Source organism: Carcharodon carcharias, chromosome 10 (genome assembly GCF_017639515.1).
Source record: "Carcharodon carcharias isolate sCarCar2 chromosome 10, sCarCar2.pri, whole genome shotgun sequence".
Classification (NCBI taxonomy): Eukaryota; Metazoa; Chordata; class Chondrichthyes; order Lamniformes; family Lamnidae; genus Carcharodon; species Carcharodon carcharias.
The window spans coordinates 119,979,080-120,051,168 of NC_054476.1; the positions used below are offsets into that span (position 1 = coordinate 119,979,080).

At 43.8% G+C, this 72,089-nt stretch overlaps 1 protein-coding gene across 2 annotated transcripts; it reads left to right on the forward strand.

Annotated features, from left to right (window-relative positions):
- The first annotated feature begins 10,722 nt into the window (after nucleotides 1-10,722).
- Nucleotides 10,723-44,735, forward strand: ca4a (carbonic anhydrase IV a). Of its 2 annotated transcripts, XM_041198311.1 has the most exons (8): nucleotides 10,723-10,844; nucleotides 21,207-21,242; nucleotides 27,198-27,371; nucleotides 30,262-30,407; nucleotides 31,159-31,251; nucleotides 31,706-31,772; nucleotides 40,049-40,212; nucleotides 44,240-44,735. In XM_041198311.1, exons 1-8 carry the CDS (start codon nucleotides 10,784-10,786, stop codon nucleotides 44,417-44,419), a joined length of 921 nt encoding a protein of 306 aa, XP_041054245.1. In that variant the 5' UTR covers nucleotides 10,723-10,783; the 3' UTR covers nucleotides 44,420-44,735. The 2 variants fall into 2 exon arrangements, with proteins under 2 accessions (XP_041054245.1, XP_041054246.1); XM_041198312.1 differs by lacking the exons at nucleotides 10,723-10,844; nucleotides 21,207-21,242 and adding an exon at nucleotides 21,245-21,288.
- Nucleotides 44,736-72,089: the final 27,354 nt, after the last annotated feature.

Consider the following 72,089-nt stretch of genomic DNA (forward strand, 5'->3'; position numbering starts at 1 on the left):
GTCCACTAAAACACTGTGCCTGAGGGGTGAAAAGCTCTGGAGCACTTAGTGGCACTCTGATGCCTCTGCGTTGTTTGAGTGGGCAGAGAAGCTAGATGCCCGACTCCAATCATATCAATGTGGCTGTATCTGAACTGTCTCAGCTGCAGAGGAATGGTCATTTTATACAGGTTTCCCTAATGCGTGGCTACTTCCCTCGCCTGCCCACTCAGCCAGCAAGTGCTTGTGCACTACTATCAACCACAGGGCATCCTTTGCCCTCCCTGCCCCAACGCGCCTCAACCTTGAAGTCCAACAGGCGTCCCTCGTGAGCGTTGCACAACATTAGTGTGCACTCACCTACAATTTCTCCTCAAAGTGCAGCCTGCCAAGTGCATGCCTTTTATATGCTGTTGTAAAGCACATCAGCATGATAAGCAGACGATCCAGCGAGGGGTGGGGGGTGGGGTTCAGTTCAATGGACTGGCAATATAATCATTTGCTGATGTATTACAGTGAGGTTCCCAATGTCTGATGGCGGGAAACACGGCCTGTGTCATGAAACTGATTTTTGGCCTTCTCACCATATTGCCCACTCATGCCACTGAACACACCTGATGCCAGTGGGCATGGATGATTCCACCCAGAGACTACCACACATGCACCCAAACACACAGATGCACACCCAGCCAAATACACAGAAACACACCCAGCTAAACACACAGATACACACCCAGCCAAACACACAGAAACACAGCCAGCTAAACACACAAATATACATCCAGCCAAACACACAGATACACACCCAGCTAAACACACAGTTACAAATCCAGCTAAACACACAGATACACACCCAGCTAAACACACACGTACACACACAGTCAAACACACAGAAACACACCCAGCTAAACACACAAATATGCACCCAGCCAAACACACAGATACACACCCAGCTAAACACACAGTTACACATCCAGCTAAATACACAAAAACACACCCAGCCAAACACACAGAAACACACCCAGCTAAACACACAGATACACACCCAGCTAAACACACAGATACACACCCAGCTAAACACACAGAAACACACCCAGCTAAACACACAGATACACACCCAGCCAAACACACAGATACATATACACCCAAACACACAGGTACACACACACCCAAACACACAGATATACACACACACCCAAACAAAGAAATACACCCACCCAAACACATAGGAACACACGCAGCCAAACACATGCTCCCAAGTACATGGATACACACATTCCCAAACATAGCTACACGCATCCACACCCCAAGACATAAATACACACACATCCAAACACGGATACACACCCAGCCAAACACGCACGCACATGCACTCACACACATGCGCACACACACACACACACACACTCCCAATACATGGATACACAGAAACAAACACAGATACACACCCACTCAAAAACACAGATACACAAACATACACCCAAACATACTGATACACACAGTTCCAAACACATAGATGTATATATATATATAATATATTATATATATATATATATATATATACACACACACTTCCAAATACATGGATACACACCCACACAAACACACACACCTAAAAATGCAGACGCACACCCGGCCAAACATACAAATATACACCCAGCCATGGGTGTTTCTGTGTATTTGGGTATGTGTGTATCTGTAGATGGGTGTATCTGTGCGTTAGGCTGGGTGTGTATCCATGCATTTGTGTGTGTATGCATTACATCCACCCAAACACACAGACACACACACACACACACCCACAGACACAAATGCATGTGTACCCAAACACAGAGATGCACACACACACTCCCAAAAATGGAAACACAACCACCTAAACACACAGACACGCACACTCCCAAACGCATATACACAACCACCCAAACACATAGATACACATTCACCCAAACACACGGATACACATTCACCCAAACACACAGATACACATCCACCCAAACACACAGATACACATCCACCCAAACACACCGACACACCCAGCCAAACACACAGATATACACTCAGCCAAACACACAGATACGCACACACGCCCAAGCACAGATACACACATACCCAAACACACAGGTACACACCCAGCCAAACATACATTTACACACCCACACAAACACACAGATATGCACCCATCCATCTACAGATACAAACTTGGTCTCAGCCACAGGCTTAATACATGCCCCAGCCACAAATACATATGCCCCACCTACAGCTATACACACAACACCCACGTATACACCCTGCCCACAGATATACACATCTCCACCCACAGATAAACACATCCCCACTCACAGATACACACATGCCCTCATCCACAGATGCACACATCTCCACACACAGATATATGGACCTCCACCCACAGATGCACAGGCCTCCGTCCACAGATAAACACACCCACCCACAGATACGCACATCCATACTCACATGTACATATATCCCCACTCACAGATACACACATCCCTACCCACAGATACACGTATCCTCACCCACAGATACACACACATCCCCACCCACAGATACATACACACCTATCCACAGATACACACATCCCCGCCCACAGTTACACACACACACTGCCACATACATTTTTAAAAAAATTCCCATGACAATTATGCAAGTGTGTGTATGCATCAGTGTCTTGTATGGGATTTTGTATCTGTTTGCAAATATATGTATCAGTCCCTGTGCCCTTAACAATTATTTTTCAAAAGCATTTCATAATGCAACTCTATCCTTACTTTCAAAATCCTCTTAAAACCTGTCTCTTAGATCTTTGTGTCTAACTTCCCCTCCTTTCAGTTTCCTTCACGGCATGCTGAGTGATAGTCTCCCTTCTAATAACCCCTGAGAATGGGTAATGTGATGAGAGTGACATAAATGTATGTTATTTTTGTTCAAAGGAATTTGGAGGATTACTGTTCTGTTTTTCTCCCCTCCCCCATCCCAACAGTGCCCTCCTTGCTGAGGGATAGCTCCATTAGTCACAGCAGCCTGGTATTGCTCATTCTTCATTTGTGGAGCTTGACAGTGAGTATTGATAGGCTGTCCCTTACCCAACATGCCCTTCCAGCAGGAATAGGGCCCCTGAATTGTCTTCTCTCTAATTCAGGGTCCCTGAGGCTAATTATAGCTTTCCTACTGCCCCCTCTCAGATCAGTTAAATCTGCATTGACCAAGATTAAGTCTGGATTCTTCTTGGTTTCTAATTGGTTCAGCTACCCACTAAACGAGAGATCCGCCCTTTCCCAATGGCCATGTTTTTAGAAGCCTGGAATAGCTTTCATTTTATTTCAGAAACTGTTAAATTCATTCCATAAGGTGTATACAATGAGAAAGGTGGATGTAAATCATCTTTTAAAGTACAAGATGGATGAGCTAAAATAGGTCAATTATTCTCCCTTCTCTGTATTTACCTAGTGATTAAGCAAATTTAGAATAAAATGAGCATCAAGCATAATGCAAAACACCAAAAAATTGGGAAACTGGCATCTAGTACTTCTCAGGGAAAATGAATGAACAAACTATGCTGAGTTTAGTAAAGGGTTTATGGATTTACATGTAAAGATGTGAAAGCTGAAAACTGAAATTAAAACCAGCACCTGGGGACAAAAGAGCAGTTAAAGGCTGGTGTATAGTCCAGTGGTCAAAACTGCATTTGGAGTCCCAATGAATGCCTTGGTATTATATTATTTAAATACTAACATGAAACCTTTTATCAAATTATTTTATGCTCTCTTTGTGGAGGTGCTAATCAGCTGTGGAATTTAATATGAATAATATTCACAGAAATTCCAAGGCATAAGAGTTTATCCCTGAAGCATTGACCTTTCTTCTCCATTTTTAGATGTTAACCAATCTGTTGTATATTTCCAACATAGTTGATATTTATTTTGAAGATTACTACTGCGTTATCACCTTAATATCACTATGAGCTGATGTTGCCCCAAATAACTCCATATCATGGGACTTCTTCTTCCAAAATGACTCCACGGCTCTTTCGTTTTCAGTGTGAGATTTAATGTCCAAATCAGAATTTTGTGCAATAGGAACAAATCTGAAAGCAATCATTTATTTTTAGTCATAAAGAAACATTTTATTCATAAGTTAAAGAAAATTTAGCTTGCAACATATACTGGTACAGAAAACATGAGGCACATTAGCTAGAATCTTCAGCTAACCTGATGTCGTAGTTACCTTATTTTAAACATAACACTGGTTTCACATTTGCCCAAAAACGCCTTGATATGGAGTGAAAGAAGGTTTTGGATCATTTGTGTTGTTGGCTTAGCATCAAAGTCCAGCAATTCATTCACTCTTCCCTGGGTGCACATTAGCAACAAAATTTACCCTTATTTATTTATTAGTTGATGAGAATGTCAGAAAATTGCTGCAATATTAGGTGTTAATGCAGCATTGATAGAAATACCCAGCCCCCTCCTAATACAGAAAATCGAAAAAAGGCCTTTAAAAAATGATGGCACCCAACAGTGCCAATATGTTGAGAATGCAAAATATTAATTAGGACTGTAATAGCTAGCCTCTTTAGCAGCAATGTGTGATTTTAAATATGAAAATTAATGATGAAGTTCTAGCCAAATCCAAAGCAAATAGAATATCAGATGAAATACATAATACATTTCTTTCATTTTCTAACAAACTGCAAAACTCAAATTCCCAGTGTTTTCACCAGCTTGATTAATCAGATTAAGCTAATAGAATGTTATCGTTTATTGCAAGGGGAATTGAATAAAAAAGTAGAGAGGTTATGCTTCAGTTATACAGGGCATTGGTGAGACCACATGTGGAGTACAGTATACAGTATTGGTCGCATTATTTAAGAGATGACGTAAATGCATTAGAAGCAGTTCAGAGAAGGTTTACCAGACTAATAATTGGAATCAGCAGGTCGTCTTCTGAGGACAGGCATCCACGGGAGTTTAGAAGAGTAATAGGTGACTTGATTGAAACATGTAAGATCTTGAGGGGACTTGACAAGGTGGATGTGGAGAGCATGTTTCCTCTTCTGGGACAATCTAAAATTAGGGGTCACTGTTTAAGAAGAAGGGGTCACTCATTTAAAACAGAGATGAGGTGAAATTTTTTCTCTCAGAGGGCGGAGAGTCTTTGGAGCTCTCTTCCTCAAAAGGCGGTGGAAGCAGTGTCTTTGAATATTTTTAAGGCAGAGTGAGATAGATTCTTGATAAGCAAGGGGGTGAAAGTGTAGGTGGGAATATGGAGTTGAGGTTACAATCAGACCAGCCATGATCTTATTGAATGGCGGAGCAGGCTCAAGGGGCCAAGTGGCCTACCCCTACTCCTAATTCATATATATGTAGATTTTCCTCTCTTCATTACAAGCGTCACTTCATTTTGAAAGTACTTCATTGGCTGTGAAGTAGTTTGGGAATCCAGAGGTTGTGAAAAGGCACTTTAGAGATGCAGGTTTTTTTTTTTTCTTCTAGTAGGAAACACAGGGCTCTGCCCTCTTATTTTGCAATACTTTCTGGCACATTTGATGCAGGTCTAGAGGCAATGTCATAATAAAGCAAAGTTTCTTGATTATGTATCTTGTCAAAGGGAATCTTTATCTCCCAGGAACCTTACCCCCTAACAAAGCCATCTTAGTACTTAGTGGAAAGCACCTTGGAACGTTTAATTACATTAAAAGGTGCTGTATAAATATAAATTGTTGTTGTTGCATTTGTGAGACACCAAGTTACTATCGGTCTCTAGAGGTCGCTGTGCGTCTTTGTCAGCATCTTTAACAGCCTCACATTGGGATAGAGCTTCGAATGACAGTAACAACCCTGATAATAAGGACACCAGCAACCCCATTGACCATTGCTTCTCTATTTAATTTTATTGTTTCAAAACTTCAAGTATTTCGGATCAATTCGTGCACGTTATTAATTAAGGTACATTTGAAAACGAGATGTTCCTGTCTATCAAGTCTGTGGAACTTATACAGGGTTTTATTTTCACTCGACTCAAGGACCTCGAAAGATTTTGGTTCACTTAGATCATAATTTTAAAACCAAATATTGATAAAACGTGAAGAGGGAGGAGAAATGCGAAGTCAATAGAAAATTGTCTGTTATGAGGGAAGTAAATTACACACTATGTATATTCACATTATGGGCACGATTGAACCTCTGCTGTAGATATCTACAATTTATAGTTGGTGAAGGTTTGTGTGGCGCTGGATACAGTGGAAAACTCTGAATAACGACGCAAATTATGCAGTTGATTCATAAGCTTTCTCTCCAGTTTCCCTTCCGGTTCAGAAAGCCCAAGCAGAGAACTAAAGAAATATCCCAGCCTCAGTGTGAAGCTGTCAGGCGGATTCGGGAGGAAAAGTGAGACAATTGCCTTGGAATAGTTCTTTTGTAACGCATTTTGCAGGACATAAGCCTTCTCTAGTTTTGACAGGGGGTTTCTCACTTTGTCCAAATTGGGAGCGGTATAGGATCGTGATTGTGCTTTAAACGAAAATTAAGCCTTCATTGGCTTCGTGAATGTGTCCAATGGGGAGCTGAGTCATTCAGAGCAGAAAAAAACGTCGGCATAATTAACCGATCCGAGGTGGTACAACGCTAATAGGTAATGCGTATGGGTAAAACCCGAGGGTACAGAGATAGCGTGAGGAGCCCCAATTCACATGGAGCAGGGCTGACCAGGAGACTCTCCCGCTCTTACCACCGCCATTGGTGTGTTGGAAGGAGTTGCAGTTTGAAAATTGGCTGCCTAATGAGCACGCCTTCCCTGGCCATCAAGTCCGGGAGTAGGACAGGAATTTAGATTCCAACTTTCAAATAGCCCGTCAACACTCAAAAAGAATAACAGTCACTGATGTATGATGCCAGAATGCAGTTGGCCCCTTGAGAGTAGTCAACGCCTTCAGCATTTATATGGCGCCTTAAAGTAATTAAACAACCCAAGGGCAAAATTTGAGATGGAGTCACATAGGGGATATTAGGGATAGATGATTAAAAGCTTGGTCAAAGAAGTCGGTTTTAAGCATTGTCTGAAAGGAAGTAAGAGAGGTGTCCAGGCTTAACTGAGGAAACTTCAGAGCTAATGGCTCTGGCAGCTGAAGGCACAGCCGCCAATGTTGGAGTGATTAAAATCTGGAATGTTTAAAAATCCATAATCTCAGAGGTTTGGGATTGGAGCAGATTACAGAGATAGGGATGGCCAGGAGCCAGTGTAGGTCAGTGGGCACAGGGTTGACGGGTGAACAGGATTTGGTGCCAGTTAAGGGTAGCAGAGTTTTGAATTACCTCAAATTTGCTGAGAGTAGAAACGGGAGGCCAGCCAGGAATGCACTAGAATTGCCAAGTCTAGAGGTAATTAAGGCATGGGTGAGGGCTTCAGCAGCTGATCAGCTGAGACAGGAGTGAGGTTGGAATCAGAGTGCAATGTGAATTTATATCCTGACATTTCAAACCAAACGGGTTCAAGCTTCATAAATAATAAATAAAAACAAAAACGCTGGTAAAACTCAGCAGGTCTGACAGCATCTGTGGAGAGAGAAACAGTTAATGTTTCAAGTTTGTATGACTTCTTCAGAGCCTTGGGGTTCCAGCTTCATGCGCCTTTAGAAATCTCCGAGCTTTTCGAAATTCTGCCTGGAAATTACATTCTTCGGGAGATAGAGCAAAGGTTTGCATCCGTTAAAAGATGAGTTGTGTGTGATCCATTGGAATAAGTGAAGTTGATGAGGCGAATGACTTTCTCTCATTTCCTACTTTCGCCTGTTCTTTTTGTCGTTTAGTTTCAGTGCAACAGCGGTAAATTCAGCACCAGTTTCTCCATTGGTGTTGAATGTATGCTTAGAATATTGATATTTATAGCATCTGAACACTGTTCAATTTCAAGTAATTCCAAACATTTCATAGAAATTACTTCCATCAATGTTACCCTCTAGGAAATCCAAGGGAGTAGTGCAATTCATAAGAGATTGCACTCTGTCGGCGTGAAAGCGTCGGAACAGCTTGAAAAAAAAGCAATTTAGTTTAACTAAAATTAAAATTCACATTTGGTTTTCGTCGTTTTACATTTAATCATTCATCTGGCGCCCGTTGCTTATAAAGAATACGAAAAGTCATGGAAAACAATTCTATATCCCACTCGCGGCCAAGATGATCGATTGAAAATATGCTCTTCAATATTATTCTATGAACTCTTAACACTTATATCATGTACATCCCATTACGATTCTAATAGAGATGTTGACCTATGTAATAAATCGCACGTCTTAACATAGACAAGATGAATTTAATATGAGCACCTTAAGTGTTCGTGTGATAATGTCACAAAATGCAATGTCCAAGATCATAACTCATTTCTCACCTGTGTGTAATTAGCTCAGACATGAACAGGTAAACACTTAGCTACCTTGTTCCTAGGAACATGTGCCACAAAACAGCGCCCTCGCAATTGACGATATTCCACACTTTAAATTCAGCGGATAGGAAATCCGGACTAAGTGTGCGGTTTTACAGTGTCCTCAGGTACCAGTCAAAGAGCGAAGCAGCGGGATTTCTACAGTTCATTGAGGTATTAATAATTTCTCACAGTTCTCCCTGGGTTCTGTCTCACTTCTCCCATCTTTAGATAGAACCTCACAAACTGTTGGTGCTGTATACACCAGGCGCAACTTCGTCTAACTGTTCAAATGCCAGCGAAATGTTTGAGTTTTAATTTGTTCTAATTAAAGCGTATTCGGCGGGTCTGTGCGCCCAATGTGCGCAGAGGAACGAGGTTTGGATCGGCCAGGGTTTATCACTGAAGTCTTAATGTCTCAAATGTAAATGCATTCTGACCTCAGAATCCAGGCGCTCCATGCAGAAGCGCTCTTCCAGGTTTCAACAACAGCAAAGCAAGCGACTGAACTTAAAAGCTATTTATAAAAGTCCCACCCTTACTGAATCCGAGCCCTCTTTACACCTGACAAAAAGTGACAGTTCTGTCCCAGTGCAATGATTGTAGAAAAATTAAACCGGGGTTATCGCTTTTTCTTTGCTATGCATCATCACAAGTGACGATTTACAGATCACTTTTAACTTTCTCTCGTTATTTTATTCATTTTTTTAAAAACGTGAACAATAAGGTGAGATGTCATTTCAAAACCAACGTGGATTGGACCCAATCAGGCTCGGTCTGCTTGTCTGACATTGATCAATAACTGACAGATGCTGCTGACCTCTGCAATCATCTTCGAACTTCCAGCCACTGCTGGGAACTTGACAGGGCCCTCAACCGTGTCCGGCCCATCTCCTGCGCATCCGCCCTCACGCCTTCTCCTCTCTCCCAGAAACACGATAGGGTCCCCCTTGTCCTCACTTATCACCACACCAGCCTCCGCATTCAAAGGATCATCCTCCACCATTTCTGCCAACTCCAGCATGATGCCACCACCAAACACATCTTCCCTTCACTCCCCTGGCGGCATTCCATTGGGATTGTTCCCTCAGTGACACCCTGGTCCACCCCTCCATCACCCCCTACTCCTCAACCCGCTCCCACGGCACCTTCCCATGTGACCGCAGAAGATGCCCCTTCACTTCCTCTCTCCTCTTCATCCAAGGGCCCAAACACTCCTTTCAAGTGAAGCAGCATTTCACCTGCACTTCCCTCAACCTAGTCTACTGCATTTGTTGCTCCCAATGCAGTTTCCTCTACATTGGAAAGACCAAACGCAGACTGGGTGACCACTTTGCAGAACACCTTCGGTCTGTCCGCAAGCATTACCCAGACCTCCCTGTCGCTTGCCATTTCAACACTCCACCCTGCTCTCAAGCCCACATGTCTGTCCTTGGCTTGCTGCATTGCTCCAGTGAAGCTCAACGTAAACTGGAGGAACAGCACCTCATCTTCCGACTAGGCACTTTACAGCCTTCCGGACTGAATATTGAGTTCAACAATCTTAGATCTTGAACTCTCTCCTCCATCCCCAACCCCCTTTCCGTTTCTTCCCCTCCTTTTTGTTTTTTCCAATAAATTATATAGATTTTTCTTTTCCCACCTATTTCCATTATTTTTAAATGTATTTCCACCCATTGTTTATCTCTACCTTGTAGCACTTTTAGTATTCCCCCACCCCCACTAGAGCTAGCTGTATCCTATCATTCCTGCTTTCCACTTTTAATTAGCACATTCCATTAGATAACATCACCACCTCCAACACCTCTTTGTCCTTTTGTCTGTGACTTCTTTTAGTTATCTCCACCTATTACTGTCTGCTTGTCCCAACAACACTCACCCCCCCCCCCCCCAAACCAGCTTATATTTCACCCCTTTCCTATTTTTACTTAGTTCTGTTGAAGGTCACGAGGACTGGAAACGTCAACTGTGCTCTCCTCCGCAGATGCTGCCAGACCTGCTGAGTTTTTTCCAGGTATTTCTGTTTCTGTTTTTGTTTTGGATTTCCAGCATATCCAGTTTTTTTTGCTTTTATACTATGGAAACATATCGTTTACCTGAATTTGGAATTGTACCAATTTCCCCCAACCCGCTCCCCGGAACTAACTTCAACCAAAAAAAAAACCCTCCTCCCGCATTGCGCCCTGTTCCCCAGTGCACTCTGAAGGAATGTGCTGAGAGGTGGGATCAGGAGGAGGAGCTCGTCTTCCTTTGGCAGGTCTGACTGTCCCCGGGCAGAGATAAAAAGCCCCGCACTGGTGCCACCCGCTCAGTTGCTGCAAAATAATTTTGACACAAGAGGAACTGAAAGGGGGATAAAAAGAGGGAGAGAATGCGCCCACTGACTTGTTTACTCATCAGCCTCTGTTTGCCCTCCCTGAGCTTGGAATCAGGTAAGTCATTCGTGGTGATGTTTTAATCGTAAAAATGGGATAAAGACGCCGTGAACAGTCCCTAATGATTTATCAATAGCGGATCATTTTCTTATGAAGCTGGAGGCAAGTGCAATGAGGCAGCTGCTAAGCAGAGGGACTGAGACCGAGCTTAATAAAGCGGCAAAATCTGCTCAGTTCCCGGCCTCTTAACCGCTAATGGGGCTGAAATACCAGCGGATCTCCTGCTGTGCCCCATCTTCCTGTCTGTTTGCATTCCTCTTTCTTTCGGGGAGATTCATGAATAACTGGGAGCGATTGGTCTAACGCAAGTGTTCGGATTGCACAAAATATGCCAGAATCAAAAATCAAAAGACCCTATGACTGCAATCTGAGGACAAGAGCTGTTATTTTTCTGTGACATTATTCTCCTGTTAGCCACCCTGTGATCGGCACAATTTTAACCGTGTGGTCGCTTCATTCAGTCTTGTGTTCCTACTTTTGTACCCTCGCTAAATGCCCGCAGCTGCTGATTGTCAATGAGCTCTCTGTGTTCATAGAGATCTTTCCGATTCGTTCACAAAGTTCACTGCAGACAGCAATGTAGAAATTCACAGCTTATGTCATCGGGTGCCTCGTTCTAATAAATCGCTTGCCTCAATCTCCCTATAATATTAGCAGGTGCAATAACGACGTTATATATATCGTAACACAGTATGCAGATATAAATAATGTCACGTTAGCAATTTGAGCAGTTTTACCTAATATTTCAAAGGATCAATTTATCAACATTTAACAGTGCTTACACCTGACTGTAAACACCTGACTGTAAATTGCCATAGGATATTTAGAAAGCTATTGGTCCGGCTCCTTAATGGTTTAGCGGTACATTGTTGAACTAGAAGATTTTTTTAAACTTGAGTTTTTGTTGTTACTTTAAGAACAATACAATTGAGAAACTGAGAGTTCCACTGCGCACAGTAAAAAGCGATTGTCCACTGTTATATAGCTAACCTGACAGTGAACAACACTGCAGAAATGACAAGGACTAGTTTATGTACAAAGTGTACTGGTAGTACACGGAACGAGGTGGTAATGGAGTCCAGAGAGGCTGCTCCAAGTTTTCATTCCTCCTCACTTTTCCCATCGTTTGCCACCATATTGCACTGGCAGTTTTGATTCCGAGCGGCCGTTAGCACCTCATGGGATGACCCATATTTCTTGTCCTGGTACTGCTGATGCCGCGCTCGGTCTGCAGCGGGCACATATCGATCGACAGAGGCCTGATGATTGGGCACGGTTTTCACTGGTAACTTTAGCAGCCGAATGGTTAAAGCCTCCCCGTTCGATCTCCTTGCATCTCGGTGAAGTGCCTCGGGATCAATGTAAACATTAATTACTTCAGCCCTGATGACATTGCACGGCTTTATTCATTGATCTCAGTCAGGCCAGAGATATCGACTTCAGTAAACCTGGGCTTGGCAAGCGGAATCGATCAGACTTCCAGTGAGTGAAGCCTGGCTTTCAGGTCCAGGGGAAGGGGGTAGAATCAAACTCTGCTGTGACTCTCTCCATGGTTGACCAGCCTGCTGCCATTCACAGTTCAGATTCACACGTTGAAAATTGTCAATCGATCAAGGTATAGGAGAACTGGCGGCTTGGGGGAGCCACTGGGGGTAGTTATATGAACCTCGAGTTGGTGCAGGGGGGGAGGTTGAGAGGTGGCGGGGTTGGCGGGGGGGGGGGGGGGGGGGGTGGCAAAATATGAACCAGACCTTCCCAACACTGCAATTGCATGGTCATCAATACCTATTACACCCATACCTGAAACCATGTTAACACATTTCGAGCTCAGCACGATGGCTTCAAATACATTTTTTTTTCTGTGCTCCTGTTTCTCCCAGTGTTTTGGGCTCCCTTTGAGTTTCTATAAAATTATGTCTGGGAGAGAGTCAGTTTCTTCCAGTCCCACAACAATGTGCTGCTGAGACTTTGTCGAGGAAGTGTATACCAGCGAACCCGAATGGCTCTCCCTAATTCTCCCTCCTTTCCATGACAAAACATATTGGCTGCCGCTGAGTGCAATCCAGTTTGAAGGGGCTGTTAGCATCAAACCGCTAAATGAAATAAGCTACAGATATTAAATACATAGATGCCTCCTTATGTAACAATAAACACTACACATCATAAGCAATTTTAACTGTGATGTGTTTTTGATGGAACACGTTGCTATACAAATGGAAGTTGAGTCCTTTTACTCAGTCTGGTCTCTCTCTCATCTATATATGATAGAGCTCAGGCATGTTCAGTGTTCATTAACAGCTGCAGCCTTACAGTTCTGTTATCACCCTAATAAATCATTGTTAAACTTTCTCCAGTGTTTCTGTATTGTAGATAGGTACTTGCAGCTGTTAACAAAGACGGAACATGTCTGAGCTCTATTCTGTGTGTAAAAAAAACTCAGAAGGGACCCAATAGCGATCTTTAAAATTTGAAGAGGTTTGACAGGGTAGGCATAGAAAAGATGTTTCCCCTTGTGGCAGAGTCCAAATATAGTGGCTATAAATGTGATAGACACTAATTCATGTAATAAATAATTCAGGAGAAACAACTTTACTCAGGTAACAGTGAGAATGTGGCACTTGATATCACTGAGTGGTTCAGGCAAACAACATAGATGCATTTAAGGGGAAGCCAGAAAAAACAAACAAGGGAGAGAGCAATAGAGTATATATTGATAGGGTGGGATGGAAGTAAAGAGTGGGAGGAAGCTCACATAATGGGTAAACAGTGGCATAGACATGCTGGGCTGAACAGCCTGTTTCTCTGCTATAAATTCTACCTAAGTTATATTATGCTTAACAGTACCTAAATTTTGCTGTCAATTTTTCTGGAAGTCTTTCTTATGGATTATGTATTACTGGGGATCGTTTACAGGTAGTGTCTTTAAATTGCTTTCCAGTTTTACATTGGTTTACAGGTTGATTCGAGTTTTTCATTCTTATTGATAGTTGGCTTAGTATTTGCAGGGACGGTCCTCCCACCTCTGAATGAAATAGAAAAATGCCTCCCCTCTGTAAAAATGTTAATTTTTAGTATTACAAGTCACCTTGACACTTTGCAGTTGGTACTTAACACTGGAATCTGGCCAGTGCAAAATAAGTCTTCATGCCTGCCCCTTAAATTCCTATACTATCTCTCCAAGTTCTGATACCTGTTTGTCTGAGTTCCATTTCATATTTAATTATCTTATTTATATTAGAGCATTGCAATATTGTAGATGAGATGAGATTAGATATTCCCATAGTCTCCAAGACAAATTTCAGAAGGGGCTCTGTAGTTAAAAAGGAAGAGTGGTTTGATAGTGGTTTTCATGATTTTGGGACATTCCAAAGCACTTTGCAACTAATGAAGTACTTGAAGTGTGGTCAGTGTTGTAAAGTAGGAAAAGTGACAGCCAATTTATGCACAATAAGATCTTACAAACCACAGTGAGATAAAGATCTGATCATCCATTTGGATGAGGTTGGTTGAAAGATAAACACTGGCCAGCACATTGGGGCAAGCTCCACTGTTCTTCAAATTCTCTGTAAAATAGTATCATAGAATCTTTTACATCAACTTTGCAGGACAGACGTGGCCTCAGTTTAACATCTCCTCTGAAATATTTATCCCCTTTCAGCATAACACTGAAGTGTCAGCCTAGATTATGTGTTCAAGCCTTTGGAATGGGACTTAAACCCACAACGCTTTGACTCAGAGCCAAGAGTGACGTCACTGAGCCAAAGTTAACATCTCAAGTTAGAATGAATGTGACTTTTGAGCTACTCTGAATGCCGTTGTTTTAGGATTGTCAAACATTTCCTGCAGCTTAACCAGAATAAACAGTATAAGCCACAAAACAGCTCTGTAATATAATAAATGAGCTGCTTTGGGAATGTTTAGCAGTGCCTTGGCACAGGACTAACAGATTCTGTGAAATAAGCTTTAAACTAAAGCATGCAGCGAGAATTTCAGGACACATATACAAAGGTCAGCTCTTCAATGTCAATTCCCTGTTGCAGTCAGTGTAGGTGTTGGGTGTCTGTTCTGTGGAAGGCCAGGGGATCAATATCCCATTTATAGAACAATCTACCATCAACACAAGTGCTCAAGTGAATTTAGCTGGTGTAAGTGAAAGGCAGTGATACCTGAGACAGTAGCTTCTTGCAGGATAACACAACAATTCAAATACTTCTATACTAATTATTTAGGCCTTATTTGGTTTTGACAAGACTTCACTGCTAGCTTGGTGGAATATGACGTTATACATGGTACTCTGGGAAATACTCATTTACTTTCCAAATGTAAAGGCATAGAGAAATTACAGCAGGTCACTCTGCATTACTGTCTTAACAATATGATTTCCTGTGGCCCATTAAATGTGACAAACAACAAACACCTGGAGCCTTGCCTTCATGTTATTTGTTCATAGTTAATCTAAGTTGGCTGCTGACCTGCTTGGGCAATAGGCTGAAAAGTGGCTGAGTAATCTGTGGACCAGTTGTCAGGTAGAAGCCATCATGACTGCAGCCAGAGAGCAGGAGGACAGCACTGATATTTAAGAAACACCTATGCATGCCAAAACACAAAGCAATAAAATTTATGAGTAACGGTAAATTGGGAGCTACTGGATATCACAGTTGTTAGACACCTGGCAAAAGGAAAGGGGTGGCACATCTTCAGATTTTCTTTGTTTTGGGAAGGATAGCAAAGGAAGGGAAAAATGTCATGTATCAAAAAGTGTTAATATGTTGCTGAGGCAAAGGAAATTTTCTGTTTTTGGGTGCATCTGTAAGATACAAAATAGAGCCTCTATAGTAGGAAGATGCTACAGGACACCAACAAATAAAATGGAGCTGGATGTTCTGCAGGATCTCATTAAAAAGGGTGAATGCTAAGGCCACATTTGTAATGATTTGGGATTTTAATCATCCTGGGATTTGCAGTGGGAACAATCTGTATGAATGAGGCAGGTTTTTGAAACATTTCAAGAATCTTTTCTTAAACTGCAGGCGAGGAATACCACAAAGAAAGATTGGAAGGAGGTGGGTGAGAAAATATTGGTTTTGCTTTTAACCAATGAAGCGAGAGTAATAATGTTGGAGTAAGCGAACATTTGGTGGCTGATGTTCACAAAGCTGTTCATTTTTAGGTTGAAATGAGGACAGGACAGATGAGAACTATTAAAAATTGTGCTTTGGGAAAACAAACTTTGAGAGGATGAAGTATTGTATGAAAAGAGTAAAATGGGAAGATTGTTTAAGGGAAGATTGTTTAAGGGTTAGATGTAGAAAGAAAATGAAGCACCTAAGGAGACATTTTTTAAGTTGCACAGACTATATACTCCAGAACCAAAGTTAGGTGCAAACAGGAGAGTAAAACCAAACTGAAAGAAAAGGTAAGTCACGGTTGCATTAAGGAGAAAGAAAAACCGAATAAAATCCTGAACGTACAAGGGAAGGGACAAAATAGATGAAAACTATAAAATTAATCCAAAGAAGGTAAAGGAATTGACAAGGAATTCAAAGGAGGGACATGAGGGGAATATATTGAAAAGATATCTTGGACCCAGAAAGAGACTGAAAGAGAGAGAGGGAGGTATGGCACTAGCGATCACGAGAGAGGGGAAAGCTTCTAGGATTCCAGATCCTGATTGTTATTCAGTGACCTCAGCTGAAAAGAGAATGTAAAATCTCCTGACTTCACCCCTGCCTCATCAGCTTTGTTACCTCTTGATTAAATTTTTCCAACACTATCCTGGTTGGCCTCCTACATTATACTCTCCATAAACTGGAGGTCATCCAAAATTCTTCTCCCTGTGCCCTTACTCACATGAAGTTCTGTTCACCCATCAACCCTGTGCTCACTGATCTAAACTGGCTCCCGGTCAAGCAAAATTTTGATTTTAAAATTCACAGTCTAATTTTCAAACCCCTTCATGACCTCGCCCCTCCCTCTCTGTGTACTACCCTCCAGCCCCATAACCCTGTAAGATAGTTAATATGGGTCTCTTGAGCATCTCCAATTTTAATTGCTCCATCTCTGGTGACTGTGCCTTTAACTGCCTAGGCCCAAGGCTTTGGAATTCCCTCCCTAAGCCTTTCCACTTCTTTAGCTCGCTTTCCTCCTTTAAGGCATTCCTTAAAACCTACCTTTTGACCAAATCATCTTTTGTTTCAGAATGCTCTCGTGAAGCACCTTGGGACATTTCATTATGCTAAAGGCACTATATAAATTAAAGTATTGTTTTATGTCAACACAGGTGCACACACAACCGGGCTGGCCTTTGATAGCTTCTCTAAGGCCAATAGTCACCATCAAATACAACCATATAATAATGAGACGAGAAAGATGTCAGGGCCAATTTTGGCATTTTGAGAGGGGGAAAGGAGGAACATAGCTTACACCAAAAACATATAAGCAACCTTACACCAAAAACATATAAGCAACATATTCTCAGTCTCCTGAGTGCTTGTGCCTGTGCTATCTAAACTCAGACAGGAAGAACAATCACTTTGATAAGTTAATGAAGGACTAACTTTCTTATATATCCCAACAAGACATACAGGAAAGGAGGAACGATAAGCAGTGGAAAACTTGGAAGGAAACCACATTCTGAAAAAGTTTAATTATTGTCCAATCTTGTCACTAATTCAAAGTGATTATAGCATCATTCCAATTCACTCATATCTATCTAGTGAGAGATCTCTCTTCTCATTGCTACATTTCAGTTACTTGATTGACTGACTTTACAATTTCAATCATTTTCTATTTAACAGAAACAATAGAGACAATGCTTAGACAGATTTGATTGTAATCCATGCCAAACCTGCACCAATTCTGTTTAGCCTCCCTTTACTTTGTTCAGTCATTTATAGGCAAGCATGGGATAGAGCAATACTGCAACAATTAGTAACATAAATTACAGAAGCTTTGCTGGGTCCTGACACAACATGAAAGTTAGCCACAACATAGAACATGTGAAAGCCTAAATAATTGATGCTCTTTGACAGACAATCTTTCACAGTCTATGCCAAGCCTTGGACATAAATAGTTCATAAATAAATAGTATTGTTCTTATGTAAATATGATCTGTGTTTTAGAGCAAAGAAGAAATTGTTTTAAGATACCCGAGTACTTTGATGTTGAATGGTTTTCAATTCTTTGGTGCAGCTGTCAACAGAACCATTGCCAGATAAAATGTGTGCGTATTCATCTGTGTGTATTTGTATGTGTATGTGTGTGTCTTCAGATAAGTATTCCTCTTGGAATGTTATCAATTGGGATGTAAATGATGGAATATCTCACATATTTTGATTGTACCTTTCAAAAGGAAAACAGATTTTTTTTTGTGGTGTGTAGCAATGGAAGATTTCTTGTAGTGCGCTGTGGAATTCAATTACTCCATGATCGCTGAAAGGCACTGTTGTATGAGACCTCAGAGGAATGTAGTCTCAGATTGAGAGAGTGAGATTCTCTTTCTAATTTGCATTATTTAGTCGCTCACTAACTTTCAAGCAAGTGCACTTTTATATTATAAATAAATGCCATGTTTTTATTCAAGTACTGGAAACACACTTGACCCAGTTTAAAAGTGAGTTCAGCCAACCAGTACTTTTCATTATTATAGTCCTTGCTCTTTTAAAAAAAAAATTCCTGTTGTGAATATTTTCCCTTGCTGCTGTTTATTACTTTGTAATAAAAGCTGGCCTGGTTTTCTTTCTTTACCTTTCTTTCTATATGTTTTTCTGTTATTCAAGAAATCTAGTTCAAACCTCCATTGTAGACCTCAGGAAAAGTCTCCCTTTACACAATGTAACTAAAACTGACAATTATTTAATGTCCATATGAGCAGAGCATGGGCCACACAAAAATCTGAAAGCATTAACTGGTAACATAGAAGGGATTGGTAGGACTGTGGAGCAATAAACAAAAAGGAAAACACAAGCTGTAAGATTAAAATAGTAATTTATAAGTATTGTGAACTTCTGATCCAGAACTTTTCACAGAATCTAGTTCCAGCTGGTGTAAAGTGTGATATGCCCATAATTATCTGGCCAAATCATATTTGAAAGGGTGCTAGCTAATCAGAGCTGGGTCATTTGGCTCAAATTGAAATAAGTCTTTCAGACCCTGTTATTTACCTTTTCCTCACTTAAAATTGGGAAGTATTGAAAAATTACTAGGAAATCTTGCAATAATGCAACTTGGCAATTCTGCTGGTTGTAACTAAATCAGTGATATAAATAGTGTATTAAAGTAACAAAACTCTTTGAGGCTTGGTCTTTTCTTTCTGTTAGGTGTTGAAGGAACTATCTGAAATTTGACAGACAGCATGTTCAGTGTGCTGCCGGCAGCAAAGGCGAGGCCATGTGGATATGCTCCACTGGGCAGAATTTTCCTACCCCTGGTGAGAAAATAGTGGGTAGCCAGGTTAGGCTGGCTCCCTGATGTATCTTCCGCTGCTGGGAAGGTGACACACAGATCCACAGCCAATCTGCACACTTAAGGCCCCAGTTAGAGGCCTAGGGAGCTCACCAGCATTTTGCTGGTGCAGGAGCAGCATTGCTCAACAAGGGGAGAGCACCAGGTAAATGCAGCACGCTGATTGGAAGGGCCAGCCCGCTTGGCCGCTCTATAAGATTTAATAATTTTCATCCCTTCTGAGCGGACCTCCATTTTGAGGCACCTTCACACGCTCCTGCCTGCCTCAGCAGCGGTCACCTCTCCCAGTTGAGCTGCTGAGTTTCTAGCTCTACCGACCCTGTGAGTGGACCGACAACATTAGGTGACTGCCCGCTGTCCTAAATTGCACGATGAACTTAAGGAGTTGGCCAATTAAGAGGCCTGGTTCCCTTGGTGTGGCTTCTAATGAATTTAGGCTCGGGATCCACATTTGGCTTTGAAATCTGTGTGGAAAACCTGTCTATTGCCCCATTACGAGAGAAGAAAATTTTGGGGGAAAATCATCCAGAGGTTACTTTTATACACCTCTTAACAAATTCCAGAGACAGGGAACAGGACAATCACTTATTCTTTCAGGAATGGTGCAAAGTCAGAGGAATCCTATGGAAAGAATAAAACATTTTTTTTAGCAGCTCTTGTGGCCTTACTCTGAGGCAATTTTGGAAATCAGGCATGATTGTGATGTTTAGCTATTAATTCAACTTGTGCATTTAAGGCCATTTCTATAAATGGGTGGAATAGTAATTTTAGTAACTGTTGAAGTCAATCAAAGGGCACTTGTAACCGCTTTCCGTTTACTATGTATAAAAAAAATTAAAGACAGGGAAGTTCAATTGTAGAGGCATGGAATTGAGAAGCAGGAAGTCATGTTAAACTTTTATAGAACCTTGGTTAGGTCATTCTTCAGAGAACTGTGTACAATTCTGGTTTCCACATTACTAAAACGATTTAAAAAGCACTGGAAAAGGTGGAAAGGCATTCGAGAGGACACCGAGGAGGTTTATAAGGATGTAACCAGGGATGAGGGACTTCAGTTATGAGGAGAGGTTCAAAAATCCAGGACTGTTCTCCTAGGAACAGAAAAAGTTAAGAGGTGACCTAACAGAGGTTTTCAAGATGGTGAGAGATTTTGAATTATTTGGAAAAAATACTTTCTAGTGAGTGGGTCACTAAGTAGAGGCCATTAATAGTTAATTCTTTGTGTGCACTCACACTACAACTGTAATGTTGGTGGGAAGTGGTTTTTGCTCTATAAAAATGCTAACGGTGTTGTGCAAATCTAAGGCCTGAACTGATTCTTGACTGAACAGAAGTGTGACTGTGGAGGGAGCCTCACACTGCATCGTTCAAGAGTTAATTTAGCCTGGATTCTGAGTTTATATTCCACATTCTTGGCATCAATCCACCATGAAACTGTTTTGCATCAACACTAGTGTAAGTGTAGCATTTCACTCTGTTTTATTTGTACTTTTTATGCAGAGACAATATGTATAAAATCTGAGAGTAAAGCAGCTGTGGTTTATTAATCTTTTGGTGATTTAGATGATTTAAAACATAAATTTAACAAAATGGATGAATAACCATGATACTCCTGTTTTAAAGTATGACAAAATAAGCTAATTAGAACAATTCTTTCTGTACAAGGTTCTGGTCACCACTAAAGCTCAACATAATGAGCCCAGTGCATTGTGTTTTAATCGTACAGAAAGGTTTCTGAAATTAGACTTTATTTGAAGATAGTTGTAAATTTGCTGAGGTTTCCAATGTATGATTGGGATTCTTAGGTTCCAAACCAAATTAATAACTGTAGAATCTTTCAAATTATTGGAGGCAATTTAAGAGATACACTAACTTTTGTGTTCTGCTTTTGTCCAGGTGACTGGTGCTACAACGTCCAAGATATCAGCTGTGGTAAGGAATTAAAGTCACTTTATTTGCTGGTAGTCTGCATGCAGGGGTATGTTGCCTAGTACAATGTCTTTTCCATCAAAAATATTTTTAATGTTCACTAACACATTGCTCACAATTTCCAGATTATTGTTATTCACATTGACAAAGGAAAGATATTGTATGGAAAATATTGACAACAGCTTGAAAAATAGTCAAAGGGGGACCATCAGGGTTTGAACAGAACTGTACATGATGCTGATTTACATGACAAGAATCAGTCAATTGTGTTGCTGTTGTTTATTTAGTGAATATTTTCAGTATCATCTAAGAGTATCAAAATTTCATTCATGACAAAAATAAATACATTTTGATTTCGTTCATTGAAGAGGCTTTTGAGATAGATTATGATATGCATATAGATGTCTGTTTTGTTTTAAAAAGTGTTTAGTTGATTAGCTCACATGATTTTATGACTCACTTATTCTTGTCCTAGTTTACTCTGTAAAGCTCTGGATCATATGTATTTTGCCTTTACTAGCCCATTTTGTTTTGCTCTGTCACAAGACTCTGATTAGCAATACTGCAATCAAGTTAACCCAGCACAATGTTTCAGCTCCAGGCTATCGTGTTATTGTTTTTACAGCAACAACATCTTGCATTTGTATAGCACCTATAATATAGGAAAGCATCTCAATGCCTCACAGGAATATAATCAGAGTACAACTGGAACTGACGAACAGAGGAATGGGTGATACATGGATGACAGAGACTGAGGAGAAAGTATAAAGATACCCTCTTAATTTCGAAGTATTTTGTCAAGTAATAGGGAAAATAATTGCGCATCTGGATAAACAATATAAGCCACCATCATTCTAATGTCAAACTTGCATCATATACAAGACAACCAATGAGTTCAAACTCTAACTGCCTCTTCAGTTTAGCTTAACTTGAAGTTGCTGTCGTCTTTTTCCTTTTCAATACTTTTCCTGTCTTGATAACAACCTGGAAATGATTGTGAGCAATGTCAGTGTACAGACAATTTGCGTTAGTATCAAATTTCTCTTTCTGCCAGTTAAATCAAGGCATCAGTCAAATGAAAATCAACATGTTAAGACCTCCATTAAGCTAGTTGAAAGATGCAAATATGTACAAGAGTTGTACCTCACAGTGATTCCCAGGCTGATGACTTTCCAGGGTTAATGCTCAAGATCTTGTGATCTGCTGGTAATGATGAATAAAAAATAAAACTCCACCTCTAGCATGCAGTCATGTTAAAGCTCCTGAGGCACAGCTATCATCTGTTATAATATATTTCTGCAATATTTGTCTATTTTGCTAAAATTGAAATAATTTCCCTCAGTTGGGAATTAAATCCTCCAATGCCATAACTAATTAGATGCCCAATTATGATTCTAATCAATTGAAATGTAAATAAGGAGACCATTTTGCCCCATCACTTCTGTACAATTACCAGTTCTGTTGCTAAATCCAGCTATTTACTTGAGTCATATTTTCCTGTTCTTTCTTTGAATCATTTAATATTTTTCTTCAATAATTTAACTGACTCCTTCTTAGAAGTTGTAAACCATCGCCTCTTGCAAACTCTGTAATTGACTTTTGTTTTATTAAGCTGTGATTTTTTTTGATTATGAATAAGTAGCAATTAAGTACCCCAAAGCACTTTACAGCAGTTTAATTACTTTTTTTGAAAGTGCAGTCACTGATGTTATCCAGGGGAATGCTGCAGCCAATTTGTTTGTATCAAAGTCTTTCAAACAACAATGAGATAAATGATCAGCTAATCTGTTGGTTGAGGGATAAATGTTGATCTGGATTTCATGCTCTTCTTCAAATATTGTTATGGGGCCTTTTACAACCACTTGAAAAGACAAGGCTGCAGCACGTGGGAGCTCCTGGATAACATTATGATTCAGGGCAAACAAGTCTGCAGTAAGTGTCTGCAGCTCGAGGAGCTTTGGCTCAGAGTCATTGAGCTGGAGGCTGAGCTGCAGACACTGTGACGCATCAGGGAGGGAGAAAGTTACCTGGATGCTTTGTACCAGGAGGCAGTCACACCACTTAGGATAGGGTCTTCTGAGTTGGTCAGTAGTCAGGGACAGGAGGGTGTGACTGCGAGTGAGGCAGATAAGGCGGCCCAGTGGGCAGTAGTGCAGGAGTGTGAGCCTCTGCAAGTGTCCAATAGGTTGGAGGTTCTCTCAGCTTGTTTGGATGAGAGTGGAGGCTGCAGGGTGGATGGGCAAACTGACCGTGGCAGCATGGTACAGGAAGCCATCCAAGTTGGGTGGGGGGGTGAGCAAAATGAATGTAGTGGTAGTAGGGGACAGTATAGTAAGGGGGATTGACACTGTTCTCTGTAGTAAGGAGTGAGTGTCCAAGTGGCTTTATTGCCTGCCCAGTGCCAACTTGCACTGAGAGGGGAAGGGTCCAGTGGTTGTGGTCCATGTAGGTACCAACAACATAGGCAGGATGAGGAGGAAGTCTCTGTATAGTCGGTATGATAAGCTAGGCAACAAATTAAGAATCAGAACCTCAAAGGTAATAATTTCTGGATTATTACCTGAGCTATGTGCAAATTGGCATAGGACAAATAAAATTAGAGAAATGATTGTGTGCCTCAAAGACTGGTGTGGGAGAAGTGGGTTCAAGTTTGTGGAGCACTGGCACCACTATTGGGGAAAGTGGGATCTGTACCGTTGGGACGGACTATACTTGAATCATGCTGGGGCTGGTGTCCTCATGAGCTGCCTAACTAGGGAAGTAGAGAGGGTTTAAAACTGAATAGTTGGGGTAAGGGATAAATTTGGGAAGATGTGGTAAATGAAAGAGTAGAAACAAGGCAAGAGAGAATTAATATGGGAAATGATAAACAGACTGTGATAGGGACAGAGAGTACAAATCTAAGAGTAAATCTGCAGATAAGACTAGATGCTACAAAAATAAAAGATCTAAACTAAAGGTTCTGTATCTAAACGCACATAGCATTTGAAACGAAATAGATGAACTAATAGCGCAAATAGAAATAAATAAGTACGATCTGATAGCCATTACAGGGTCATGGCTACAGGATGACATAGATTGGGACCTGAATATTGAAGGGTATGTGACATTTAGAAAGGACAGGATGTTGAGAAAAGGTGGAGGAGTGGCTCTATAAATTAGTGCTGATATTCGCACATTAAAGAGCGACGACCTAAATTCAGGAAACCAGGATGTAGAAGCGGTTTGGGTTGAGATGAGGAATGATAAAGGCAAGAAGTCACTTGTGGGAGTGGTGCACAGGCCCCCTAATTGTAACTACACAGTAGGACAGAATATAAAAGAAGAGATAATGGGAGCTTGCCAGTAAAGTACAGCAATCATCACGGGGATTTTACTTTACATATAGACTGGAAAAATCAGATGGACAAAGGAAGCGTAGATGAGGAGTTCATAGAATGTTTTCAGGATAGTTTCTTAGAACAGCATGTTCTGGACCCAACCAGAGAGCAGGCTATAATAGACCTGGTATCGAGCAACGAGGTAGGATTAATTGATAATCTCCTACTGAAGGCACCCCTAGGTGATTGCATTTTACATTCCTTTTGAGAGAAAAGTGAGTACGTCCAAGACTAGTAGTTTAAACTTAAATAAGGGCAATTATGAGGGCATGAAGGCAGAGTTAGTAAAAGTGAACTGGCAAATGAGGTTAAGGGATATGTCAATAGAAGATCAGTGGCTATTAAAGAGGTTTTTCAGTATGCACAGAATATATACATCACAATGAGAAAAAAAATCTTATGGGGAGGGTCCACCATCTGTGGTTATTTAAAGAAGATAACGACAGTATAAAATTTAAAGTAAAAGCATATAATTATGCAAAGACGGGTGGCACGTCAGAAGATTAGAAAGAATAAAAAGAACAGCAAGAATGACAATAAGATTAATAAGCAGGGAAGAATTAGAGTATGAGAGAAAGCTAGCTAGTAATATAATGATGGATAGTAAGAGTTTCTATAGATATTTAAATAAGAAAAGAGTTAACAAAGTGAGCATTGGTCCAATAGAGAGTACGTCTGGGAATTGAAAATGGAAAGTAGGGAGCTGACGGATGAATTAAACAGGTATTTTGCTTCGGTCTTCACTATAGAGGACACAAGTAACATCCCAGAAATATCTGTAAATCAGGAAATGGAAGGGAGGGAGGAACTGGGGAAAATTGCAATCACCAATGAAGTGGTATTGAGCAAGTTGTTGGAGCAGCAGGCTGACAAATCTTCATGCCCAGATGAACTTCACCCTGAGGTCTTGAAAGAAGTGACTGGTGAGATAGTTGATGCATTAGTTTTAATTTTCCAAAACTCTCTAGATTTGGGGAAGGTTCCATTAGGTTGGAAAATAGCAAATATAACTCCTTTATTCAAAAAGGGAGACAGAAAACAGGAAACTATACATCAGTTAGCCTGACATCCATCATAGGGAAAATGTTAGAAGCATTTATTAAAGATGTTATAGCAGGGCATTTAGAAAAATTCAAGGCAATCAGGCATTGCCAACATGGTTTTGTAAAAGGGAAATCATGTTTATCCAATTTGTTGGAGTTTTTTAAAGGAGTCACATGTGCTGTGGTTAAAGGGGAAGCGGTGGATGTACTGTACTTAGATTTCCAGAAGGCATTTGATAAAGTACCACACCAAAGGTTAGTGCAGAGAATAAAAGCTCATGGTGCAGGGGGTAATATATTGAACTGGATAGAAGATTGGCTAGATAACAGGAAGCAGAGAGTTGGCATAAATGGATTTTTTTGGTTGGCAGGATATGATGAGTGGTGTGCCACAGGGATCAGTGCTGGGGCCTCAACTTTTTACAGTTTATATAAATGACTTGGATGAAGAGACTGAAGGAAAGTTTGCTAAATTTGCTGATGACACAAAGCTGGTAGGAAAGTAAATTGTGAAGAGGACATAAGGAGTCTACCAAGTGACATAAGTGAGTGGACAAAGATCTGGCAATGGAGTATAATGTGGGCAAATGTGAATTGTTCATTTTGGCAGGAAAAATAAAAAAGAAGCTTATTATCTAAGTGGTGAGAGATTGAGGAGCTCTGAGATTGAGAGGGATCTTGGTGTCCTAGTGCAAGAATCACAAAAGGTTAGTATGTAGGTACAGCAAATAATTAAGAAAGCTAATAGAATGTTTATTATGAGGGGAATTGATTACAAAAGTAAGCAAGTTATGCTTCAGTTGTACAGGGCATTGGTGAGACTGCATCTAGAGTATTGTGTACAGAACTGGTCTACTTATTTAAATAAAGAGGCAAATGTGTTAGAAATAGTTCAGAGATGGTTTACTAGACTAATACCAGGAATAGGTGGGTTGTCTTATGAGGAAAGGCTAGACAGGTTAGGCTTGTATCCACTGGAATTTAGAAGAGTAAGAGGTGACTTAATTGAAACCTTTAAGATCCTGAGGAGTCTTGACAGGATAGATGTGGAGAGGATCTTGTGGGAGAATCTAGAACTAGGGGTCACTGTTTAAAAATAAGGGGTCGCTCATTTACGACGGAGACATTTTTTCTCTGAGGATTGTGAATCTTTGGAACTCGCTTTGGAAGGGGGTGAAAGGTTACTAGAGGTGAGCAGGGATGTGGGGTTGAGGTTACATTCAGATCAGCTATGATCTTATTGAATGGCAGAGCAGACTCGAGGAGCCAAGTGGTCTACTCCTGTTTCTAATTTGTATGTTCATATAAGCCCTTAGTTTAATATCTTATCAAAAGACAGCACCTCTCATTATGTAGCAGCTCCTTGTGCTGCGGTGTCAACCTAGGTTAGATGGTTAACTTTTAGACTAGAGCATGAACCTATAACCTTTTTACATAGAGATGACATTTCCACCTCTGAACTATGCCAACTTTGAATGCTATTACATAGAAATATGTTCTGTGCACTGCTAACTGACTTGTATCTTCCTTTCTAGGACCCAGCACCTGGAAGATTAAACATCAAATATGTGGGATGAAGAAGCAATCCCCTATCAACATCATAACCAAGAAAGCTCAAATTGATACGAGATTGAATCCCATTAAGTTTGAGGGCTATGATGGTCCTGATACAGATGTTGAATGGACATTAAAAAACAATGGTCATTCAGGTAAGTTCTGGAAATTCAGTCCATCCTCTTGAAGGATTTACATTGTCAGAGCAGAGGATGAGGTAGCAGAGCAACTGGAAAGAGTAAAACTGAATAAAGGGGAGGTTCTTAAAAAGCTGGCAGTGCTCAGAGTGGGAAAGGTGCCCAGTCTGGATGGAATGACTCCTAGGTTGCTGAAGGAAGGAAGAGTGGAGGTTGTGGAGGCTCTGGCCACACTTTTCCTGCTTAGGGGAAGTAATACCTGAGAACTGGAGGATTATAAATTTTGCACCCTGTTCCATAAAAGGGAGATGCATAACCCTGGGAATTACAGATCAGTCAGCCTCATGGTGGTGGTATAGTTTTTAGAGCTATGACTCTGGGGAAAAAATTAATTGGCACTTGAAAAAATATGAGCTGGTAAATGAGAGCCAGCACAATTTGGTGATGGCAACTGACTAACCTAATTAAGTTTTTGATGAAATAATGGTGATGGTAAATGAGGAGATTCTGATTGATATTGTGTGTCAGGACTTTCAAAAAGCGTTTGATAAACTAGCCCATAACAGAGCAAAAATGAAGCTCATGGGCAGGATTTTCCGCTTGGTGTGCGATCACGTGTCCAACATACCTGAATGTGAAATAGCGCGCGATGACATCGGGCGAGCATCCTAATGTCATTGCGCAGTTGCGCAATATTTCAGTCAGCAGGCATGTGCGAGAATTGGCAGCACGCCTGCTGACAATTAAGTGGCCTATTAAGGCCATTAATCAATTAATTAATTGCTATTTTTCACTGCCCGTCCAATGTTACGGTTGGCAGGCGGGTGAATTGGCCAGGCGGCCTTTAGATTTTTGACGAAACCTCATTGAAGAGTGAAATCGCAGTCCGGAGCAGATCGCAGGCGCTGGGCCGTTTCCCGGTTGCTCCCGGGCCCACCTGCCCAACAACCTCAAAACCCTGTCCCATGGGATTAAAGTGCAGTGTCCACATAGATAAGATTTGGGGGATGGTACAGAAAGCAGACTGTGGTGGTGAATGGTTGTTTTTCAGACTGGAGAGAAATGCTCAGTGGTGTCCTCAAGGTTCAGTGCTGGGACCTCTCCTCTTTTTCATCGTACATTCATGATTGGAATTGGGTATATAGGAGATCATATCAAACTTTGCAGATGACATGAAATGTGGAAATGTAGTGAACAAAATGACGATAGTAACAGACTTCAGGAGAATATCGGCAAGTGAAATGGGCAGAAACATGGAGCTGGATTTTACCCTTCCCCGCCAGCAGCTTGGAGGGTATGTAAAATCCAGTGGGCGGCCCACCCGCCCATGATCTCTCAAACCCCAGCCCAGCCCGTGTTGAGGCCTGTCAGCTTGGCATCTGGCAAGAACCCCAAACCCTTGACCCGGTGCCACCTCAAATCCCAAGTGCAATACTTGTAGTGGCCATCACTTCTGCCCAATCCCTATATCCCTTTATTTCCCTTGGGTCCAAAACACTAATGTTCTCACCTTTGAATATTCTGAATGACTGGCCATTCACAGCCTTCTGGGATAGACAATTCAAAGATTCACAAATTTCTCAGTGAAAATTTTGAGACTCTGCTTCCTAATTCTAGACTCTCCAGCCAGCGGAAACAACCTCTCATCCTCTACATTTGTCAAGCCCTATCAGCATCTTATATGTTTCAATCCTATCACCTCTTATTTGTCTAAACTCCATATAGGCCCATTCTAAGCGATCTGTCCTCCTACATTGGTAAAATAAGTCGCAAGTTACATCAGTGATTAGAGTCTCAACCACACTAAAAGTGAGAAGGGTATGATTATGAGCAAGTGGTAGCTGTGTACTGGTTAACTTGCATACCATCTACAGGATATAGCCAAGGTTACTGGTAGTCGGCCCATTCGTTTAGTGTGAACAATTTTTAAGATAAAAAATGCTTTAATCCCTCTTTTCCCCCCACTATATTAATAAGAAAACAGTTTTCTGAAGCTGGCGAGGAGAGCTCTGTGTTCACATGAAACCATGCCGGGACTGACTGTTGTCATTGGGTTGGATGAGGGCAGTCTTGAGGTACTGACGAAAAAGCCCTTAGACTGGCTGGGGCAGTTAGAGTTAGGAGGCCATGTGCTGAGATCTCGAATACATCCAATCACAGGGGGAAACCTAAAAACATAGGGCAGAAATTTTCGCTTCATGGGCAGGCCACACCTGACCTGCTCGAGCGTGAAATGATGCGTGTTGACGTTAGCCGAGCATGCCAACGTCAACGCGCAGTAGTGCGATAGGCCTGTTAGGGCCATTAAATAATCAATTAACCTATATTTTTTGATACCCATCCAACCTAACGGTTGGCAAAAAGGCCAAGCGGCTTCTGCATATTTTTTGGAATCCTCATCCATGAGCGGGATGAGGTTTCCAAAAGCAAATAAATATAAAATGAAAGTTTTACAATTGAGTTAATAGCATGTCCCTGTTCAGGTGACAGAGTCATGTGAGGGGACATGTTTCATTACATTTTTATTTTCTTTATTTGCTTTTTTTTAACAATGCTTCATCCCCCTGGGGCAGCTCTGTGCCTCAGGGAGATTATGAAGTGCTCAATCGTGCACATGCGTGAAGTTTGCACTCGGCCCGTTCGCCCTCCTGCCCCATCAGCCCCCCACCCTTGCGCAGGCAGTGCTGAGCGCTGCCACTCGCATTTCACGCTGTGTAAGCCTTAACTGGCCCGCCAGTGTGAAATCGTGGTACGTTCCTGATTGTGGGCGGCGGTCGGCTTCCCTACCAAGCCTGCCCACCAAGGGCAAAATTCTGCCCACAGACACTTTAAACAAAGGTTGAGGCTTGTCAGTTGTAACTTTTGTTGACTTTACATTTATTTTGCTACTGTTGCTTCTTGTTAATAGTTCAGGTGACATTAAAAGGAAACATTGCCATCAAAGAGGGAAACCTTCCAAATACATACAAGGCAATTCAGTTCCACTATCATTGGGGAACAGAGTCTGATCCTGGTGCAGAGCATACAATAGATGGGGAACAGTACCCCATGGAGGTAAGATATGTACTCCTTCAATGAATCTGAATGTCCAGGAAACAAAATCAAATAGTAATCCAGTTTGAAGAGCTAGAATATGTTTCTTTCTTATTTTTAAAAATAATTTTCTGCCCTGCTCTATTTTTCCTCTTCTACTGAAAGTGGGTAAAATTGGCTTAGGGTAAAATGATTTGCTGCTGCTGTTGGAATCATTATTATAGCCTTTGGTTGGCCAGTAACTTTTACTGCTGGAATATTTCCAGTGAGCAGCTGTGGTTTACACTTGAAGTCACTCCGTTGTTACTCCAAATATCTGCTTCCTATTCAGATTGTTAGGCTGGAAAGTCATTGAAATTATATCTCAAAAGCCACATTTGAGACAGTACCTCATTTTGTTATGCTCTGATTCAATGCTTTAAGTGAAGTCCATGTTCACTGAGCCAACTTAGTTCAAATGAGAGAATTGATACTTGGGCAGTACAGAATCTTTCCCAACTTCATTCAGAGATGAGTGGTCTCCTCTCCAATACCTAGGAGAGTTGGTCTCTATGATGACTGCTTAGTAATCCATTCTGGATCATTTTTTTGCAGTCCAAGGTGTTCCCAAATATTAACTTTAGGTTACACCAACAATGGCCCCACCATGCGATGTACTATAAATTTAAATACACAAAGATTTTGATGCCATCCTGCTGTAAGTTGATTATAACTATAATGACTATGCAGTATTCTGTGCAATTTGTAACTATCATGAATCTGTCTTCTGCAGTTGCATATCGTCCACCAGAATGAAAAATACAATTCCTTGGCAGATGCTCTAAAACATTCTGATGGTCTGGCTGTGCTTGGTTTCCTGTTTGTGGTGAGTAACATTCCTCAGTATTTACACTACCACTGGCAGGGCTCACTTCAGCAAGTTGTGACAGAGGACAACAGAGGAATATCAATATTATTGTGCGTGTGGGTGATTAAAATGGGCCAAATTCCCGGTACATTTAGAATCCACCAGCAACTCGCCCGTCTCTAGGCTTAACGGAAGGGGTCGAGGGACTGGCAGCCGACCTACTCCCAGGGGATGAGTTGGCAATTTAAATGCTATAATTAGGCTGGCAGCCTTGGATTTATTAGTGAATGGTTGAATTTGCCAGGCGACAGGAACCTAGCAGCTGTTGTGAAGGTATGTGCCTTCAGGGCCCTGATTGTGGGAGTAGCAGGAGTACTTCCCCTGTACGCACCCCCCTCCCCGCCCCACCCCTCCCCGCCCAAACTTCCCCTCCAACAATATGGCTTATATTTATCTCTTTATCTCATTCCAGGAATCACCTGAAAGGAATTCAAATATTAACGACTTGATCAACGCTCTGAAATTAGTTCCACACAGTGGTAAGCACAAATAACGGGCCAAAAATTCCAACTATTTCTCCAGCTGATTGTATTTCCCATTCCCTCCAATTTTCTCTTGCTTCCATCTCTGATTTTCTCCAATCTCCCAGTTATTTCTGACGTCGATTTTCTATATTGCCTTTAATTTCCAATATCTACCTCTCTGATTACCTCCCTTGCTGTGCCCGGCTGGAATTTTGTGAAGGTGACAGGAGTTCTGCTGATGGGGGCAACCCCTCATCAGTGATGGCGGGACACAGGGTCGCATTTTGCCAGCAACAGCCACAGGCTGTAACCTCAGGGGGCTGCCACCAGGGCTACCACCCTATTAAGGGAGGCTGTCCAACTGGAGGGTTGGCAGCTTAGCAGCCTCAGCCGTGCCATCGCTTGTGGCAGCCATTTCTGGGGCTGCACCTCGAGGATGAGGGCACACCAATGGCCGTGTGCCCTTGAAGGCATTTAAGTTGGGTCTGGGGACATTGGAGCCAGGCAGACAGTTCCCCGTGATGGGGTTAAAAACAAAAAACTGCGGATGCTGGAAATCCAAAACAAAAACAGAATTACCTGGAAAAACTCAGCAGGTCTGGCAGCATCAGCGGAGAAGAAAAGAGTTGATGATTGGAGTCCTGATGACCCTTCAACAGAACTGATTTTTCTTTACAAGGAGAGGGGTGAAATATAAGCTGGTTTAAGGTTGTTGGGGGGCGGGGGGAGAGAAGTGGAGAGGGGGGGATGTGATTGTAGGGACAAGCAAGCAGTGATAGGAGCAGATAATCAAAAGATGTCACAGACAAAAGAACAAAAGAACACAGAGGTGTTGAAGTTGGTGATATTATCTAAACGAATGTGCTAATTAAGGATGAATGGTAGGGTACTCAAGGTATAGCTCTAGTGGGGGTGGGGGGGCATAAAAGATTTAAAACTAATGGAAATAGGTGGGAAAAGAAAAATCTATATAAATTATTGGAAAAAACAAAAGGAAGGGGGAAGAAACAGAAAGGGGGTGGGGATGGAAGATGGAACTCAAGACCTAAATTTGTTGAATTCAATATTCAGTCCAGAAGGCTGTAAAGTGCCTAGTTGGAAGATGAGGTGCTGTTCCTCCAGTTTGCGTTGGGCTTCACTGGAACAATGCAGCAAGCCAAGGACAGACATATGGGCAAGAGAGCAGGGTGGAGTGTTAAAATGGCAAGCGACAGGGAGGTTTGGGTCAATCTTGTGGACAGACCGCAGGTGTTCTGCAAAGCAGTCGCCCAGTTTACGTTTGGTCTCTCCAGTGTAGAGGAGACCGCATTGGGAGCAACGAATGCAGTAGACTAAGTTGGGGGAAATGCAAGCGAAATGCTGCTTCACTTGAAAGGAGTGTTTGGGCCCTTGGACGTTAAGTAGAGAGGAATTGAAGGGGCAGGTGTTACATCTTTTGCGTGGGCATGGGGAGGTGCCATAGGTGGGGGTTGAGGAGTAGGGGGTGATGGAGGAGTGGACCAGGGTGTCCCGGAGGGAACGATCCCTACGGAATGCTGCCGGGGGGGTTGAAGGGAAGATATGTTTGGTGGTGGCATTATGCTGGAGTTGGCAGAAATGGCAGACGATGATCCTTTGAATGCGGAGGCTGGTGGGGTGATAAGTGAGGACAAGGGGGACCCTATCATGTTTCTGGGAGGGAGGAGAAGGTGTGAGGGCAGATATGCGGGAGATGGGCCGGACACGGTTGAGGGCCCTGTCAACGACCGTGGGTGGAAAACCTCAGTTAAGAAAGAAGGAGGACATGTCAGAGGAACTGTTTTTGAAGGTAGCATCATCAGAACAGATGCGACGGAGGCGAAGGAACTGAGAGAATGGGATGGAGTCCTTACAGGAAGCGGGGTGTGAGGAGCTGTAGTCGAGGTAGCTGTGGGAGTAGGTAGGCTTGTAATGGATATTGGTGGACAGTCTATTACCAGAGATTGAGACAGAGAGGTCAAGGAAGGGAAGGGAAGTGTCAGAGATGGACCAAGTGAAAATGATGGAGGGGTGGAGATTGGAAGCAAAATTAATAAAATTTTTCCAAGTCCCGACAACAGCATGAAGCAGCATCGAAGTAATCATCGATGTACCGGAGAAAGAGTTGTGGAAGGGGGCCGGAGTAGGACTGGAACAAGGAATGTTCCACATACCCCATAAAGAGACAGGCATAGCTGGGGCCCATGCGGGTACCCATAGCCACACCTTTTATTTGGAGGAAGTGACAGGAGTTGAAGGAGAAATTGTTCAGTGTGAGAACAAGTTCAGCCAGATGGAGGAGAGTAGTGGATGGGGATTGTTCGGGCCTCTGTTCGAGGAAGAAGCTAAGGGCCCTCAGACCATCCTGGTGGGGGATGGAGGTGTAGAGGGATTGGACGTCCATGGTGAAGAGGAAGCAGTTGGGGCCAAGGAACTGGAAATTGTTGATGTGACGTAAGGTGTCAGAGGAATCACGGATGTAGGTGGGAAGGGACTGGACAAGGGGAGAGAGAAGAGAGTCAAGATAACGAGAAATGAATTCCATGGGGCAGGAGCAAGCTGACATGATCGGTCTACCGGGTAGGTTCTGTTTGTGGATTTTAGGTAGGAGGTAGAAGCGGGCCGTCCGAGGTTGGGCGACTATCAGGTTGGAAGCTGTGGGAGGAAGATCCCCAAAGGAGCTGAGGTCAGTGACAGTGACATGGCTTGATGTTCAATGGTGGGGTCATGGTTCAGGAAGAGGTAGGAGGAAGTGTCTGCGAGTTGACGCTCAGCCTCCGCGAGGTAGAGGTCAGTGCGCCTGACAACAACAGCACCACCCTTGTCAGCGGGTTTGATGACAATGTCAGGGTTGGACCTGAGACAACGGAGTGCAGTAAGTTCAGAGAGAGAGAGATTAGAATGGGTGAGAGGAGCAGAGAAATTGAGACGACTAATGTCGTGCTGACAGTTCTCAATGAAAAGATCAAGAGAAGGTAAGAATCCAGAGGGAGGGGTCCAGGTGGAGGGACAATATTGGAGGTGGGTAAAAGGATCCGTTGAATGGGGAGAGGACTCCTGCCCAAAGAAGTGAGCCCGGAGACGAAGACAGCGGAAGAAGAGTTCAGCATCGTGCTTAGCCCGAAATTCATTGAGATGGGGGTGTATGGGTATGAAACTCAGTCCTTTGCCAAGTACTGAATGTTCAGCGTCAGAGGGGAAGGTCAGGGGGTATAGTGAATACACGGCTGGGGCTGGGATTGGAAGATGGGGTGGGGACGGAGGGACAGGCAGGATTGGAGGGTCCTAGATGGGTGTTGGTGTCGATGAGTTGTTGTAGCTTGCGTTCCTTAGCACTTGAGAGAAAGAGAAAAAGTTTCTTGTTGAGACGTCGAATGAGACGAAGAATAAAATGAAACTGGGGGCACGCACAGCTTTGAAAAAGGGTACGGCGACGCTGCAGGAGGGAGAGGTCGAGTGTGTTCATATGGCGGTGCATGGCACTGAGTGTGGATCTCAGAACAGTAGTCCGAGAAACGTTTTATGTCCCAGGGATACCAGTAATCCTGGGTGGGTTCGAAACATGAGGGGTTGAATTTCAGTTGAAATCCACATGGGGTAAGTCGGAGACGGAGACAGTCACTGAGAAAGGAGATATGGCTGTGAAAGAGGGTTTTAGTAAAACACCAGGAGAGAAATGGAAAGCAATGAAGGTGAAGAAGGCAAAAGAGAGATACGGAAATCTTGTCACAGAGACGAACAAAACTTCTTCAAGGTAGACATTTTTTGAAGAGCAATTGCAGTCAATTAAACACAGAGATAAAAACAAAAAACTGCGGATGCTGGAAATCCAAAACAAAAACAGAATTACCTGGAAAAACTCAGCAGGTCTGGCAGCATCGGCGGAGAAGAAAAGAGTTGACGTTTCGAGTCCTGATGACCCTTCAACAGAACTGATTTTTCTTTACAAGGAGAGGGGTGAAATATAAGCTGGTTTAAGGGTGATGGGGTGTTGGGGGCATGGTGGGGTCGCTTGTGGACAGGTGGTCCTGTTGCTGCAGGGTGGCCATTGCCTTTGATGGTCCAAAGGGTGGCAGAAAAGGCTGCACCCCCAGTCCCTGGGCCCATTGGGAGGTTACCAGGGTTTACCTGGTGCTTTGCAATTGCACTGGCGGGCCCCCTCCGTTGCTGGTAAAATGCCAGAAGAGGTGTTAAATTGGCCACAAGTGGTACAATTGGGGGGTTTCGGACAGGCCATCTGCCACATTTCCTGTTGCTGGCAAAATTACATGGTGGTGGGAAGATGCGTGATGCACCATCTAATGCCTTCGTGTGGCATTTTGCCAGCCTTCCCACCTCCCATCCCATCTCCAGAGGGCTGGCAAAATTCAGCGTTCTGTCTCTCTCAACTCTCATTGGAAATTTCCTGCTTGCATTTTGCTTCTTCAGTTCAAACGAGAAACTTGCTCTGTGGTGACTGGTTATACTGTCTTACAGCTGCCCCAGTGGAGACCAACTAGCTTAGATAACATTGACCAAGGATCCAACTTGGGATCCCCTGGTGTTCCAGACTCACTTTACCAAAGGAGACCATTGGGCAGCTGCATTCAGTTCTTTGAGGAAGTGTTCAAAATTCTAAGTAACTCTCTATTTTAACCACAATCATAGATTTCAAAGCAAAAGTAAAATACTGTGGATTCTGGAAATTTGAAATAAAGACAAAAAATGCTTTAAACTAGGATGAGAAAGTTACAGGGTTACAGGCAAAAAATTGACAAAGCACTGCTGTCTTTTCAAAGAGCCAGCACAGGTATAATGGGATGAATGGCCTTCTTCTGTGCTGTAAGTTTTCATGATTCAGTGATAGAACATGCAGACAGCACAGCAACTATAGAGAGAAAAACAACGGGTGGAATTTAATGTCTCCCCCCAATTGGAGCTGGGCTGGGGTATTTGATCAGGTGGGGTGGTGCTGGTTGGGGACCCCACCACTTTCCGCCCTGATTAAGTCCAGGTTGGGAAGGCTCATTGTCAGCCTTCCCACCCGAACACCAATTGATGCTTTAAATGGCCAATTAATACCTTCTTATGGCCCTCATCTTGCTGCCACTGGTATTCAACCTACAGTGGGCTGGGCAATTGCCACAGGGGAGCCCGAAAAACAAGCTTTGCTTGCGGGCTCCTGTGGGAGAGGGTCCCTTAGTGCCTGATCAAGGGACCTAACATCGTGGGGGCTCGCAGGGGGTTGACTGCTCCCTTTGACCTCCTTCGCAACCCGTGACCCCATCCCGCCCTCACTCACCTGTGCCTGGATCCTCGCTGATCCTGAGCCCCTGGTAGTGGCAGCTGCCTGCAATGTGCCTGTTCCCCTGGTGGCACTGCCTGCAATGAAGAGCTGCCGGCCTCTGGCTTGGCAGTTCCCCGGGGGGGGTGGGATTTCTGCTCCCGGGGTCTTTGATTCTGGCAAAGGCCCGCCCCTGGCCACTTAAAGTGCCTGACTGGCGCTTAATATGCATCTCTTAATCGAAGGATGCGACACAAGGCTCTCACTGGCTGTCCAGCCAGCAGGCAAAACCCTTGTTGCCTGGTTTAATTCTGTCCAACATTTCAAGTTGATCACTTGTTTTCTGGTGAATAGTTAATTTCCTGAAACTTTCTCTCCACAAGCGCTGCCTGTTCTGCTGAGTGTTTCCAGCGTTTTCTGGGGTTTTTTTTTACTGTGTTTCCAACTTGCATCGTCAAATTGAAGCCTCTTCTCATTTATCTGCGCATAGCTTATTTTCTTCCATTGCTCTCCTTGTTTTGTCCTTTTTTAATAACTCCATCATGCTCTCAATTTTCAAGGTTATTCAATCTCAAAAAGCCTTTCATGGTGAAATGTTGTCACCCAGTTCAGGTGTGAACGCCTTTGCCTCTGAGACAATCTGACAGTCAGCTGATTTTAATAAAATACAACAGTCAGCACCTTCAGGCAAAAAGGGGAGAACGATGCAGGGAAAATAATTGTTCCATTAAAATGAATAATTTGTGCTTCACTCTTTCTCTCTTTGCTCGTGTTTTGATCTGTTGATAAGCAATGGGGTGCGGCAAAAGATTCCAAGTGTTGAAACCTGCTGCAGTTCTCGCTGTTGAACTCAAATTGTGTCATTTGTCTTGAAATAGTATTATCAGGGGATCCAAACTGCTGAGAAGGCATATTATTTTCAAAGAGACTTTCTCTGTCTGTTACCTGAAATCCAATATCCCTGCTCCAGTAACAGCACTGTACTTTCTGCAGTAAATATAATGACTCCCTCTTTCTGTTGCTTGCTGAATAGTTACAGGCCGCAATATTTACTTGGGCAGGTCTTGAGTAGCAGAAATGGATTTTGGCTGGGAAACCCAGAGTTACGTGATAAAGTTTTAATGGACAGTGTGTGCCCTTTTTTTCCTGAAGCAGATCTCCTACCTGGAAGCCAGCTGATTGACAGCCTTGGCCTCCAGTCAAGTGGGGAATGCTCAAGAGGGAGGGGGTCCAAACTCTGATTGCAGTGGGGAGCTGATCCCTGATGCTGGGGAGGGAGTCCTCGATTCTGGCAGTAGTCTGATTGCAGGGCTCTTTGTTTTTGGAGGGATGAGGACTTTGGATCCTAGGGGGTTTTAGGGAGGAGGATCTGATGTTGGGTTCTTCTTGGCCCACAAGCAGTGCTGTAAAGGCACTTAGCTCTTCTGTGAAGTAGTCCCTCCCTGCAGCCTCTAACTGTTGGCATTGCTAAAGCTCAGGAAACCCAGGTGAACCGAATTAATCCCAGACAACAAGGTTAAATATTTGGCATACCACCTCATTACAATATTTAAATGGACAAGCCGCCTCCTGGGAGCAGGTTAGTTGCCTGCCCCTCGTTCCACCTCCATTAAAACCGGAAGTTGACTGGTTTGAAGCAACTTGGAGTCAACTTTTGAGTTTTTTTTCATTTTTACATCCCACCTGATTCAAACTGTAGCTTGTAATGGTTACTCAGTTTGGACATAAGGTTTTTGAAGGACATTACAGTCAGACAGAAGTCAAACCACAACCAGTAATTTGGATGTACTTCAACAACAAATTACACTGCTAAGACTTAATGTATTTCAAGATTAGGTTATACTGTTGAAACCTAGCAATTCTTGTATTATTAAGCAGATACGCAGACTTGCGTTAAGCAGTTACGTAGACAGTACACCTACAAACACTCACACTGTTTTATCCCAATTTTGTTGATTTGGTTTAATTGGTTTTAACTCGAAAGAGTTACAAACACTCACGAGTCCATGTTGATTGTGGTCTCCTTACTGACTGACTAGATCACTTGTAATAACTTGACGGAGCAGCAGATTTGGTGAAAAAAATGCTAAACTTTATTTAGGAGGTACGTCAGGCGCTTGCACAATGCAATCTCTCCACTGGAAGCCCTGCCCACAGGATTACCCATGCCATAAGCTTATTGGTCGAAGCCCCTGTAATAACATCACATGATGGGTGATTGACGGGAGGGAGGGACAATACATATAGTTACTACATTACTCTTAACTTCAACTGCAGCAAGGTTAATCGGGTTCTTCAGGCTTTATACAGTTAACAGGTGAGGTGAGGGAGAGACTTTGGCCTATGATTGACACATCCACTTTTATACAGCAGTTCTTGGATTTTGACCTCAAAGCCCCATCAAAGCTTCAGGCGCCCAGGTCTATGAAGTAGGTTTTTGTTTCCAACTCTTTGCCATTGGTTCAACCTCCTTACATCTGGTAGATGTTTTCACCATTTGTTCTTTCTGAACTTGTTGTTTTGCAAACAACCACCAATGCTAAACTTCTTGTTTTGCAAACTACCACATATGCTGATCACCTTGTTCTGCAAACACACCAGACTTTAATTCAACTTGACTGCAGAGCATGATGGATAAGTTGGTCAAGTCCATTGTTTTGGAGTAGCAAATGTGTTTCTCAGGCTTACAAAACCCACCCTTTTTTTAGGTTAAAATGACCCCAGAGTTTACATTATATAGCAACTCAAAACTACTGCATTGAAATTATGCCATGTGGGCACAATCCTATTCAGAGTAAAATTCTTTGGCCGGCCCTGTTTTGATAAAATTATTAGCCCATTAAAATAAGCTGCTAAGTAGCTTTGTTAAAGTAGTGAACAAAGGGATTTAACATGAGCTACTTTGTGTTCAAGCCCTAGCCATCTTCGTACATTGTCATTTCAAGGCTGTAGTAAATACAAAAGGTATTTTATTATCATTTCTCTTATTTCAGCTAATATTAAAGCTGTTTCTTTCCTCACTTTTTTTTAGGTAACTCCACACAGCTGAAATCTTTTCCACTGAATAAAATTATTTTAGACCAAAAAAAGCTTGATAAATACTACCGTTATGATGGCTCATTAACTACTCCTGATTGTAATGAGGCAGTAATCTGGACAGTATTTGCAGAACCCATTCCTATCAGCAGGAGTCAGGTAAGGTTTGTGTGCTGAGGACTTGGGTAAACCATGCTGGGTAAACTATGCTGGGTAAACTATCTGTTAGGGCTTATTTTAGAAAAAAATCCATTGTTTTTCTCTTTTTTCCAGTTGTTTGAAGGAAAGAAAGGGGCAATATTTGTGCTGTGGGATAGAGACTGGTTTGAGACTGCCCAAACTCATTATGCTTTTGTTTCTAAGCAGGGAAGGAAATCTCCAGGGAATTGAGCACAAAATCTAGGCTGGCATTTCAGAATAGTACTGAGGGAGGGCTGTACTGTCTGAGGTGCCATTTTCAGATGCCACATTAAACGGAGACCACATATGCCCTCTCAAGCAGATATAACAGGTCCTGTGGCATTATTTCAAAGAAGAACGAGAGTGTTTTCTCCAATGTCCTGGCTGGTTATTTATCCCTCAACCAATATCTAAAAACAGGTTATCTGGTTGTTATGACATTGCTGTTTGTGGGAATTGACGGTGTGCAAGTTGGCTACCATTCTTCTTCCATTACAAAAGTGATTGCGTATCAAAAGTACATCAGCCTGTTTGGGGTTTGAGGTACCATGTAAATGATACTATATAAATACAAGTTTGTATTTTTCTAACTCATTATCCTGAGAAGGATTCAAGCCCAAGTCCCATGGGTAAAATACCTGTTGGTGGAGTAATGTGGAGATCTATTCAGCTCCACTCACCGCCTGGAACAAAGGGTTAACCAGCAGGCTTTTGTGTTGATGCCACAAATGAGGCATTGTTACTTTATACAGGCAAACGAAGAATCTTGAAGGTATTGGTTGGAAGCCTAATAGCACCTGGCCCAATTGTACATAATATATACCAGCTTCAGACTTAACAAAAACAGAATTACCTGGAAAAACTCAGCAGATCTGGCAGCATCGGCGGAGAAGAAAAGAGTTGACGTTTCGAGTTCTCATGACCCTTCAACAGAACTAGGTGAATAAGGGGTGAAATATAAGCTGGTTTAAGGTGGGTGGGTGGGGGTGGTGGGCGGGGGGGTTGGGGGGGGGGGGGTGGGGGGAGAGAAGTGGAGGGGGGTGGTGTGGTTGTAGGGACAAACAAGCAGTGATAGAGGCAGATCATCAAAAGATGTCACAGACAACAGAACAAAAGAACAATAGGTGTCGAAGTTGGTGATATTATCTAAACAAATGTGCTAATTAAGAATGGATGGTAGGGCACTCAAGGTATAGCTCTAGTGGGGATGGGGGGAGCATAAAAGATTTAAAAATATTTAAAAATAATGGAAATAGGTGGGAAAAAGAAAAATCTATATAATTTATTGGAAAAAAACAAAAGGAAGGGGGAAGAAACAGAAAGGGGGTGGGGATGGAGGAGGGAGGTCAAGACCTAAAGTTGTTGAATTCAATATTCAGTCTGGAAGGCTGTAAAGTGCCTAGTCGGAAGATGAAGTGTTGTTCCTCCAGTTTGCGTTGGGCTTCACTGGAACTGCAGCTAGCCAAGGACAGACATGTGGGCAAGAGAGCAGGGTGGAGACTAAACAATATGCTTTGGCATCACAGTGAGAAATGGCAAAGGACACTTCAATATCAGCAAGTTTCTAAAGCTGATTAAATTTGCAGAGTATAAGATGACACCAAATAGTTTTTACTTATGGTGCAGAACTCCAGAGCATGCAACAGAATGTCTTCCTCTATCCCACACCCAGGACCAGCTGTGGACTTGTAGCAAAAAGGTTAAACAGTTTTGAGAATAGGGAGAGCTCTGGCTCCTATCAGTCTTTCACTGAGCACACTAGAGGGACAATCAGCGTCTAAGTTTCTCTTGGCCAAAGCCCCTCAATTAAGAACCTTGTCAGTTGTCAAATGTGGAGTTATCTAATGACAATAATTTGCATTTATATATCACATTTAACATTGTAAAAACATCAAAGCACATCATAGGAGCGTTATCATACAAAATTTAACACCATGCTATGAAGAGATATTAGAGCAGTTGATCAAAAGCTTGGTCAGTGTGGTAGGTTTAAAATAGCAACTTAAAGGAGGTGAATGAGGTGGAGAAATGGAGAGGTCTAGGGAGGGGATTTCAGAGCTTAAAGCATAGCCAGCTGAATGCACAGCGCCCAGTAGCTCAGCAATAATAATTTAGGATGCACAAGAGGCCATAATGAGAGGAATGCAGAGATCTGAGAGTATTGTAGGTCTGGAGGAGTTTATAGAGATAGGGAGGGATTTGAACACAAGGGTGACAATTTTTAAACTGAGTCATTGCCACACCAGGAACCAACATAAGTTGTTGAATGCAGGGGTGATATGTGAGCAGGATGGGGTGAGCGTTAGGATATGGGCAGTGGACCTTTGGGTAAGCTTGAGTTTACCGAGTGTGGAACTCAGGACTGTGTTGGGATAGTCCTGTCTGGAGGTAGTTAAGACATGGAGATAGCAATGAGCAATACTGAGTTTTGCAGCACCTGAATTGATGAATGTTCTCCATTTTGTTGTGTTTGGAATCTGTGATGCTTATAACCTCTGCCCATAACATCAAGTTAATTTATTGAATTCATGAAACAGGAGATCAGTGGAAAAGCAACAGAACATTTATGTTATAGCATCCTTAACTTTAAATTCATTGAATTAATATAGAATAGGTGGTGTAATGGGAGGGTCTTGTGGCACAATGGGTGGCATCCTTGCCTCTGAGCTGGTTCATGTCCCACTCGAGGATTTGATGGCCAAGGAAGTTATGTTCATAATATGGCTAAATGGGCTGAGTATCAACTTGTAAGTCTTTCCAACATAGGACAATGCCAGAGAGTAAAAGCAGGAAAGATTCCTGGTCAGCCATGTAATGGAAAGAAACTGGACCGTCTACCATCACTATACATAGCTCCAGACTACGACACACATGCAAAAGTGTATGTTACCACAGCAACTCAGACTCCTTGGGAGAACGGTTGGCTGGATGGCTTGTGTGGATCAGAGTGGTGCCAACAGCACAGGGATCGATCTCCTTTTCCAGTTGGGGTAGATTCGGGAGTTGACTCCTTGCCTTATCCGTGGTGGAGGACGTGGCGCTGTGGGCTGTACCTGTCTTTGGGCAGAGAACAGAAGAAGGCAATGCCAATTTTGTAGCTTTGTAAACTTGCTCAAGTTAATATTTCAACATCTCTGCTGGTATGTTGGTGTGAGAATATATGGCACCAAAATATTTTGTTCTACCATTATTAATAATGTGTCAATGAATGAAATATTGTTAAAAGCTGATGAGACATTTCCATCAATTTTTTAATGTACTTTTAGTCAGGCAAATGGATTTTACAGAGTGATGTTATAACATTTCTGAGAGCCACAACTCCTCAACAGTTGAAATTTGATGTTTTATTTGTGGAGTCATTGTCGTGTGTGCTGCATCTCAAGGCAGGAAGGAAAAGTATTCAGCTGTCTTGACGTGCCAGTGTGTGTCCTTTTGTGTTCTCATGGAGAAGCTACAGATGTTCTCAGTTCACAGGAACACTCAGCTTTTAGTGAAAAGCAGTTCCATTGAGGGAAATAATCATGTGAACAAGTAATTGGGAGAAATGTGCAAATCATTAAACTACATGTGATTTATTTCAATTGAACAATCATTCACCTGAACTTTCAACTTCAGTGGCAATGTGAAGTGAACAACAGCAGATTGGCACCCCTTATACAATCTGCACAATTTTTCCTGCCATTCAGTTGAATAATGTTCATCCAATCCAATATAGTCCATTTTTCACCATTGCTGAAAGCTGTGGTAGCAAATCTCTCCAAATCCATAAGTTGTTAAATTGTATTTTTTAGCCACTTTTGGATAAGATGCTGTCTTATTTGCAGGTTTAATGTCCACTTCTTATGCATCTTTTATTGCCTTTGTACTGTGGGTTTGAGATTAAGCCATGCGACAATAAATTGTTTGCTGCATTATTTATGTTTATGGAAAGAATTCTCCAGAAATGATATGTTAGACAAAAATTATTACCATCTGGAAACTTAACTTGTATTTTATTTTGTTTCAGCTCAACGCATTTCCTAAAACTCTTTTCTTCAGTGATTCAAAACCCATGGCTTTAAACTTCAGGCCTGTTCAAAAACTGAACGGTCGTACAGTCTTTGTTTCAGATTCAGCTGTCAGATCTCTCAGTGCTGCAGGACTATCAGTGGTACTTGCTGTCTGGACATCTATATTATTCAACTGAGCAACCTGCAGATCCTGACATTATCACAAGCAAAGTAGATTTTCTTCTCCTGGCCAATGGATTAAAAGGGAAACTCCAGTAAATTAATATCTCAATCTGTACTGATTAACAGTAACAAATATTTTGCTTCTCATTAGAGAAGTCCTGAAGTGAAAAGGGAATAAAATAAAGTCTGTCCTGTCATCACTTTAATCTACCAGCAGTTAGCAGATGGGTGGTACTAATGCACCAGCTTGTTACTTCTAGTGTATATGTGCAACAGTACAATGGAGGTTGTTTAAATAGGAAATCTCATTAAAAAAAATGTTTTGGATTACCCTTCATAAAAGAAGTCCATTTTTCACACATGCCATACAATACTGGAGAGTGCTTTAATAATCATAATAGATTAAAATCTTACAAATGGAAGGAAAATGAAGCATTTCAACTTGCAACCACACCCAGCACAAAAACAGTGACCATGTTTGGTTCCTGAAACAGCAACCAGCTGTCTAGCCATCTCTTTATCTCCAGTAGCTGTGTCCAGCGGGTCTATCTAACTGGCACCATCCCATAGCAGTAAATAAAGATAATGGGGGTGGGAGGAGGCATTTTAAGTGCCAGTTGGTTTTAATTAGATTTTCACCCATCCTTGGCAGAGTGAGAGCATGGTGATTGGCCTGTGGAAGTTAATTCGACAAGTAAGGCCTTGCAGAGTGTGCAAAGGAGATTTGTTGGAATGATAGCAGGAATGAGAAGCTCAGTTATGTAGAAACTGGAGAAGCTGGACTAGACCTCCTTCAAGCAGAGAATGCTAAGGGGAGACTTAATAAAGGTGTTCAAAATTTATATGTGGTTTTGATAGAGTAAATAAAGAGAAACCATTTCTGCTGACGTATCAGTCAGCAAAGATGCAGATTTAAAATAACTGGCAAATGAACCAGAGTGGTGATCAGGATTTTTAAAAAAATGTTGTCTTGACCTGGGTAGGGTTACAATTGTAGTTAAAGCCTGCTGATGTAATTGGACTACAATCTGAATATTTAAATAAGGACCTGCTGGGATGAGGTGGGCACTTTATGACCTACTTAGAAGACCAGGTTTACATTGGAGATGACAGGATCCAGGTGGGATGCTGGCAGGTGAATCATCCAGTCGATTTTAACTGCCTCCACGCCTGATTTCCAGTAGGGTGCGTAAGGTTACAGTCAACACTCATATATCAGCTGTGGCAGTCAAGATGGAATGGGCTGAACTCAGATCAGTCTCGCCTTCATCTGGCATTTTAAATATTGGTTATTTTAATTTGATACACTTAAGAATTAGTTGAAGTAATTTTTTTTTGAAGTGCTTTCCTTGACATTTCCCTTTAAAGTAGAATTGTTCACTCCACTCAATGTTTTACTAAGCTTTATGCATTTTATATTTATTGTATTGATAACAGACATATTGATGGATCAGGTAAATAACTTGATTTTAAACATCAGTACAAAAATTCATATTTTTCAGTTAAATCTGATAAAACATTAGGATTGCTTGCAGTTTTTCACTTGATAATGCACTTGAAATTAATGTTTAAGAATTATAATTAGCTAAAAATAACCAGTTAATACTTAACTTAAAAGTATGTGTAGCACAATTTTAGTCAGCATCACCTCATAAGTAGATTCCTTTAACAATTACTTTGAAACATTATTATGGAGCATTGCCTAAGCAATAATCAGTTTATAAATTGTGCAGAGCAACAAATTGGCACAAACATGTGAGCGAATTACCCAATGAAGAGCTGATTTTTTTTTCCGTAAGCATGCTGAATTACTTGAAATCACACTGCAGTATTAGCAACAAGGTGGCCAAAATAAACGGGTTAACACCTTCATTTAAAATAGAAAATGAATTTCATATAAATGCATCAGTGTTCATTATTAATATACAGAGCAATTTCCTAGGTGACAACATTTATTTTAACTTACAATCAAATATCTAAAGGAAATGTTAAGGGAGTAAATTAAGGATATTTATACAGTTTCATAAAAATAAGTTCCAATTTTACAGTTTTCAGGGATTATACACAGAAATAGTCCATGTAACATTTTGCTATGGAGTTCAGATTAAATAAAGCAGATGTTTACAGTAACTGCAGTGTACAGGATGGTGGTTGGGTACACACATAGACTGCAGCAATCAGTGAACTGTGCCATGTTTCATACAATCACTTCACAATATACCACTTCTAAAGGCAAAAATATTAGAAGATCATCAATATACTTCTGAATTGCAAACTGGATCGATAAAATTCTTATTTTTCCATGCCAAATGACATGCATGACAAACCCCTTTCTTCCACCACTTTACTCTGGGTTGTTTCTGTGTCAATGTTCCTTATGTGATCAGATTGTTAGCTTGACTCCCTGTGATGAGGGCGAGGGGAGTGAGTTGCCACTGCACTCCCATCAGGTGAAAGTACCCTCTCTACCCTGCCAACCCCAGATGCCAACCTTGTATTCAGAGGATGGCGCTCTGTTCTCCTGCTTGATGGGCAATTGTATAATTACATATTTTAAAAAAATGTTAATTGCATTTATGATCCTCACTAGTATATATGAAGGATTTGATAAACAAAGCAGTGTATATCTACTGTAAGTCTGAACAGAAAAGAGTGAATTGATACAGACCGAATAAGTTTCCTTGATAGTTAGAAATTAATTTTTAGCACGGTAATTTGTGAGATAATTCAAAGATACTGGACATGTCTCTGAAACAGAGAATATTCATCTCCTTCACAAAACAGCACAAATTGAAACCAATATTCAGTGTAGATTGCCATTTGTAGAGCTATTAAATGTTTTGTAATTTCGTACTGTTAATTGATGCCTGTTCCTTTTCTTTAGTTCAGTTTATTTTTATTACTTAAGTTATGTTTGTTTGTTTCAGTCCAGGTCAATTTTTTTTATTAAACCAATTATGCTGTCCTATGGCTGGGCTTCTTAATGTTTCAGTGGTTTGAGCCAGGCAGTGCTAGTGCTTTACTGACTTTGCATTCCTGTTTCCTTGGGCTGAGTTTGAAATTTCAGACAGGTCATCAGGGAGAGGCACTGAGCAATGTTGTACTTGTGGCAATGCTCAGGGGAAGGGAGAATTGCTGAACAAGTTAAGCTGAGATACTTGCACATACCTCATAGCAGTTAGATAGAGTTACATTGGTGGAGGTCTGAGACTAGGGGTCCCATAACCATGTGCAGGGAACGGTGAATCGGGAGACATAAAAGCTGGCAGAAAATGACTTGTAAAATAGGAGGGAGAAGGATATTGTCCCAGTTTAAACAAATTGCTAACTTAGCTGTGTACTGAAGTTATAAGTTGCTGTTCACATGAGCACAAACTTAGCAACTTAGAATTTTAAACAAAATCAGATATCAGAAAGCCTCAGGGTGCCGCAGTAGTTATGATGGTTTAGTAATGTCTTTGTATCTGTTAGTGTGCATATATTTTGTGTTGGCATGCAGCTGTCTTCTCCTCATATATGTATATATAAAATATACACACACATTGTGAAACATGGGACCAAAGTATTAACTTACAAAAGTTTTGTAACACTGAGCAGTTGGTAATTCTCTGCACCTGTATAAATGTAAATGATAGCATGTTGTATGGGGAAGGCAATATTTTTTCCTTCCTGGGCCATGCAGTGCTATAATTTGGGTGTGTGCCTTGAGGTAGTCTCAACGGGAGAATAGGAAGAACAAAAATTAGGAGTGACATAGTCTCAAAAATAAATCCATTCAGAGCTTCCGCATGCTTGATATTGGTGAAGAGCAGAATAGCCATGATCAGTTGGTTTCTTACAGTTGTGTATTCTGCCTTAAGAGAAGCAGCAACAAAGCAAAATGCAAGAGATATCCCACTGTTGAGAGCATTAAACAAAGGCTCCTTTGAACAGATAGAGCCTCTTTCTGGATTGCTTTAATTTGACAAATTTATTTTTGTTATAACACATCGATTGTACAAGCAATGTAAATTTAGAGGAAAATGTTATTGCTGATATTTTTTGATATTGTATGTTAATGGAAAGATATGGCAAATACAAACTGTTGGATTCTTCTTAATCTGTATACAATAAAGAAATCCTGTGATATTTCTGTACATTTGCAATTGTAATTAATGCAAACATTGTAAATAAAGTTCACTGAAATTTGTAATTTTGTTAACGGTATGGATGTATCGTGGCATTAGTGAGAACTGGATTATTGCTATCGATATGTAAATGAAAAATATTTTGTAAAGTGTAAAACTTTTCGAACCAGATATTTTTCCAGTTCATTCTGTGACTTTTTGTAATCAATAAAGAAATGTGCAATCTATCTAATTCCTTTAGTCATTTTTTAAGTAACAGAGGATGGAATATATTACAAGACCACTTGGCTAGTTAGAGAAATGTATTTTGATGAGTAACCCAGGTTCTTGCATTAGAAGTTGAAGTAATGTCTATGCTTTCTCCCAAATAGGCAGCTGCAAATGAAAATGTGCGGTTAGCAGATTTTAACTCCGTGTTGTGGAGAATGCTACTTGTTACTGGCTGCCTTATGGACAGAATTTTTGTAAAATGACGCATGGTGACATCAGGCAAGCCTCCCGACGTCACCTCGCGCCATCACGATATTTAGGCTGGCGGGCACACGTTTTCAGGTGCGTGCCCACCATTAATTAATCAAGCACTCAAGGCCCTTGAGAAAGCAATTTTCTGCAGTTTTTTGAGGCCCGTACGTTCTTCAGGACGTTGCAAGGGTGCAACAGGCAGGCGGGTAGGAGACATTTGTATAAACATTGTCCATGGGTGGGATAAGAGGGGTGCGTGGGGTTACGTATGTTATCTGTTAGATATTTAATTGTGATAGTTACTGCTACTTGCCTGTGTGAGCCGGAATACTTCAAAACTCATACCAGCTGCTTGGACAGGAATAACAGCCTTCAGGTCAGGACTCTACTCTGAAGATCATTTTTGGGGCCTACAGGTTTCAGGAAGCCTTTTCTTAGCCTGAGAATGGGAGTTGTGCTCTCCATGGGAGGCACCTCCTGTGAGGAGGAAGGGAAGGCCAGAAGGGGGAGGAGGCCAGGAGTCCACATTCAGCCTCCAGGGGAGCCACCTTTGGGAGGAGAGGTGCAGGCACAAGGGGCGCTGGGCCAACAGGAACTCCAAAGTGAAGGGGCTACAGAAGATGCCACTATCCTGCTGTCAGGGTACACAGGCGGCAATGCAGCTGCCTCGATATGTCTGAGATGCAGTGCCGAAAGAGGCTCCATCTCTCAAGGGAGACAGTCACCTCCATTAGTCAGACGATAGGCCCTGAGATCTGCCAACTGTGGGCGGACATCTCATGCCAGTGACGCTGAAGGTCATGGCTGCCCTCAACTTCTATGCCTCCAGCTCTTTCATTGCTCCAGATCTTTGCGGTGTCTCCCAGTCAGCTGTCCACACTTGTGTCAAGCAGGTGACAGATGCTCTGTTCAGGCGTGCATTGACTTTCATCCACTACTACTGGAACGAGGCCAGCCAGACAGAGCAAGCCAGAGACTTCGCGGCCATTGCTGGTTTCCCCCATATCCAGGGTGCAATAGACTGCACACATGTGGCCATCAAGGTGCCAGCAGGTGAGCCCGGTGCCTTCATTAACAGGAAGGGATTCCAATCCATGAACGTGCAGATAGTGTGTGCAGACAGGATGCAGATTCTGCAAGTCTCTGCAAGGTACCCAGGCAGTTCCCACGACTCCTACATCCTCAGACACTCCCAGGTGCCGGGGCTCTTCAGTGCTCTGACCCGGCTGGATGACAAGGGCTATCCCCTCAGAAGGTGGGTCATGACGCCTCTCTGCCATCCAAGAACAGAGGCTGAGCAGCGGTACAATAGGAGCCACATCACCACAAGGGCTGTGGTGGAGAGAACCATCGGTTTTCTCAAGATGCGCTTCCAATGCCTGGACCGTTCAGGGGGGTGCACTCCAATCCCCCCAGATCGTGTGTCGTTGATAGTGGTTGCATGCTGCACTCGCCACAGTCTTGCGCTGGAAAGGGGCAATGCAGTGGGCAAAGAAGATGCAGTTGCTGCGGCTGCACATGATGAGTCCAGCAGTGAGTCCGAGGATGAACATGCACAGGAGAAGGCTGAGGGGGTAGGCGCTGACCCGGGCATACTCCAGGGAAGCAGGGATCCAGCTAGCACACCACAGATGGACCTTCAACATTAACCAGGGCTGTAGGCTCCATACTCAATACCTGAGTGCTAATTCTGCCTGAATAGGAACATTAACTAAGGCCCTTGTCAATAAAGCTTAATGTCAAACAACTCACTCATAACATCATGATTTCCCACCCACCTGCAGAAATAAGGAATCGCCCTGAGCCATGCTTACATATCAAAACTTAATGAGATTACAAAATGAACTTCAGAAAACAAAAGAAAAAGGTGTTGCACATCACACCAAATCTTAAATGAACTAATATGGGGCAACATAAAAGCATCAGTGAGAAACCCATGGTGTGCCTAATGTGCCTTAAATTTACGCTTACTGGTGCTATGTCCTGTCCCCTCACTGGCACTGGCATCTGAGACAGCCTGCTCACTGTGCTGTCCTTTTGGCCTTGATGACCTTGGTAGCTGTCCTCTGGCCCATGGAGCCTTTGATGGCTCCGCCTGGGAAGGAGTGGCCAGTTCCACAACTGGCATCTCCCCAGTCGCCGCAGCCTCATCGGATGCCATGGTCACTGGCAGAGGGTTGGAGGAGCTGCTGCCCTCATCCGGAGCACACCCTTTTGCACTTCCAGCATTTGCTGCCTCACGGACGATTCCAGAGGCACATCATCAGTCACTGGCTGAGCATGTGCTTGGTCCGCTGCAGTCCTCCGATTGCTGACACCCTGGGCATTCTCTGTCTCTGCCCACACCTCAAACGAGTATGAAGTACCCTCACCGCTGTGCCCCGGGACACTAGCTGAAGATCTAATTCCCACCGAGGTGCTAGTATCTGCACTGGTGCCTGCCTGGCAGAGATGGTGTGACATTGGTGAGTCGATATGCACTGGGCCCTCGGGTGTGAAAGGTGGCTCCTCTGCCTCCTCCTCCTGGCCCTGCTCTGGTGATGCTGAAAGGAAGAACAAGGACATTTCATTAGTTAAAGCTGAGACAATGTCAATTTGCATGCCTGTCCGCCAGATCATTACTCTCATCCTTCCATAATCAATGGTCAACCCATGTTGCCAACTTAAATCACAGAGCATTCAGCAGTGCCAAGGCTGCTGGGACACACATGGTGACCTCAGTGCTCGGCAAACATAGCTTCCTGTGGCACCAAGCCTCACTGCCATTGGTGGACCTGGGTGTATGGCGCCTCTCCAGATCCATGGCCTGCTGTTCAAAAGGAGACAAGATGGCCAACTGAGCCTGGCCTCCACCAGTCCACATCCGCGGAATTGTGAGCAGTTGTCTCCTGAAAAGGAGAGAAGAGCATTGATTAGTCCAGCCTGTACCTGGATTCCCATCGCATCCCTGCCACCTCAACCTGAGCGGGACATTGCAGGACTCCACTTCTTTGTTACCCTGCAGCTGCTGCACACTCGCACGAAGAAGACAGGGCTGACCTCCCCACCTCTCTCAACTGCCTCCTTCACATTTGGCACCACAAGATGTAACCTTGCTAATCAAGGGGGCGCAAGCACGTGGAACGCAAAGGCCAGCAGATGGATTGGTGCCCCGCCACCTGGAAGCTTCCCTCCCAGCGTGTTAGCACCCTGGCTTTGACATGCTTCCCAGTTCCAGCACTATGCCTAGGTGCAGATCCTTGAATTTCACCCCCATTCAGTGCTCTGGGTGTCAGTGTCATACATGCTGCGGGCGCAGAACCCATCTTAGCACAACCCTCTTGGGGTGAACTAGGCATGGGCAATATCTGCTGGCCCACCCAGTAAGGGAAACATGCCGTGAAGGATTCAAAGCTGTAGCTGCACTTAGAGTTGTTGCGGGGGCGGGGGAGGGGAATTGCTTTGAGGAAAGGCTGACGGCTGCATTAAGTGACCTCAACCAGTATGGTTCTCACCCTTCCCGAGCGTAGGAGGTCATTGAATCTTTTACAGCACTGGACCCATGTGCGTCATACCACATCCTGGGCGCTCACTCTCGGCCACCTCCTCCCACACACATTTGGTCAGGTGGGGAAGCCTCCGCCTCCTGTCCCTCAGAAGCAGGACCTTCCGCCGTGCTGCCACCTCCACCACGAGGGCAGCTAGGCACTCATTTGAAAAACGAGGGGCATACTGCCAGGCTGCCCTACCCTCCGGCCTTGCCTGCTCCGCTGCCCTACCCTCTGGACTTGTCTGCTCACCAGATGCCCTCTGGTGAGCCCCTCTACCGGTCATTGTGAGCAGCCTTGCAAAGGCTGCCAGAGCTTCATTTAAACAGGTCACCGGGTTGCCATTGGTCCCGGCGGTCAGTGCACTCCTGCCGCCGCCCGCCCACTCCCACTATCCTCAGGAGTCGAGAAATATCCTGGGTGGGCCTTAATTGGCCCACCCGCGTAAAATGGCGGTGCGGACCTGATCGCGGGCGGTTATCGGGTCCACGCCCGCCCGTGCCCACTCCCGCTCAGCCTGCCCGACATGAGGAAAATTCTCCCCTATGTGACAGTGGGTAATTTAAAAGCAGGAAGAGAGCGCAAATGTGTGTTGGGGATGTGAGAGCGGGTTAGAGCAGTCGGGGGACATGAGGGTGGATTACAGCAGTCGGGGATGAGAGGGCGTGTGACAGCAGTCGGGGTGCGAGGGTGGGTTGGAGCAGTCAGGGGATGCGAGGGTGGGTTGGAGCAGTCAGGGGATGCGAGGGTGGGTTGGAGCAGTCAGGGGATGCGAGGGTGGGTTGGAGCAGTCAGGGGATGTGAGGGTGTGTGAGAGCAGTCGGGGATACGAGGGTGGGTTGGAGCAGTCAGAGGATGCGAGGGTGGGTTGGAGCAGTCGATGCAAGGGTGTGTTAGAGCAGTCAGGGGTGGGTTGGAGCAGTCAGGGAATGTGACAGATGGTTAGAGCAGTAAGGGGATGTGAGGGCGGGTTAGAGCAGTAAGGGGATACGCTTCAATGACTTTTGTTTCACCATTATCTTATGTTATCCTCTTAATTGTTAAAATGTTTATTGTAACAGTGCTATTTGGAAAAAAAATGTCACAACAGAAAAAGGATCTCCTTAACTGCCAACAAACAGGGTTGGTAGCACAGTATTATTATTAAAGGACTAGAATCCCAGCGGCCTGGCCCCAGAAAAATGAGTTCAAATCCCATCTTGCCAATATGGTGTACTTTAAATTCAATTATTCAATAATCTGGAAAAAAAAAAGCTAGTCTCATTAATAATGATCATGACATCTGGTTCACTGGTGTCCTTTAGTGAAGGGAATCTGCCATCCTTACCTGGTCTGGTATACATGTGACTCCAGACCCAGAACAATGCAACTGATTCTTCACTGCCCTCTGAAATGGCCTAGCAAGTCACTCCATTATATCAAACCGCTAAAGAGAAGTCAACAAGAATGAAACCACACAGCATCAATCTTGTAAAGTCCTTCTCACTCACATCTTGGAACTTGTGCCAAAATTGGGATCGTCGTTCCACAGACTAGTCATGCAACAACCTAACATACTCCTATTCACCGAATCATAGCTTACAGCCAATATCCCCATCTCCTCTATCACCATCTGTGGATATGCCCTGTCCCAGTGAGTCTCAGTAACAGTGACTATGAAACTATCATTGATTGTTGTAAAAACCCATTGGGTTCTCCAATGTCCATTAGGGAAGGAAATCTGCTATTCTTACCTGGCCTGGCTTATCAACGACTCCAGACCCACAGCAATGTGAAATAAAAACAGAAAATGCTGGAAAAACTCAGCAGGTCTGGCAGTATCTTTTTGTTATTCATTCATGGGGTCCGGGTGAAACTGGTTAGTCCAGCATTTATTGACCATCCCTAGCTGCCCTTGAGAAGGTGATGGTGAGCTGCCTTCTTGAACTGCTACAGCCCATGTGGTGTAAGGGAGGGAGTTCCAGGATTTTGACCCAGTGACAGTGAAGGAACGGCGATATATTTTAAAGTCTGATGGTGAGCGGCTTGGAGGGGAAATTCCAGGTGGTGGTGTTCTCGTGTGCCTCCTGCCCTTATCCTTCTAGATGGTAGTGGTTGTGGGTTTGGAAGGTGCTCGCTAAGAAGTCTTGGTGAATTCCTGCAGTGCACCATGTAGATGGCACACACTTGCTGCCACTGTGCGTCAGTGGCGGAGGGAGTGAATGTTTGTAGATATGGTGCCAATCAAGTGGGCTGCTTTGCCCTGGATGGTGTCAAGGGATTCACATTCACATGTTATTGTGTTGTGGGAGCTGCACTCATCTGGGCAAATGGAGAGCATTCCATCGCACTCCTGACTTGCGTCTTGCACATGGTGGACAGTCTTTGGGGAGTCAGGAGATGAGTTACTCGCTGCAGAATTCCTTGCCTCTGACCTGCTTTTGCAGCCACAGTATTTATATGGCTAGTCCAGTTCAGTTTCTGGTCAATGGTAACCTTACTCCCAGGATGTTGATAGTGGGGTATTCAGCGATGGTAATGTTATTGAACGTCAAGGGACTATGGTTAGGTTCTCTCTGTTGGAGATGGTCATTGTGTGGTGCGAATGTTACTTGCCACTTGTCAGCCCATGCCTGGATATTGTCCAGGTCTTATTGCAGTTGGACATGGGCTGCTTCAGAATCTGAAGAGTCGCGAATGGTGCTGAACATTGTGCAATCATCAGTGAATATCCCCACTTCTGACCTTACGGTGGAGGGAAGGTCATTGATGAAGCAGCTGAAGATGGTTGGGCCGAGGATACTACCCTGAGGAACTTCTGCAGTAATGTCCAGGAACTGAGATGACTGACCTCCAACAACCACAACCACCTTCCTTTGTGCTAGGTATGACTCCAACCAGTAGAAAGTTTTGCCCCAATTCCCATAGACTTAAGTTTTATTTGGGCTCCTTGATGCCACACTCTGTCAAATGCTGCCTTGATGTCAAGGGCAGTCACTCTCACTTCACTTCTGGAGTTCAGCTCTTTTGTCCATGTTTGAACGAAGTCTGTAATGAGGTCAGGAGCTGAGTGGCTCAGGCAGAACCCAAACTGAGTGTTAGTTAGCAGGTTATTGCTGAGCAAGTGCCACTTGATAGCACTGTTGATGACCCCTTCCATCACTTTAGTGATTTTGGAGAGTAGACTGATGGGATGGTAATTGGCTGGGTTGGATTTGTCCTGCTTTTTGTGTACAGGACATACCTGAGAAATTTTCCACATTGCCGGGTAGATGCCAATGTTGCAGCTGTACTGGAACAGCTTGGCTAGGGGTGTGGCAAGTTCTGGTAAACAAGTCTTCAATGCTATTCCCTGACTGTTGTAAGGGCCTTTTGTTGCCATAACCTTTGTATTATCATTGCCATTTCTTGATATCATGTGGAGTGAACCAAATTGGCTGAAGAGTGTTGTGATGCTGGGGACACCCAGAGGGGGCCAAGACCGAGAGATGAATCACACACATAGTGGGCATTTAAGAGCCAACCACATTGCTGTGGGTCTGGAGTCATGTATAGGCCAAACAAGGTAAGGATAGCAGATTTTCTTCCCTAAAGAGCATTAGTGAACCAGATGGGTTTTTACAAGAATCAACAATTCCAGAATGTTTTATCAAATTCAAATTTCCCCATCTGCCGTGGTGAGATTCGAGCCTGAGTCTCCAGAGCATTACCCTGAGTCTCTGGAATACTAGCCCAGCGACATTACCACTACACCACCACCTCCCTCTGTGGGGAGAGAAACAGAGTTAACGTTTTGAGTTTCAAATGACTATTCATAGTCATGTGGTTGGCTCTTAACTGCCCTCTGAAATTACCAGGCAAGCCACTCAATTTAAGGGCTATTGGGGATGGGCAATAAATGATGGCCTTGCCAATGATGCCCATATCAAATGAAAGAATATTTTTTTTAAAAATCACCAAGAATGGTAGCACTATTATTAACCAAGTCCTGAAGGACATATCTTCCAAACTGGGCCTGTAGCAGGTGGCGAGGGAACCAACAAGGAAAAAACCTACTTGACCTCATCCTCACCAATCAACCTGTTGCAGGTACATCTGTCCATCACAGTATTGGTAGGAGTCAACATCGCATATACCTTGTGGAGACAAAGGGGTGAATAATACTGTCTGAAAATGGGACTGTTATGTGTCTGCGCTGACATATTATCGCACGTGATGACATTGGGCCGCATTTCCGATGTCATCACACCCAATTCAGATACTGTGCAGGCAGGCGGGGCTAGAAATCAGGAGCCCACTCACCTTATTCAACTTTAATTAAATAGGATTTTTAAGCTCATCAATGCCCTAATTGACTCAAATAAAATGTGGTGAGAGCAACAAAACACTTGGGGAATGTGTTTCATGCCAGGTGGGATTCCCCTTTTTTAACAGCTAGCTTGTAAGGGCAAGTTTAAAATCTCCAGCTACATCCTGAGTTTAAACTCAGCAGTTCAGGGTGCTGTGACTGCTGACAGTGCTTGATAAATAAAGCGGAGTTTCAATTTCATACTTCTCTTGATTTGAGGCCTTATTCTTCCTGCTGAGAGGTGAATTCGGACCCTCACCAGCACCTCAGCCTCTTTACTAGGGAAAACATGGGAATAGTTGTCTCTGTGGGAGACCCATCCTCCGGTGAGGAGGAGATTGAGAGTGAGAGGAAGAAAGGCAGATCACAAGGTCCAGGATCCACTGGTGGTGCATGAGGGTGGCGGAGCTGCGCAGCACCAAAGAAGGTGATCAAGCCATCATGATGCATCAACGAAGGCACAGAGGGAGTAATGCTGCCCCTTCTGTATACAGACAGAGACCGCGCTACTTTCAGATACGGAGACACAGCACCAGAGGAGGCTCAGGTTCTCAAGGGCCGCAGTGACCTCTGTGACATGCTGGCAGGGGACATCTATTCCAACTGCGTTGGTGGTCACTTGCCTGTAGCTGTAAAGGTGACTGTTGCGCTGAACTTCTTTGCAACAGGATCCTGTCAGGCAGCATGGAAACTTCAGTGGCATTACACAGTCTGCTGCACAGCACTGTATCAAGGTCTTCATAGTGCAATGTTCAGAAGGGCAGGTAATTATATTTCTTTTTCAATGGACTACCAGAGTCAACTAGCAAGAGCACGTTTCTCCAGGGTCCAGGGAGCGATGGACTATACGCATGTCAGCATAAAGGCTGCAGCTGGTCAACCCTCTACATTTATTAACTGGAGAGATTTTACTCATTGAACGTCTAGCTGGTCGTGACCACAATCGACGGGTTATGCAAGTATGCGCGAGGTACCCAGGCAGCAGCCACAACTCGTACGATCTGCCAGGTTCCAGGCCTGTTCAGCAGCCCTGATGCTGTAGATAGTTGGCTCCTAGGTGACAAGGTCCATTAACATAATCACGATGAGATATCTAATGAACTAAAATACAAAATGCATCCATGTGGCCTGCTTGGTGAGTATTGTAGTTTCCTTAAAGCATTTTCTAGCGCTCCAGTGCAGGGCTTTCCCCCTTACTTGTTGCTGCACTAGAAGGAGGCTCTTGATCAGCTACCCCTCTTGCTTTGGTGGGCATCTTCTGTGCAGTTGAGGCCACGAGGGCCCTGCCACATTAGAAGACTCCTGCAGAATGGTAGTAGGAGCTTCTGTTGCCGCGGCAATGGACGAGGAATGTGTGAATGGCAGAGGAGAGGCTGCCCCTATCAGAAGTGCCCTGAGATGTATTTCCAAATGGCAGCAGCTGCTGCTCGTCCTCCGTCTCTGGAACCAATTGGTCCTCCCTGCCTTCCCATGAGGTCCCAGGAGCTGGTTCAGAGCCCAGGCTCCCAATCCCCATGGCACCCTGGTTCTGGGCTCCTGAGCTCCAGGGTGATGGTGTACAGGTCAGAGTGCATTACCACAACTGCATCCACACTATGTTCAGATTGCCCCTCCTGGACAGTCGCTAGTCTGTCCATGGAGGAAACTTGGTGTTACAAAGAGTGCATGATCGTAGTGCACATGGCCTGGATGGACACCTCCACACTCTGGGCCAGGGCACACAACCCCTATGGTATACCTGTCAAATTTCCATGCACCTCGTGCTGGATCTCCAGCTACACCTGTGCAGGAGACACAGAAAGAAGGGTGTTAGTTGGCATTGGAAAACATTCCACAGGTGTGCATAGGTCACAATGCTCAGCACCATTAGAATCATGTGCAATATGAGATATGACACATTGCAACCATTAAACCACTTGCAGCAACATCACATGGTATCCACAAGGAAGCTTCCTTGTCTTTGAGTGCCCAGACAACAATTTTTATATTTGTGAAAGTATATACCAAGCATCAGTCTCCCTCCCACTTGCCCTCTCCCCATCTGTTTCCCGGATTCAGCTACTTGCAATCTGACCAGACCCACGCCTTCTTCCAATCTCGCCTTTGCCAATGGATTATGCAGATTCTGCTGAGGTCAGCAGGAGAAGCTCCTTTTCTTGTGGCGTTAGGATGGCCGGGTCTGGGCTCCACCTCCAGTCCTGCTTTGCTCCCTGGCATTGTGGGCACACTTTTCCTGAAACTACGTATAATATTGCAATGAATAACATTGTTAGGTTAATTGATGTTAGCTTACCTCCAAGTTGACAGAGAAATGCATGATCAGCACAATGCTTGGCAGCCAAGATGCTGTGCATCATCCTCATGTGTGCAAGCCTCAACCCCTGTCCAAGGGAACCTCTACAACAACTCCACAGAGGCATCGGTGCTAAGAACACTACCATTGCTGCATAATGCTGCCTTGGACCTCTGAGCTCCTCACAAGCCTCCAGCATTCTCGAGCTTACCTTGTAGCTTCCTGACACAAGGATAGACACACTGAGGACTTACTCACCCTGGCCGACCTCAAAAGGTCATTCAGCCTCTTCCTGCAGTGACCTCCGCTGCCATCTCCTCCCAGGCTGCCCATCTTAAGAGGGAGGTCTCCTCTTCCCGTCTGCTGGCATTAGGAGTTCACACCTGGTGGATACAGCCTGGAGGAGGGCGCGGAGGAATTCATCCTTGAATCTTGGGGGTGTTCTTGCCCTTCTTCCCTGCCTCAACCCCTCGCTCCCTTGCCTCGGCCACTTATGGAGGAAAACATGCTAGAGCTAGACAGCTCCTCCATGTTAAAATCTTGAAAGCACGTTCGTGTTCAAATTGCATATGGCATCTGTGGTCAGTGGCAAGAGGCAACTTAGATTATGTACAATTCAGAAAAAATGTGAAAAATATTGGAACACACCTGAAACCAAGCCTGATACTATATCAAAAGCAGAATTACCTGGAAAAACTCAGCAGGTCTGGCAGCATCAGCGGAGAAGAAAAGAGTTGACGTTTCGAGTCCTCATGACCCTTCAACAGAACTAGGTGAATCCAAGGAGAGGGGTGAAATATAAGCTGGTTTAAGGTGGGGGGGGGGGGGGTGTGGGGGGAGAAAAGTGGAGGGAGGGGTGTGGTTGTAGGGACAAGCAAGCACTGATAGGAGCAGATAATCAAAAGATGTCACAGACAAAAGAACAAAAGAACACAGAGGTGTTGAAGTTGGTGATATTATCTAAACGAACGTGCTAATTAAGAATGGATGGTAGGGCATTCAAGGTATAGCTCTAGTGGGGGTGGGGGGCATAAAAGATTTAAAAATAATGGAAATAGGTGGGAAAAGAAAAATCTATATAAATTATTGGAAAAAACAAAAGGAAGGGGGAAGAAACAGAAAGGGGGTGGGGATGGAGGAGGGAGCTCAAGACCTAAAGTTGTTGAATTCAATATTCAGTCCGGAAGGCTGTAAGGTGCCTAGTCGGAAGATGAGGTGCTGTTCCTCCAGTTTGCGTTGAGAACTTCACTGGAACAATGCAGCAAGCCAAGGACAGACATGTGGGCAAGAGAGCAGGGTGGAGTGTTAAAATGGCAAGCGACAGGGAGGTTTGGGTCATTCTTGCGGACAGACCACAGGTGTTCTGCAAAGCGGTCGCCCAGTTTACGTTTGGTCTCTCCAATGTAGAGGAGACTGCATTGGGAGCAACGAATACAGTAGACTAAGTTGGGGGAATGCAAGTGAAATGCTGCTTCACTTGAAAGGAGTGTTTGGGCCCTTGGACGGTGAGGAGAGAGGAAGTGAAGGGGCAGGTGTTACATCTTTTGCGTGGGCATGGGGAGGTGCCATAGGTGGGGGTTGAGGAGTAGGGAGTGATGGAGGAGTGGACCAGGGTGTCCCGGAGGGAAGGATCCCCACGGAATGCCGACAGGGGGGATGAAGGGAAGATGTGTTTGGTGGTGGCATCATGCTGGAGTTGGCGGAGGATGATCCTTTGAATGCGGAGGCTGGTGGGGTAATAAGTGAGGACAAGGAGGACTCTATCATGTTTCTGGGAGGGAAGAGAAGGCGTGAGGGCGGATGCGCGGGAGACGGTCCGGACACGGTTGAGGGCCCTGTCAACGATCGTGGGTGGAAAACCTCGGTTAAGGAAGAAGGAGGACATGTCAGAGGAACTGTTTTTGAAGGTAGCATCATCGGAACAGATGCGACGGAGGTGAAGGAACTGAGAGAATGGGATAGAGTCCTTACAGGAAGCGGGGTGTGAGGAGCTGTAGTCGAGGTAGCTGTGGGAGTCTGATACTATACCGTTGAACTAAATCCACAATAAGTATTGAGAACTCACACATTTGCTGGGTCACCTGAGACTTCATTGCCAATGATGTTTACCGCTGGACATCCCGCCCTCCAGCGATTAGACGGTCTTTAAAATGGCATTCAGCCTCGTGGGCTGGAAACCTGGCCTCTGGCCCTCATTTGCATAATTGCCGTTTTTTGTGGCATACATTGACCGGGGGGCGGGGGGAGTCATAAAGCCGCCAACTTCCGGTTGCAAGCCCACCCACCGTGACGGCATGTATTACTCAGCCCGATGTCGCGTCGTCATACGTGTTGGAGGCTGCCGCTGTTTTGTTGCTGATAGTAGACGGCTCCTCAGAAGGCCGTGGAGGTGGAATGAGGCAGAAAGTGGCCTTGGAAGACAAGGTTAGGAGCAGAAATCATTTTGGTGATAGTTAGCCCCGTAGATTAGATTTTGAGAATAGCAAATCCAGTTGGGCCCCACAGTGGTCCCGACAGCTGTGCACTAACATGCACAAGACTGTTCAGGCTCACCAGAAAGCAAGTTGAAAATTTAAAACAAAAACAGAATTACCTGGAAAAACTCAGCAGGTCTGGCAGCATCAGCGGAGAAGTAAAAAGTTGACGTTTCGAGTCCTCATGACCCTTCGACAGAACTGAGTTGAAAATTTCACTCCTTAATGGGCAGGTTCCTTAATATGCTCCTTAAGGAACTTAGTGAGCCGCTAATTGTAGTCACTGTGACTCCCCACTCCTCCCTTTCTCCCCCCCCCCCCCCCCCCATTAGTCCTTTGGACATTCAAAACCATCCCTGAGACAGCAGGATCCCGAGATGACCTCCAGGACCCCATGATCTTTAAATTCTTCCTGCACCAGGTTGTGATCCCAAAGCCCTGTGAAAATCCAGCCCTATGGCTCTAAAACTCACAAGCTTAGCAAAGCTAACAATGAACATTTTCCTAAATATAAGGAGAGAGGGTGTGATAAATGAGGATGTGGGCCTTTTAAAGATGGGTACGGGTGAGATTATGATTGAGAATATGGAATTGGTACCGGGTAAATAAATGCTTTATATTCATTTGCACAGTGGAGGAAGAGGACAAACAGCCATTCATGGTAACGTAAAAAATAAGGGGAGGAACTTATTACATTCAACCTAAATGAAAGAATAGAATTACAGAAAATAATCAACTAATTTAAACAAAGGAGTTGAGGCCAAAATGAGATCGGCCATGATCGTAATGAATGGCGGGGCAGGCTTGAGGGGCTGAGTTGCCTATTTCTGCTCCTAGTTCTTATGTTCAAATCTCCTGGGCCTAATGGTTTCCACATTACTGTATTAAAACAGTGAGTAAATTGCAGATGTTTTTGTCTTTTGTCAACACTTCCTAGATTCAAGAATTGACCCTCGCTACAAGCTCTGTACTCTTGCTACTCATCCCATTCCCCTTACTGGCTTTTGGCTCAGACTGAACCAAGCTTATTGCAACCTTGATGATTAACCCCAAGCTAAGCTTCCAGCCCCATTCACTAATCATTACAAAGTCTCCCTACTTCCACCTGCAGAACCTTGCCCACCTCTATTTGTGCCTTGTCATGAAACATCTTTAAGAGATGTGCTGAAAATCCATCAAGGTGACAGCTGTAAACATAGTCACACATATTGCATGCTCGTAAAGAAAAAGTCATTTCATGGAAAATAAAGAATATTCATATAAAATATGATAAAGCAAAATTTATTGAGCAATACTTGATTACAGCCCATATTAAAAGTCAAAAGCCTCATTAAATCTGTGATAACGCTTCATTTAGTGTTTTCCATAAAAGCTCAATGAAGCTACACAATCGTTAATGGGAGTAAAAGATATCAAGAGAAATTTTTCTCTAATCCTTTTTGCTGGATGTTAGCAGCAGCACTCTGGAAGTTTAAAAGGCCTGTTTGAAATTGGCAATTTCATCATGCCAGCCCAATAACATGGCACCAGTGAATCCCAGCACAGGCACAGCCCCATCGTGCCCTGTACCACAATCGGATGACTTTTGAACTTTCTGGAAACTGTTGGATGCCTAATCAACTTATATAGGATGATAAAATCTCATTTACCCATTGTGCCATTGCAACCGGGCCTTTTTCAGGGCAGCTGATATGAAGAGGAGACCAATGCAAGTTGCACCATCAACATTTTTGTGGTGGATGGCTGCACACCCCTGTGTTTAGTGCCCCGTGGATGAACAGGAAATTGAAATAGAATGGCTGGGACTACCCTCTCCAGGCCCATTTCCCTGCTGGGCCGTTATGGATTCAATGTTGGCCAAGAGAGGGCAAGAACCACCCTCTCATTTTTTGAAATAATGCCATTGGAATATATACGCTCACCTGAGATGGAACCTTGTTTAAAGTTTCACCTGAGAGAGGCACTCTGATAGTGCAGCGCTTCCTTAGCACTGCACATTGCCGAGATATGTGCTCAAGTCTCTGATTCAGAGGTGAGAATAATGCCACTGAGCCATGTCTGACAGCTCTATTGTTGCTGTTTCTCACATTTTGATGAATGATTTATTAACCTTGTATGTTGTTGTATATTTCATGAAAAAGGAAGGGAGAGGGAGAAAAATATTCTTTGTCCATTATTTCTCCAGGAATTACTCATATTAAAATACTGCATACTCCACAGAATGTCAGTAAAATGGTTAGTGTTCGCAATGTTCTGTTTGATTTGGAGATTAATGATAATTTTGGCATGGTCATTTCAGATCACATTTCAACCTCACATCCGTCACCTGATCAGGATTTAAGTGCACCATTTCACTAAATTGACTATAGAGTTCCCAGGAAAACATCAGGGAATGAGCACAGACTGGATATAGGAAACTGAACCCACAGAGCAAGAGACTCACTTATAAAGAAATGACAACATCTGTTGATTTTTGTGAGCCTTACTTTATGGAATGCTTTAATGTTTGATGTAATTGTTGATCCAGTGAAGTTTTGCACTAATGGGCTAACATTTGTTTAACTGGATATTGTAGCATTTTACTGTTAAGGCACTGAATGTGCTGAATATAATTTTTCATGCATTTTGCATGAAAGGAGAAAGTCCATTGTTTATGAACACATTATGTCTCTTCAAATCTTTGCCAGGAATACCTAATCTGAATTCTCTCAGTGTCCATTTTGCATGTGTATTCTGGCTGCTGCTCTGGACCCAAACCCATTAGTTCTATCACCATATTTCACTTCCTGGTTCCTCTTAGGCCCTTCTTTCCTTGAGTTTCTCCTTCCCATTTCCTATTTGTCACCTTCCAAATCTGGAAATCACTTTGTCAATGCTCAAAGCTGACTCTATACCGTCTGCGTCAACTCATCTAGGTACGCGGATTTAACTTTCAACTCTCTCCTACAGTCTCCTCCCTATTCATCATTTACTATCAGAACATATCTATCCTAAATAAAAGCAGAACACTGCAGATGTTGGAAATCTGAAATAAAAACAGAGAGTGCTGGAAAACCTCAGCAGGTCAGGCAGCATCTGTGGAGAGAGAAACAGAGTCAACATTTCGAGTTGAATATGACTCTCCTTCAGAACTGAAGGAAGGTAGAAATAGAGTCATAGATCATACAGCACAGAAACAGGCCCTTCGGCCCATCGTGTCCGTGCCGGCCATCAAGCACCTATTTATTCTAATCCCATTTTCCAGCACTTGGCTCGTAGCCCTGTATGCTATGGATTTTCAAGTGCTCATCTAAATACTTCTTAAATGCTGGGAGGCAATGTGATAGGTTTTATACGAGTGAAAGGGGCAGGGGGAGAAAGAACAAATGGGAATGCCTCCAACAGTGTCAATGCAAGAGGGGTGTGGGGCAGCTTGATCTCGCTCCAGCTTCCCCTTCTCCTCAAGGAGTTGGCCAGGGGCCCTTGACACCCATAGGGAGTTACACACCCTGGGGCCATCCACCCAGTTGACTCCAGGAGTTTCCAGCCCATCCGAATCCCTGTGACCTCAGCAGCTCCAGCTTCACAGGTTAAGGTGGGTGCCACTGTCACACAGGACCCTGAAAGCAGGCCAGGGCCCTCCAAGTCTTGGCCCTCCAGAGGACCCCCGCCAAGGTCTCAAGACAGGGCATAGCAGTCAGCGGGCTGCCTCCACCTCTGCTGTGGATGTCCGGGGAGCACAAAGATGTAGCGGCAGGATTAGGAAGGTTAAAAAGACTTAGTTACACAGCTTGGGCATGGGTGTTAATCACTACATAATGTTCACTATTGTAGATAAACTCCCAAGAATGTATCCTTGCCTATGCCTCCTTGTTATGATGAGCAGTGTTCGTGTCATTCAGGTGTGAAATCTTGGTCCCTGCACATGGTAAAGGCAGGTGTCTCAGTCCAGGGTCTCTTCCCTGCGTAGTTTGTAACCTTCAAATCAAAGTGATGGTCCAGTTTCACACTCACTGAACACATTACTGATGCCTGCACCTCGATGGTGCTTGTCATTGCTGCCAGAATGTGTTATGGGCAGGTGTCACAGAGTTCCATCATTCTCTCTGTGTGCTCTCAGCATCTTTAAGGTGGGGCGGGCCCCCATCTCTTCAGCACCTGTGACCGGTGACGGTGTGTTCCCAAAGGGGTCAGGTGCTGAAGGCTGTTAAAGGATCAGGTGCATCTAAAGTTTCATGGCTGCATCTCCATGGTGTGACTCTGATCAGAGACCCTGATTACAGTTCTGCCCTCAGTTGGAGAGGAGCCTGACATTCTCAGAGGCTGTGTGAAGATCTATGGAGTGTCCTCACTGCACGTCATCATCATCCTCCTGCAACTGAGCGACTATTAGGTCCTCCACTGCGTCTCCATGACAAGAATCTTATCACAGAGGGCATGTGCACTGCTATCAGCCAGACTGCAGTCAAACGTTCACAGATGCAATTGAGCATCTATAGTGTCTCCTCACTACATGTTGTCATCATCCTCCATAAATCTAGCAGCTGTGAGGGCCACCTGAGCCCGCCTGCTTCGTCTGGCCTGTGCGAGGGCCTCATCACCATCATACCCGCCTTCGAGGATCTCCTCACCTTCATCCCCGCCGACTTCCTCCTCATTGGAGAAGACCTCCAGCTTCTCCGTCTCCTCCTCAGCCAGCTCCTCTCCCCGTTGCAGTGCCAGGTTGTAAAGGGCACAGCAGGCGATGACAATGCGTGACACCCTCTCTGGACTATAATGCAGGGCTCCACCAGAACCTCATTTTCAGATCCTGATTGTCTGGTCCACCAAAGTGCGAGTTGCAGCATGAGCATCACTGTACCTTTACGCTGTTGCAGTCCGAGGCTGCTGCATAGGTGTCATCAGCCATGTCCTCAAAGAGTCAATCCTGCAGCCTCTGTGGACTCAAGAAGACATCAGGTATCTGAGACCCGCTAAGGATATAGGAGTCGTGGACATTCCCTGGAAACCGTGCACGGACCTGCAGGATGTGTTTGTGGTGGTCGCACACCATCTGCACATTCAGCGATTGGAAGTCCTTGCGGTTGACATAGTTGACTGCTTATTGCTGCAAAGGTCTGAGCGTCATGTGAGTGCAGCCGATGGCACCCTGCACCTGTGGGAAACCTGAGATCTGAGCAAATCCCTGTGCTTTAGCATCCTGGACCTCCTGGTCCTGAGTGAAGTGAAAAGGTTGTGTGCCTTCGCAAAGATGGTGACCATGCTCTCATGGATGCATTTGTGGGTGGAGGCTTGTGATATCTCACAGATGTCATCTGTGGAGCCCTGAGAAGGGCCACTGCCATAAAAATTGAGCTCCGCGGTCACTTTCACGGCTGCTGGCAGTGGATGCCCTCCATGTCCTCATGGCGCCAAATTCTGCAACGTGGCAGCTGTGACTGGCCAGTTCCCTAGATCTGTGCAATCTTCGGCATCACCGGTTCTCGGTCATCTGCAGAAATGAAAGATGGCATCTATAGGCCCTGGATCTAGCTAGGCACTGATCAGCGACAACTCACTGTGGCTCTTCAGTGGCATAAGCTGGAGCCCCAGCCGACCCTTGTTCCTGGGGATGCTGCTTCACTCTGCCCAGCTAGGTGCTTCCGTCATTCTCTTCTCCCTCATCTCTGCTCCCTGTAAACCATGAGGCATACAGCCTTGTCACCAGGCTCCATGATCCTGATGTACTCATCCTACAGGATGAAAGGGAGAGACACATGGGTTTGCTTGGGTGTTCTAAGAACCTCTCTTGGTTATGTCTGAAAGCCTCTTAATGCAGCCCGGGGAGTGCTGGCAACCATTTGGATGGCCAGAGATTAGTACACTGCATGGCTGCCCGAAACCCCACCCACCTCCGTCCCATCCCACTTGACTGAGTGGCAGCAGCTTTGCCCATTGGACTGCATGCTGTGCACAGGCGTTCTTCTAACCTGCACTGCAAGGCTGCACTGTTAGTTTGAACCAAGGTGGAGACTGGTCCCCAAACCTGAATGAAGACATTGCAAAGGGCTGTGCGTACCTCCACCAGTGACTGTGCCATGGGCAGCTTTAGCAAGGAGATTGTACAACGTGTGCAGTTGTCCAATTGTTCTGCAGTCCACTAAAATGCTCAATAGTTTGCAGTCTGTTCCCAAGGGGTGAAGAGTTCTGGAGCACGTTTTGGCATTTTCAGGCCTCTGCGTTGCCTGAATGGGCAGATAAGCTAGAGGCCCGACTCCAAGCATGTCAGTGTGGCTGTGGCTGAACTGTCGCAGCTGCAAATTGTCATTTGGTAGCACAGAACTTGAACATTGCTGAAAGAAAGAGACATGTCTAAGTTTTTCATTTTGTACTCATCTGGACACTCGCAGGAACACCAATATAAGGGGGAAAACAACAATTTATACTGTATGTGAAGAGAGTGCTGGTTAGTTGGCAAGTGGCGTTGCCATGGAGAATGCACCACTGATGGTAACTGACAGCTAATGGCCTCCATCCTGCGCTCAAATCCATCTTTGAAATGGAGCAGTCAAATGAACTCCCCTTGATGTACTAGTTGAGAAATCTGCCAGGGAGTTTTCTACCACGGTTTACCCCAAGCCTACCTTCACTGGTCAATATACGTGTTGGGATTTTTACAGTTCCACGTGCAATAAGATTTGTCTTATGAGCAACCTTGTAAATAGGGCCTGAGTCATTTGTTCACCATGCAAGCTTGAAGCTGAAATAGGGTGCATCAAAGGCATCCTGTAGGATAATGGCTACCCTGATCAGATCATTTCATGCTGTGTATCAGCATGTATAGCAAGTTCATGAACGGGCCTAAGCCCTGAAAAGTGCCCAGTCTACCTCAGATTACCCTGGAAGGACAAGGTATCCTAAAAATTTGAGCAACAGGTGAAGCTAGTTGCCTTACACTGCTACTATGCAGTAGCAACATGTGTAGTATTCGCCACTAACAGGATGTGCTGTCAAGCCAAAAAGACATTCTGCCAATCACACAAATGAGTAATGTGGTATATGAATTTCAGTGCCAGTGTGAGGCTAGGTATGTAGGCCGTACGTCCAAAGGCTTGTGAATTATATCAAATAGCATGTCCCAGCTGCTGTTTGCAAAGGACAGGGTACAAACTGTACCTAACCAGCCCATGCTTGCAAAACTCAAAACAGTGTCCAACATTAGATGTGATTCCATGATTGGACAAAATTTGCTAAATAATCCTCAATGTGCCAAGAATTATGCTGGCAACCAATTTAAAATTGTCAGTTGGGCTCACAATGTGATACATTTGTGTGTACTGGAAGCTACATACATTAGTACACAGGGCCCTGTTCTTTACAGGCAGAAAGAACATGTACACGCATTGCGCTTGTTTCAGCTAAACAAAATAAGTGACAGCCATTCGCTGACTCATTCCTCAGGGCAATGCCTTGACCAATCAAGGTCAAGCTGCCTGGTTTAAATTTCAAACAATGTTTGGCAGTTAACTGTCAGTCACCATCAGTGGTGCATTCTAACGCCACTTGCCAACCAATCAGCACTTTCTTTACACAGTATAAATTGTTGTCTTCCCCTCATATTGGTATCCTTGTGAGTGTCCTGATAAGTGTAAGATGAAAAGCTTAGACATGTCTCTTTTTTCAGCAACACTCATGTCTCAGCTGCGGAGGAATGGTCATTTTATGCAAGGTTTCCCTAATGCGTGGCCACTTCCCTCCCCTGACCATTACCACCACCCCCACTGCATGTGCTTGTGCACTACCATCAACCACAGTGCAGCCCTTGCCTCGCCCCCCCAACTTGCCTCAACCGCAGGGCAGCCCTTGCCTGGCACCACACTGTCAGCCAACCAGGAAAAAGCGACCTGCTTGTGCCCGTGCAACGCCTCAACCTTGAGGTCCAACAGGCAACCCTTGCGAGCACTGCGCAATGTAGCTGTGCACTCACCTCCGAGATCCCTTCAAAGTGCAGCTCGCCAGGTGCACGTCGTATAAATGCAGTTGTGAAACACGTTGGCGTACTTGGACGATCCAGCGTGGGGGATGAGTCTGGTGAGCTTGGCTTATAATGATATGCAAATATATGACATGCGGCGGCGGGAAACGTGGCCTGCCATTGATGGGTAGAGGGGACGGTTGCAAATGTGTTTCATGACAGCGTGAAACCAATTTTTGGCCTTCCCGCTATATTGTCCGCTCACGCCTGCCTTGATGCCCGACGCCAGCGGACACGGAAAAATCCGCCCTCTGAGTCCATTGCGTTTAAATGCTATATTGACTTCTTCAGTTATTATTGCTGAGAAATTTCAACGCACAATTGCTGCATATAAAGTCAGTTATACCCTGCATTGGTTTTCGAAATCCTTTTACCAAAATTAAAGCTCAGCTCACTAAAATGTGGTTTGCTCACTTGATAATTTGTGATGCCACTTTATGACAATTTATTCGTTTTGCAATGCAATCCAGACTGAGTTGTGACGGCCTGTGGGGTATAAATGGGCTCACATCACATCTATTTTTTAGCTATGAAATGGGTGCGAAGCATGCCAATTTAACAGTGGGACTATTGCATGGGCATTGGTCCACCTGCTAAATTTGTGTGGCCAATGTGAAGGTGTCCTGGGTATCCCAGTCCTAAAACAGACCCCTGAAATACTCCTAAATCATGTGAATGATCCCAACAAGAAGTTACTGGATGATAAGTGGGGCAGACGTTAGACCTGCCTCACTGAAGATTCTTCAGCAATCCTCATCACTGTTGACTGCAGATAATTAAAAAAAAACCCTGTGGAGCCACGTGAAGCCCTCAAATTTCCTGAGTCACCTCAGCGTTATCATTCACAGATTCGGGCCCAGATCAGAGCAGGCGTACGGCGTAGACCAGCCGTTAAGCAAAAGCTGTGCATTTTGGCAGGTGTGAACTATCAGGCTTTGCTGGTTGATAATGACCTTGGTTTGATTTCTTTCATGCAGTAACAAATATGTACTGTTATTGGGACTGCCTGAAGAATTACCCAGCATTATGGCCAATGCTTCACATGTATCAGTATTATTGGGTCTGCTATGACTGTTTTCAGAATTGAAGCTTCCACCTGAATGAAGCAACTACCAAAGTAGGTCCATCTATGGGTGTGGGTGTGTAGGTACTGGTAAGTGGGCACAAACAGCTAACTAGTTTAACATCTCTTTGGTAGCCTTTTTCTTCTCCAGAAATAAGAGAAAATAATGTTACTGTATATTTAAAAAAGTTTAAAAATTGGCAAAAAGATGCAATAGAATTTACAATGCCAGGAGAGAAAAAAGAATAGTGAAAACGAGGCTTAAAATGGCTTCAGAACTGATGAAATGCTTTTCTCTCTGACCCTTTACATGCACATGCCTGCTCTTCTCAGCATCAAGCAACCCTGGCCATCCAGTTACAATGGGTCTTCACTTCATTGTCCAACAGCTGCCATAAGGAATGGAAAAAGACAGAGCCCTATGATCAGTGCTTTCAGGTGTCCTGGGACAATTGCTAATGACAGTCTCTGTTGTTTAAACATCATGATCAACAGCATTACTCCGCCGATGCTGCTAGACCTGCTGAGTTTTTCCAGGTAATTCTGTTTTTGTTTTGGATTTCCAGCATCCGCAGTTTTTTGTTTTTAGCATTGTGGTAATGTTAGTTTAATGCTGTAGTGTTGTTCCATTACAATCAACCCCATCTGAAGCCCGCATTGCCTTGTGGAAAGACCGGCTCACCAGTCTCGAACAACCCCCAGCGATGGAAATTATACCGGATGAAAGCCTTCCCCTAGGACCTAATTGCAACTGGGCAAACTGAAAGTGCCTTAACAGACTTAGGACTGCTGTAGGTTGTTCAAGGTGTCACTAAGCAAATGGGGACATACAACCAGCCCGACAACTTGTGAATGTGGAACTGAGCCACAGACTATGCAACATCTTCTGCAATGCCTATCGCTAGAGGAACCCTGCACTGTTGCAGATCTTGCCGAATTCAACAACAAGGTGCAAAAATGTGTCCAGTTCTGGCTGGACCATGTATAGACTGTCGGTGGACACGATAAGAAGAAGAATGCTGTAATAGCTGTTACTCCACAAGGTCGAGTGTTGGCCAACTCGTGTGGAGTTTAGAATCAGTTACATTGGTTCGGATTATGCAGCAGGAGTAATAATGATACTATCAGGATTCATTATTATTAAAAACAGCAACACCCAGCATCGACAAATGCACAGTCAAACACGGAAATCAGGAAGTTGCTGTCCGAGTTGCCTTGCTCCTCAGGATATCAGCATCTCACTGAAAAACTGGACATTAAAATACAGGAAAGGTCGTGAAGCTGTAATACTTACTACTAGATGCCTACTAAGCATGTTGAAAAATGTTAAGGCTTGTCCATTCAAGGGTAACTGAAAATTTAACAGCGTAGTAAGTCTTAATTACAGCCAAATAACCTCTTTGGTGCTGAATACTGAT

Coding starts and splice junctions, on each gene's coding strand:
- ca4a (XM_041198311.1), top strand. CDS start 10,784: ATGCGCCCACTGACTTGTTTACTCATCAGCCTCTGTTTGCCCTCCCTG. Junction 31,252..31,705: donor TGCTTGGTTTCCTGTTTGTG/GTGAGTAACATT, acceptor ATCTCATTCCAG/GAATCACCTGAAAGGAATTC. Junction 40,213..44,239: donor TTCCTATCAGCAGGAGTCAG/GTAAGGTTTGTG, acceptor ATTTTGTTTCAG/CTCAACGCATTTCCTAAAAC.